Source organism: Meriones unguiculatus, chromosome 19, assembly GCF_030254825.1.
Source record: "Meriones unguiculatus strain TT.TT164.6M chromosome 19, Bangor_MerUng_6.1, whole genome shotgun sequence".
NCBI lineage: Eukaryota > Metazoa > Chordata > Mammalia > Rodentia > Muridae > Meriones > Meriones unguiculatus.
Window position 1 is genome coordinate 49,441,278 of NC_083366.1, and position 71,844 is coordinate 49,513,121.

The 71,844-nt window shown below is 42.2% G+C and overlaps 2 protein-coding genes across 5 annotated transcripts; both read left to right on the plus strand.

Annotated features, from left to right (window-relative positions):
- The first annotated feature begins 17,099 nt into the window (after positions 1–17,099).
- LOC110561381 (serpin B6-like) lies at positions 17,100–38,379 on the plus strand. Of its 4 annotated transcripts, none has more exons than XM_060372488.1 (8): positions 17,100–17,338; positions 18,244–18,317; positions 24,063–24,237; positions 27,628–27,780; positions 29,173–29,290; positions 31,882–32,024; positions 36,270–36,425; positions 36,722–38,379. In XM_060372488.1, exons 3-8 carry the CDS (start codon positions 24,073–24,075, stop codon positions 37,118–37,120), a joined length of 1,134 nt encoding a protein of 377 aa, XP_060228471.1. In that variant the 5' UTR covers positions 17,100–17,338; positions 18,244–18,317; positions 24,063–24,072; the 3' UTR covers positions 37,121–38,379. The 4 variants fall into 4 exon arrangements, with proteins under 4 accessions (XP_060228471.1, XP_060228469.1, XP_060228470.1 ...); XM_060372486.1 differs by having other exon boundaries at positions 17,100–17,279; XM_060372487.1 differs by lacking the exon at positions 18,244–18,317 and having other exon boundaries at positions 17,100–17,279.
- Positions 38,380–56,132: 17,753 nt separating this feature from the next.
- On the plus strand, positions 56,133–64,626 carry LOC110561384 (serpin B9-like). Its single transcript, XM_021657775.2, has 6 exons — positions 56,133–56,277; positions 56,998–57,135; positions 57,591–57,708; positions 59,312–59,454; positions 61,929–62,084; positions 63,522–64,626. The coding sequence occupies exons 1-6, from the start codon at positions 56,161–56,163 to the stop codon at positions 63,918–63,920; spliced, it is 1,071 nt and encodes a 356-aa protein (XP_021513450.1). The 5' UTR covers positions 56,133–56,160; the 3' UTR covers positions 63,921–64,626.
- The last annotated feature ends 7,218 nt before the right edge of the window (positions 64,627–71,844 follow it).

Sequence of the window (71,844 nt, forward strand, 5' to 3'; positions counted from 1 at the left end):
GTTTAGGAAGGTGGTAAGACATGCCTTGTACTGTAAGTAGGACTTCTTGTAAGATTCCTAGGGAGCTGCAGGTTTTCATCTGGAAAAGAAGAACAACCATGCACACTTAGGCTGTGAGCATGATTGCTGTTTTACCATTCTTCTTTGAAATATCTCTGCATGGAATGAGTATTGTGTGCATGTCACCAACCTTCACAGAAAGGGTTAACTGGGCTGGCAAGAGCGTTAATCAGATTCAGGGGGGAAGGGCTTCTTTCCTTTTTTGAATCTCTTTAACCTTCTTGGTCTTTCTTTGCCATCTCAAGACAGCATTTGTAAGTCATTTGTTTCTTTGCCTGACTAAGAATATTAATAATAATTTTATCTATAATATGTTTTCATTCAGTTGGTCAGCCTTAAATTGTTTCTATCAGTTTTACTATGAACATTTATGTATAAATTTATGTATAAACATATTTGGTCTTGGGATTACCTTGAGGATAGCCCGAGGAATTTCTGGGCCATGTGACAAGTCTACATTTAATACTTTGAAAAACTACCTAATGAATTTGAAGGCTTCTGTGCAAACACATGTCTTCACCAGCAAGGTGTGAGTTTCAGTTTCTCCCTATGTGTGGTTCCTCTCTTATTATTTTAACCAATGGTTTTGAGGTTGGTACTTCTTCCCTGATTAGTAATATGACTAGTCATTCATAAACTCATGTGTTCACAGGCCATTTATAGATCTTTCCACAAAAAATGCCTACGCAAAGTCCCTTTCTATTTTCATTTGGAGGTTATCATCGTTATCATTATCACCATCATCATCTTCATCTTCATCATCATCATCACCATTATTTTGCTATTGAATTTCATGACACCAAATTTTTAACTTTGTGTTTGTTCCATTTAACTTCTTCATCACTATGATAAAATTCTAAATCCTTCCAAGATTGAAGATTCTTACAGCCTCTACATATGCCAGGTGATGCCGCCATCTCTGTGAGACATGATTAATGGAAAGCTCCTCCCAGCCATAGTCACAGCCTGGCCTGCGTTTCCTAAATACCTGTGTGGCTTCTGTTAAGAAAACTTCTTTTCATACCTTCATAGCTCTCACTTAAGCTCCTTTAATCAAACTTAATCAACAGAGACTTGACTAATTCACATTGGACTCTTTCTCAGGATTTACTGGATCCAAAGACTGAAGATGCTCTTTCACTTTGGAGACGAAGTTTTTAAATTCTGTTCCAAAAGTGGCATGTCCTAACTTCGTTATCTTTTTCTTCTCATAAGTAGGAGGCTGGAGCCTGAGAATTTGCTTTCCCCAGCCTGCTTGTAGGTCTCTGTCCCTACTTTCCTGTGGTTTGTGTCCTGGACTGTCTGTGCCTGTGCCTTCCTGTGCCTAGGTGCACAGACTGTGTGTGTCATCCTGTGCCTAGGTACCTGCTGGAGGCTGCCTACCTTATGGCTTTCACCCACAGTAAATACATACTTCTTATTTGTAGTTCCTCGCAATATTTCAACCACCTAGACTCCTCTTACCCTGATCCTGTCCTAGAATCGGAATGTGGACCTCACAGTGGCAGGAAGCTGGCTCAGGCTGGGAAACGCCCCACCTTTGGTGGCTGAAAAGAGATTTCCTGAAGTAAATGTTACGTGAGAAACAACACAGAGGAGTAATAATCGCCAAGTGAGGACTGAACTGTAAAGACTTTGTTTAACAGGTTACAAACTGTAAATCCCAAATAAGATACTTTCAATATAGTGAATAAACAAGTTAGTCAAAGCTTGGTGCTGTAGTATACACATAATAAAAAAACCAACAGAGTCAAGTATATCTCTGTAAGTTCAAAACCAGCCTGGTCTACAGATCAAATTCCAGACAGCCTTGACCACAAAATGAGATTACCACAAACAAACAAAAGAATCACTATCCTATCAATCAACATTTAAGGTCAGAGGCTGTGTTCTGGCAATCCTCACAAGGCAGCCTGGGCCAGCTCTCCTTCAAAAGCAAATTTAAGAAGCCGGTTTATAGTGAAAGAAGACAAAGGAGGGTCATTCAATGTGGTCACATGGGGGAGAAGGAATAAACTATCCAGTGACCACCCAAGTCCACCAGTGGGATTCCTACACGAGACTAAGCTAAGCAGATCTGAGTTAGACAGAGCTAAGCAGCCAAGGTGTGGTCCTGCCGATCACTGTCCCATCCTTGTCTGACTCCACTCTGTCCTACCATCTGGTCAGAGAAGTTAGAAATCTCTTTCTAGGAGACAGTTTTCCTCTGAAAGTCTTTGGGATTTTTTGCTTCCACCAGCATGATGTTTCTGGGTAAGTGAAAATTCATTGGGAGATGATGTTTAAACAGTTGTTAGCCAGTGTGAAATGCAAATTTCTCTTCATGCCTTAGCAACACCTTCTTGTTGTTGCTTTGAGACAGAGTATCATCATGAAGGCTAATTTGGCCTCAAATTTATGATCCCCTGCTTCAGCTTCCAAAGGTTCTACCATGGCCAGAGATCAAAGTTTCTGAGCTATCTCACTGGTCCCCTACATTTTTATCCTATGAGTATTTTAAAATATTTGTAAAAAAGGTACTCTTTTTTTTTTTTAAATCTTAGAACATGATTTTTTTCTATATATTTTAAATAATTGAGAACATAAAGGATTATTATTGTAACTGCTATGGAGATCTCCTAAACTATACATAAAGAGGAAGAGAGCTTTCAACATTTCCAAACCACTTAAGGGACCAAGGTACTCAAATTGTCATGCAGTCTTAGGGAAGAACAGTCAGTATATGACTGAGGATGGAGCTTAGAGAAAGCATCATAGAATTGGAGTCTATAGAGAGCTTTTGCTTTTCTTTCCCTCACATACTTCACAGCACGCAGCTGTATGTGGACATACAAAATAAGAAAAGCATCGACAGACAGAAAAGCATCCCATTCCCAGTTACTAGTACACATTTCCCTAAAAAGACTGGGGCTAAAGAGAAAATAAACTCACAGCCATTTCCAGTGTTAAGGCAGCCCACTGCTTTGTTCAAAATAACCAGAAAACTGAAAACTGTAAGTTCAAGATGAAGAACATTGATTAATGAAAGTAAGCACTATTGGGAACTTTTAAAGTTTAATTTTATCTATTACTTTTAAACTGTATGAGCCTTCCCAAAGGAACATATTTCAATTCAGAGAAAACAGCTGCTCCACAACAAGCCAGGAGACCTAGAGAGACCACTTTAGTTGTCCTAGGGCCACCCTGAGAGCAGAGTCCAGACACTCTGCTCCACCTGTGAGCAGCATTCTAGGATGCTCCCAAGGTTGCACACAAATGTACGCACAACCAGGATGTACAGATGAGGCCAGAGCCCTTCAAGGGTGCTGTAAATGTTCTTAGCCTCAGACTTTGGTCATTTGAGCCTCTATTATGATCCAAGGGTCTAATGTTTGGTATAGCTATAAAAAAACAACAACAACACAAAACACACAGTAAATACACTCATTAGACTGTTTGAACTGCTACAAGTTGATTATACAAGGCTGAAATGGAAACCAGGAAATAAGAGCAGAATGTCCATGAATGGTTTCACCTTTTGATGGAGAAAAGAGCCCTCCTGCTGGTTTTCTCAGAAGTTAGTTTCCAAGTGGAGGAAAGGTGATCTCACCAAACCGTATCCTGCTGTCCTACCTCTGGGTATTCTGTCCATCTCCATAACTCAACATTCCTGGGCTTCCTCACAGCCTTTGAAAAGCATCTCTACATTATCCTGGGGACAAGCAGAGGTCCCAGCCTACACTCCAGAAAAGCTGGCTTTGGCTTCCTCAGAAGCACCGCATTCAACATCCAAGGAGAATCTCCAGGCTGGGGGCACTGTTGAGTTGGTAGACCACTAACCCAGCCTGAGCAGAGTCTCCTCAGAACTTTCTAAGCTCTACGTGGTACAGGCCTACCATCCTAGCACTCGGGGGAGAGGCAGGGGGACCAGGATTTTAAGATCAACCACAGCTGCTTTTCTCCTCAAGTTTGAACCTAGAAAGGGATCTTTATTATTATTATTATTATTATTATTATTATTATTATTATTATTATTATTTTCTAAATTTGCCAGAGTCTGCACTTCTTATATGCAGGTGGATTTTACTCCCCCCTTACTCATTGAGGCATCCATGCATCTAAAGCGTGAATTCTGGTCCAAGACAGTCTGTCGATGCTTTTCTTATTTTGCAAACTTTCATTTTCTCTTCTCTTTTCATTGGCACCAGAGTAAAAGAGGTAGAAAATACATGATACAGAGATGTTTAAAAGTTTATTCTGTTCCACTTTAGGGTATATATAGATATGTGTGTATACACACATACACAAACATGTACTGTGTTTGTTTTGAAACAACATTTCACTGTTAGCCCTGGTTAGCTTGGAATTTACTTTGTAGACCAGACTGGCCCTGACCTCACAGAGATAAGCCTGCTTCTGCCTCCTGCATACCGGGATCAAAAACCTGGGCCACCAAATCAAGGGTCTAATTGTATAATTTTTGTACGACCAGCTGGTCAAATTCATATCGTGTGTCACTGTAAGCCAGAGAAAACAGCTTGAGAACGGAAAGAGAAAGGTCAGGGCTCAGAACTGTGACTGCTACAAATGGAAATAAAACATCAGGAATCTTTTGATCAGGAGGGGAGGGAAGGTCACACAGCTGAGGGATTCAGAACAGGGACTGTCTCCGGGATCCCTGCCTATCCTCCTGAACCTTGCTGCCTGTCTGCCTGAGATGGGTCCTCTGAGACCCTTCACTCACTCTGTTTAGGCATAAGGAAGAAAGAACTAATAGAAGGGGCTTTCTTCTCTCTCTCTCTCTCTCTCTCTCTCTCTCTCTCTCTCTCTCCCTCCCTCCCTCCCTCCCTCCCTCCCTCCCTCCCTGCCTCCCTCCTCCTTCTTGGGTCTGTATGTTAGCACCAGCAATACAGAGCTGTCTTCTCTCTGAAATTCTGTCCCATGACCATGAGGAAGGAAGCACACGCACAAATAGGAGCAAGTTTTCCTTCAACCAAGTGCCCTGGGCACTCCCACATCATCCATTAACTTAGAGAACATACCACAAGCTTGTCCACAGGCATAGCTCCTGGGAACATTGCACCAGGGTGACACAATTCTGGCCAAGGCTGGGCATGCATACGAGGGTGGAATCTGGTGTGCCATTTAGAAACCAGAGTCTGTGACATCTATCTACCATGGAATGGGGAGATTTGGAACAAGGTACAGATTTAAGGTTGGTCCCTGGTGCAGCATTTAGGCTGATGCCATCCTGTGCTTTTTAGCCTCCTGTTGTGAAGGTCTGCCTGACTTCTCTCTCACCTGCACACAACCTCCTGCCCATCAGCTCTACTGGCCTCTCTTGTCTCTTACACCCACCACAAAAATGATACACAAGAGACACAAACCCCATTAAGAGAATATGGATAAGATTATTTATCATTGCATTCAAAATCTTCCTCCACTGTATTATTCTTAGGATGTTACAGTATCTATGAAAATATTTCCCTCTCTGGCTGATTTTCAAGGCTCTTTCCAGAGAGTAAACAAACTGAGCTCAAAGAGAAAAAAAAAATTTTTTTTCTGAGATTTCCCAGTATTGTGCAGAGGAGCAGGAATCCGGGCTGACAGAAACTTGAAGTGTTTCTTCCAACAATCCTAACTTGAAGAGCAGAACAGTGAAGCCATGTTTCTGGCCTCAGGGTCAAGCAAGCACATAAAGCAGTTGTAGTGACAGAACCGCTCAGGCCTCACCCAGCCATGCTTCCTGTGAAACCCCAAGGTCACTAAAACCGCAGCTTCTCAGCAACACTCTTCTCTGTGTCCTTGTCATTATGTTTCTGGATTCCTCTGTATATTCAGTAAAGGACCGTGGCTTTGTAAGGGCTTTTAAAGCTGTGAAAAAACACCATAAAAAAAAAAAAAAAAAACTTGTGTGAGGGAAAAGGGTTTACTCCAGCTTATGACTCTCAAGTCACATTCTTTCATGGAGAGAACTTGGGGCAGGAACTCAAGGAAGGAACTTGGAGCTGAAGCAGAAGCCATGGAGGGGTGCTGCTCACTGCATTGCTCCCCGTGGCTAAACTGGTCTGTCCAAAGTATGGGTGCATAAGTCACAGCGAACGGATATGTTAGGATCAAAAAGAAAGGCTAAGAAGCAAAGAAAACAACAACGTAGGAGAAAATGATAATTGAACACAAGCAACAGCAGCGATGATTCAGGTAATGATTAGATACAAGAGACTTGCAACCAGCCGGCCCACCAGAACTGTACTGGAGAGGCCAGATTGCTGACTCTCTGCTGGGGAGACAGTGACTTGAAGAGAGAAGCGGGCTTGGGTACAGATGATGGAGAGACACAAGCTGATAGAGGGAGAATGAGAGAGGGAGGAAAGGAAAGGGAGAAAGACAGAGAGATGGAAATGGAGAGGAAGAGGGAGAGAGAGAGAGAGAGAGGAGAAAGAAGCCATAATAAACTCAAAACCATAATGCAAAAGTATAACTAGGTATTACTTAAGGCAGAATAGATACCTCATGTCACACTCTTCTGCAATCTCCTTTTCCCCACTGACAATAAAGAACATTACTTGGATAAACCAAGCTCCCTCTGTTAAAGGCTTAGTACCCACTACTTCCTGCAGCCACTTTTTCATCTTCTGGCTTCCAGGAACTAAGCGTTCCCTGCACCACACCTTTCCTGCCCTGACATGTAATGCTGTCACAGGCTCAGAAGCAATAGTGACCCCTGGAGTGAAAAGTCCAAAATCAGGCCAGATAAATATGATCACTTTATATGTCAACTGACTGGAGTGGTTTGTTGCAGGAATGGAGAGCTGACCCACACTCTCAAGTTAAGGGAAAAGCCTGCTTCAGATTCTATAGGTAGCAACTTTTTCATAAAGTCAGGATCAGAAAGTTTGGTTCAGTCTACATTCACAGACATGATGTAAAACCTCTACCACTTTTTAGTTCTTCCTGCCTGGTGTAGCTATTATTATTATTATTATTGAGGAAAAAACTAAATAAAACCTGTATGTTCACACATTCTCACTGACTTAACTTAAAAGTCATTCAATTCGGAGGTCACAAAGCTGGGCAAAACCTACTGCTCTCCCAAATGCTTTTCTGTAGAGAAAACTTCAGCCATGCAGGTTTCAGGGACTGGTCTCCTGTTTTGTTGTAAACACTGGCTCTTCCTTGCTCGTTCGGATATCTAATGGGTGACTGGACTGGGATGCAAAGGCGTAGCCCTCACATTGTGTCTGAAACCTTTGCTGCGTTAACCTTTGAGTTAGACTTCTGCTCAGCTCTGCGCGTACAAGTGTTCATCATCCTAGGAATGTTTTTTCTTTTTTCCCTTAAAACTGTGAAACAAGGTTAAAGACTTAGACTTGCTTCATCATTCTCTCTCTCTCCCACTCTAAGGCTCTTGATAACAATCAGCTGTCTCACAGAAAATGGACTGAGCAAGGGTTCCCAGAAGGTCTCTCATATTCCCAGAAAAAGCACAATTGTTCCTCCCGTTTCTCACGTGACTTCTTCCCTTCCTGATCTTTCAAATTTTTTTTATAATTTTTAAAATTTATTTATTCACTTTACATCTTAATCTTAGCTTCCTCCCTCCTTCCCTCCCAGCCTTTCCCCTTCTTTCCTTCATCAACCCTCTACCTACCCTCCCCTGCCCCTCAGTAAAGGGTAACTGACCCCAATCCCACCTCAGGACACCCAGTCAGGACTGTGCACTTCCTCTTTCACGGTGTCCTGGCAAGGCAGCCCCACCAGTGGGAAGTTAATGAAAAGCATGCAACAGAGACCATGCCCAAGATAGCCCCCATCCCTTTTCTAGGAACCCACATGGAGGCTAAGCTGCCCATTGGGTGCATACGTGTTGAGGGCCTAGGTCTAGTCCATACATGGTCCTGTTTGGTGCTTCAGTTTCTGGAAGCCTCTCTGGACTCAGGTTAATTGAGACTGTTGGTATTCTGGTGGAGCTCCTATCCCCTCCAGGTCTTTCTATCCTTCCCTGGACTCTTCTATAAGGCTCCCTACACTCTGCCCATTGTTTGGCTGTGAGTCTCAGTTTCTGTTTTGATCAGTTGTTGGACGGAGCCTCTCAGAGGACAGCTATGCTAAATTCCCCTCATGTGTTTCTTTCTGGGTCTGGGTTACCTCACTCAGGATGATCTTTTCTAGTTCCATCCATGCAAACTTCATGATTTCCTTATTTTAATAGCTGAGGAGTATTCCATTGTGTATATGTACCACCGTTTTTTGTTTTTTGTTTTTTTTTTAAATTTATTCTTTGGTTGAGAGACTCTGGGTTGTTTCCATTTTCTGGCTATTACAAATAAGGCTGCTATGAACATAGTTGAGCAAATGTCCTTGTTGTATGGTGGAGCATCTTTTCGATATATGCCCAGAGCAAGGGTTATTATTATTATTTTTTAATTCCTTCATTAAGTTGTAGGTACTTCCAGTGTTTCTATGTTTTGGACATTAATGAGTAATGCTGCCATGAATACTGTACACCTTTCTTGGTGTGGATATTTTCAGCTCTCTTTAATACATATCTAAAATGGAACTGTTGGGGTCTTAGTTGGTTATTATTGCTGTGATGAAACATCACATCCAAAGCAACTTGGAAAAGAAAGGGTTTACTCAACTTCCGCATTACAGTTTATCATCAAGGGAATTGAGGATAGGAACTCAAACAGGGCAGGAACCTGGAGGAAGAGTTAATGCAGAGGCCACAGAGAGATGCTACTTACTGGCTTTCTCTCTATGGCTTGTTCACCCTGCTTTCTTTCCCTTACAACCAGCCCAGGAATGGCACCATCAACAGTGAGCTCTCACCCACCCCTGCCATCAATCACTAATTTAGAAAATGCCTTACAGTTCCATCTTACAGAAACACTTTCTCAATTGAGGTTCTCTTCTTTAAGATAACTCTAGCTTGTGTCAAGTTGACATAAAACCAGCCACCACTGCTGGGCACCAAGGCAACTCCATGTTTTATGTACTAAAGACCTCTTAGATCTGTTCCTAAGGCCAATGTGCCACTTCACATTCTCACAGTGACACCCTTTCTAATGCATATTATTATTTGTCTTCCCCTACTCCCCACCACATTTTTTTTTTTAATTAGCACACGATGTATTCAATGGTATCATAGTGTATACAACGCATTAGGCAGCATTAAGTTTTGTTCAGCAAAGTATGGGTTAGTAGATTCACCTCTGCCCTATCTCCCCCATTTCTCTGACTCCTTGCTCCTTGCAACCTCCCTCCAATGTCCTTCATGTTTTCACATTATAAATGTCCTTGAGGTCCTACCTCCTCAGCACCTCTTTTTATTTGCCTCTTTATCTCTTTTCTGTTTCGTTTTTACTTTTGTTTTGCTTTTGTATTTTTTTTTTTAATTTACTCACCTTTCCACCCATTTACACACACATGGACATTTTCATTTGAAGCTAGGGTCAACCTATGAGAAGGAATATAGTTTTGTTTTTCTGAGACTGCATCACTTTGCTTAATACATTACTTTTGAGATCTGTCCATTTTTGGCAATATTAATTTGTCTTTATGACAGAATAAACTTCTATTGTGTGGCACACATATCATATTTGAGTGAGAATGGTCCCTTTTGCTCTAATGTTTGAGTGCTTGGTCCCCATCAATAGAACTCTTAGGGAAGGATCAGAAGGGGTGGCTTGTGGGAGCAGGTATAGCCTTGTTGGTAGAGTATATCACTTGGGTTGGGCTTTTGATTAAAAAAAAAACAAAAACAACAACAACAACAACAACAAAAAACATGCTAGGCCCAGTCACTCTCTCTTCCTGCCTGCTGTTTATGGATCAGGTATGTACTCTCAGCTACTTCTCCAGTGCCATGCCAGCCTGCCTCCTGCCATGCTTCACACCCTGATGACCACGGACTTACCCTCTGAATCTGTAAGCAAGCCCTCAATTTAACATTCGTTTTTTTTCTATAAGTTATCTTTGTCTTGGTTCTCCTCACAGCAATGGGACTGTAATTAAGACAGATGTTGGTACCAGGGACTAGGGTATTTCTGTAAAAGGACTGGCCATACTGTTTGTTAAAGAAATATGGAAGTCTCTGGGACTTTAGACTAAAAAAAAGCAGTAGAATGCTTTAAGTGAGGTTTAATGGGTCATCTAGTAGGAATATAGAATATAGAAGACAGTGGTGCTGAGAGCAATTTGGACTATGGAGGTTAGCTCAAGAGGTTTCAGAGGGAATTGAGATTAAAAAGTGGCCTGGAGACCATTCTTGTGATCTTTTGGGGGATGGGGGGTAGGAGAGGAGATGCTTTTTCCCTTGTCCTAAGCATCTGCCAGATGCTAAATCGAAGAGTTTCATGTTAATGTTGTTGGCAGAGGAGATTTCAAGACAGCCTAGTGTTGATTGTGTCACATGGTTATTAGTGATCACTCTTATGCAGATCTCCAATGAAAAGGAACAGCAAGACAATGAGAAATATAAAATATACAGATTGCAGAGAAAGAGAGAACCAGAAGATTGCATGTTGAATCCCAGTCTTGTGTTCCCATAGATGCAAAGTTTAGCTAAAGGCCTGGTTCAAAATGGAGAAAAGGAAATGGTGCCTTCTGGGTATGACCCTACCCAGCTAAGCTTCCAACTTGTGAAAAGGAATTAAAGGAAAGCAGCAAAGAATACTATGAGTGATGGAACATGAAAATATAATAGAAGGGTGTGGGGCTGGGGAATGGTAGGTTCTAGTCCCATCAGGCAGCAGAACTTGGTGGATTTGACCACTTGGTTCTGATTTTAAGGATCCTGTAGTGAAATGATTGTGGAATCTTCCCTCTGGGCTTCTAGTGAAGCCACTGAGGGAAATATATTGCAGTCGGCAAAGCGGGAAGGGCTGGGCCAGCTAATAAACTCACATGGAGTTGCAGAATTGTAGTATGCCCCACTGGGTTTTAATATTGCTTTGGTCCATTACTTCCTCACTATTCTCCTTTTATGTGGTGGTTTGAATGAGAATCATCCCCCCCCCCAGACCAAGACACCATATTTCATTATCTATTCATCTATTGATGGCCATTGATACAGATCCCATTTCCTTGCTATTGGAAATAGAGCATTAGCCTTTTAACATCTTACAGTATTGCACAATTGGTGTATGTCCCTCTTGGTTCCATTTTTGCTTTGGTCCAATATTTCCTCACTATGCTCCCTTTCCTCCCTTTTGGAATGGTAATTTATAATCTGTGCCATTATATGTGGGAAGTTGTGATTTGCTATTTGTTTTACTTTTACAAGGGATTATAGTTAACAAATTGTCATGAGTCTCAGAAGAGACCTGGGCTTTAGACTTTGAAACAGTGTTGATACTGTGAAAGACTTTGGAAATTTTTGAAGTTGGACCGAGTGCATTTTGCATTATGTTATGGCCATAAACCCATGGGTGCCAAGGAGTGCAATGAGGTGGTTTGAATGAGAATGGATGCCGTAAGCTCATATATTTCAATGCTTGGTTCCCAGTTAGCAGAACTGTTTGGGAAGGATTAGGAGTTGTGGCATTGTTGGTGTAAGTGTGGGTTTGTTGGAGGTGCTATGTCATTGGATATGGGCTTTGAGGTTTCAAAAACACATGCCAGCCTCCCCCACCCCCTAACCCCACTGTGTCTCTGCCTGCAACTTGTGAATTAGATATGAGCTCTCAGCTTCCTCTCCAGCACCATACCTGCCTGCCTGCCTGCTGCCATGCTTCTTGCCATGATGATCATAGTTTAGTCCTCTAAAACCACAATGAATCCCCCAATTAAATGTTTCTTTCGTTTGTTTGTTTTTTTGTTTTTTGTATTAGTTGCATTGGTCATGGTGTCTCCTTACAGCAATAGAACAGTAATTAAAGTACCATATTTCCATTATTTATTCATCTGTTGATGGTTATCAAGCCTGATCCCATTTTCTTCCCATTTGCAATAGAACATCAGGGAAACATAGATGAAAACTACTTGAGGGTAGCCCCTCACCCACTCAGAATGGAGATCTTAGGGAAATCTAACAACAGGGACTGGAGAGACGGGTTAAGAACATTTACTGCTCTTGCACAGGGCCCAGGTTTACATCCCCGCACCCACATGGCAGCGCACATCACCTCTAACCATATTGCAGGCAATTCAATGCCTTCTTTTGACCACTATGGGCTCAAGCGTGCATGTGGCATACATATTTACACTTAAGTATATGCATATGCACATAAAATTAAACAAATTAATTTAAAAAAATCTAATAACAAATGCCGGCAAAGACATGAAGAAAGAAGAACCTTCCCTCACTGCCGATGGGAGTGCAAACTAGAAGAGCTGTTATGAAAATCAGTTTAGAGGTTTATAAAAAAATTAAAAATAGAACTACTTACCATATGACCTAGCAATACATCCCTTGGCAAATAGCTGTTGGAGATATTAAGGAAAATAAAAATATATTTCTCTCTCTCTCTGTCTTTCTGTCTCTCTGTCCCCGATCTCTCTCTCCCTCTCCCCCCCCTCACACACACACACACACACTTGCTCAAAAATATGTAAGCCACTCAGAAATATATGCTCCAAACTAATGTCTTGTTGTATACCTGTAATCCCAGGACTCTGGAAGCAGAGAGATACAGTAGAATTTTATGGCTAACCTGGAGAACACAATGAATTCTGTCTTAAAAAATTGAAGGCTGGGATGCACCTCTGTGGTAGAGTGCTTTCCTAGCACTATGTGTGAGCTCCAGAGCCACAAATATATAGGAAGCTGTTTTATATTAAATATTATTTATTTTCCTAATTATATAAATGTAAATTATGAGTATATAATTTCCCCAATTAGAATATGTATGTATATAAATACACACACATATATTCTAACTGGAGAAATTAAAAAATAAGAACTGATTTCCCAGCATGCATTTTTTTTCCTTTTATAAGTAGATAAATCATTGTCTGGTTGTTTATCTTCCAGATTGATTACCAGTGAACCACAAAGTTCCCTGCTATGTTCCTTTGAAGCTGACCTCCATGATATCCTGCCAGGCATTTCAGATCCCACAGGGGCACAGTGTGAGGGAGATCTCACAAGTGTGCTGTGAGTATAAGGGGCTTACTGTTAGTGGCCAGAGAAGGCTGGCACAGTCAGGAGCAAAGTCCTGCATGGTTGTACCCTCAAAGTATCCTTCCCTTCCTCTTCAGATAAAACTTTGTGACATAAACTGAATATGTTCAGGGGCACCTCCATCTGCCATTTTAAGCTTTCAATCATGTGTTCTATCACCTTAAACACAGACTGCCTCTTGTTGGGTCTGTCATCACTCCCCTTTACATTATGACATTTAACTGAACATGTTTGGGAATGTTACTCTTTAACTGAGCATGTGTCCAGACAGTAAGTGTTATCCCACACAAATACGCATAGGCTCGATGAAGAACAGTGCCATGGCCACTGCTTTGGGTGTATCTCCTGTGCTGTCCTTGCCTGCAATGTGGGTTTCTCTGACTTCCGTGTCTTGACTTTGTTTCATTGGATTTACACTCACCAAGATAGCAATCTATTGCTTTCAGTCACATTGTTCTAAATACAGCATGTCCAAAGTGCCTTTTTAAATAACTCCTCCTAAAATAGTTTTTTTTTTAAGGGAGTGCCTCACATTTTATAGAACATTAAATTCTAAAAGACACAGCAACTTTCTGGGTGTAGTACAATAGCCCAACAAAGGAAAATTCTTTTAAGTTTTCCACAATGGGTGAAAACATACACCAAATATATATATATTTGGTGTATAATTATAGTGCTAATATATTATATTATATAATTATATATATTATATATATATATTATATAATTATAGTGCTAATATATATATATAATATAATATATTAGCACTATAATTTCACAACTCTTTCCTACACACTGTGGTGACTTAGGAACCTCCAGTGTACCTGGCAGTCTCTTAGTAGCCATGGACCTTTAACCTAGCCTCCTGAAAGATGGGCTCCCCAGAATGATGTACCCGATGTGAGATGATTTTGGTTATTATGAGCCTGCTTGTAGCAGGAGTGAGACAGCTCCTTTACCACTGTGTGTAGGGGAGGGAGGCAGCTCCTTAATAGCAGAGGGGAGTGAAGCTGTTTGTCATGCAGCTGCCCTTTCTGGGCAACACACTTCTAATTTGTCTTTAAGGCTGCTCTAATTAATCTAATTACAATTTGGATTATTTCTGTCTTAGTTACAGTTTTATTGCTGTGAAGAGACACCATGACCACATCAAATCCTATAAAAACAAACAAACAAAATCCCCAAAAGACATTTAACTGGGTCAGGCTTACAGTTTCAGAGTTTTGGTCTGTTATGTCATGATAATGGAAACATGGTGGCAAACAGATTACGATACTAGAGAAGGAGCTGAGAGTTCTACATCTTGGACCCACAGGAAGCTGAGGGAGGCTGTATTCTACCTCATGTGTAGCTTGAGCATACATGAGACCTCAAAGCTTGCTTTCACTGTGATGGACTTCCTCAACGAGGTCACACCTCCTAGTAGTTCCATTCCCTATGGGCCAACCTTTCAAACATATGAGTCTGTGGGGACCATACCTATTCAAACCACCACAGAGCCTGTGTTTGTTTCTTTTTTTTTTCTGGTGGTGTTTATTTCAATAACCCAAAATGAACAGTTCATTCTAGAATGAAACTGTTTAAAAAGTATCAGCTATCACTCAGTAACTCCTGGAAGTCAGGTCTATCTGCCCTTGCTCAGTGTCCAGTCTCACCTTATACTTGAGAAAGGTAAGGAAATAAAAAGCCAGGATCAAGCAAGATCATGTAAGCAGCAAGCACTGGACCCAACAGAAAATGGTGGAAATAAAAGAGACTCCAATAAAAGAGAAATAAGTAAAATTGGGATCACAATCACACCAATAAAATTTAAATTTGCTGTCTCTCAGAGTGAGGGCTTTGCCAGTCAGGTCAGTCAGGCTTAAATCTGGGCTGGTGTGTATGTGAGAGAGAATGTTTGTATAGACATGTATGTGTGTGTGTTATATGTGAATATGTACATGTGTATGAATGTGTGTGCATGTGTAAAGGCACATCATCCACAGTCTGTTGATTATAATGCCCTTGAAATTCTTCAGACACTTTCCTCCCTCTTACCTTTCACCATGCGTTCCATGACAGAAATTCTTGCAGACAGATGGCCTGCACTTGTCCCTCAGATGGCTAGATAGTCGTAGGTTTGGAGAAAGTTGGAGTCGATTCCTCCCTGAGATTAGTGCGTGCGCACACACACACACACACACACACACACACACACACTGTGCCTTTTGAGTCCCAGCTCACATTGATAGATGGGGCTGACAGTGATAATGTTATTGTAGTGTTAGTACAAACTGACCAGGTTTGGGAGTCATCATAAGTGAATTAAGGGGGAAGCCATTATGGGGAAAAGCAGGGAAATGGAGATTTAATCCGTGCAGTCACACTGGAAGAGGAACAGAAAAGGGCTCCAGTGACCTCAAGTTCCTCTACAGGGCACAGACATGAACACTGTCTACATGTGAGGAACGGGGACAGAGAATAAGAGGTCCACATAGTTTATAAGGTCTGGTGTGGGTGCTTCCGGTTGATCTTCATCTGCATTCTGCTTCTGAGAGTGGCCTCAAGGAGGTCCATGCTGCTCTAGGCAAGCAGCAACTGTCCTGCTTCAGGTGCAACCTCACAGTCATAAACAACCGAGTGTTCTGTCTTCCGAGGCTCAAGATTGGTTGGGGTGGTTTTAGTCCCTTGTCATAAAAATATTGAGCTATCCTGTTTCTGGACTATGGGTAACAGCAGGTTTGAGACAATGACTAAAGGCCTTCAGTGGCCTTTTGGAGTTCTAGAGCAGGATGCTCTAAAAGCTGACAGTAAGTCCATGCAGATGACATAGGTGGAGCTATGACATAGACAGTGTCCCTATGTCACTACCGTCAAGTGCTCTTTTTATTCTGTGTCATTGACTCTCTACTGTATGAGTACAGTGTTCTAACTGATTGTGCCACTTGACCTCCCTGACTGTACAGTAGAAATCGAGGACATGATTGGTCCATGGTATGGTTAAGGGGAAGATTTTTGTTTGTTTCTTTGTTTTTTAGATATGAGAAAGAGAACTCCCCCCAGAGGCATCTAGAAGAACCCAGAGAGAGAAATAAAATAGTGTACTGAACATGGACAGCAAACTGGACCTAGCCATGAGAGACATAGGAGCAGAGTAGAGAGAGAGAGAGGAAGAGTATGGGAGAGCAGAGAAAAGGGGGAGGAGAGAGAAAGAGGAAGTCAAAGAGTGTGTCCAAAAAAGAAAGCATAGCTGGAAAACCAGGGTTTTAAGGAGAATAAGTAGCTTGGGGGTGAAAGAAGCTCCTGATCTGGAGGAGTTTAGAATAAGGGAGGAGGGGAGAAGAGCTGAGAAGAGCTAGGATGCCAGCATGGACTCTGAATTGTGTAATAGGCACTTGTGATACTGAGGGAACCTGGAGCCCAGCACGTACTTTGGTATGCTAATAGGTACCACAGATAGACATTTGTTCCTTCTGCCTTTTGGAATTTGGAAAAAAATGGAGTTTCCTTTGGACCTGACATTGGCAGTATCTTTTTTGGTTCAGCTAGAGTGACTGCTACTTCCTGATGATTTTTATTTCTTATTTTTGGGGTGTCTCTTGATCAATCTCTCCCACAGATAACTCCGTGCTCATCATAAATATGGCCAGAGACCATCACTGTCTGTCCTCACAGGAAGAGCAGAAGAATCAGTCTAGAAAGTGAGCCTCTACTTTGAAGAAAAAGGCTCTTCATTCTCTTAGGGAATGGGGAGGCCTTTCGAGCCAGACTCTAGCCCTCTTCCCATGCACACCCCTGATAACTATTCAAAGGGTGCTTATGTTAGGTAAAGTTAGCTGCCCTGAGATCAACTGTGGCGCTCCCAGTGAGGAGTACCACACTTATCAATGTTTGCTTGGAACTCAGCTATGCACTCACTGTGAACAGCAAAAGCCAGCTGTTACTGAGTTGGGGAAGGAGCTTGTCTGGCTTCCTGTGGATATGGCTATGGTGGTGAGGCCAGAAGGGAGGCGTCAGAGGACTCAGCCTCTCAGACAGGAAGAAAGAAGCTCATCCAGTCCATCCACAGATCATTGCCTAGACCACAGTCACGGAGCAGCCACTGCCGGAGCACAGAGGAAACAACGTAGGAGAGGTAGTCAATGGGGTTGTGTGTCACTGCACCCTACTCTGTATGCGGAACACTGACTTTAGGTGGGTCTTGCATTTTAGAAAGCAGCAGTTGAATCCACTTTAGGTGCAACTACTGAGGCAGAATGCGTCTCTTTTACCTTGTGCACATAGAGAGCACATTGTTAACTGATCTCACTCTGGCCATCCATAGCTCTGTGTCCTATCATGTTGCAAGCCTGTAATTCCTGCACTTTGGAAGTAGAGGCAGGTAGATAAGAGGTTCAAGGTCAGCTACAAAGCACATTTAAGTTCATCTAGACTACTTGAGACCAGCCTGGGCCATGTGGGTCCCTGTCTCAACACACACAAAAAGTCAGACAGAGACAGAGAAAACTGAAAGAGACAGAGAAAACAGAGAGAGAGTTAGAGAGAGATCTGAAAACCAAAAGAAAAAGCAAGCAAGCAAACAACCAAAAAAATTCTGGTAAATTATTAAACAAGAAAAGGTATTCTGTTCTTAATTATTCTGAGAAATTGTAAATGAAAACTATTACTAACAACCATCAGGATGAGCAACAGGGTATGTGTTGGGGCACAGAGATTGAGACTCAGTTCTTGGTACAGCATGTACAGCATTTAATCAGCAAAGAACGGGCAGGTGATAGTAGGTAAACAATACTAGGAGCAAACACCAGAGGTTTTGGCTCCTGCTGAAGACAGGCCAAGATGACCAGATGTTGTCTGAGGCGACATGATTGCTGATCAGATATCAAGACTGATTAGATATTGGAGAGGGACATTTTTGATTAGCTGACAGAGGAATTCTTAAAAGCTAGATTTTGCAGGTGAGCATGATGCTTTATGACCAAAGTACCAACAGTGGGGAGGCAGAGGCAGGAGGTCAGAGTTTGAGGCCAATCTAGGGTATATAATGAGACCTTATTTCAAAACAAGACAACAAACATATGGATTTTATTTTTAACCAGGAAGTACATAGATAGGCTTGGCAAAAGATCCAGAAGACTGACAGGAATTGGATCCAGCACAGAATCTTTATCAGGTATTGTCCCTATAAAGGGAGGTTCCCACAACTAACCAAAAGTTCTGCGTATTTATAATTTTATGGCAACTGCCCTTTTAGGAATCTGGATTCATTTGAGGATAGCTTTTCATCTCAGGACCCATTTAACTGGAATGCTCATATTGACTCCCCGCACACACATGGCTCTGTGTGGATTGACACTGATAGGTGTTAAGACACTTGAAATGGTCTAAAATCAAAGCATCAATCAAATTACACACAAAGGAATGCGGGGAAGCCAGGAAAGGAAATAGGAAAGAGTTCTGTGCAATATTTTAGAGTGATCATCCAAACATTTTTTTTTTTTAATCGCAGCTTGTAGATCTGTGGTAGAGGACAGAGAGAATACTATCTGTTGATAGCTAAGAGAGTCTGAGGTTTCCAGAACTGACCAGTCTTTTAAGCCTGGCCACCGTGTTCCCCACCAGGTCGTCTTGCTGGCTGGGAGAGTTTTGAGATGTCAGAGTAGTGGAGATTTGGACACAGCAATGGCAGAGGAGGCTTCTGTTGTTTTTCCGTGCCTCCTAGGTAGGTGCTTGACCTCTAGCCATACTCCTAAAAGGCCCCTCCCCACAATCAAAATTCCTGTTTAGTACTGTCTCATTTATTCCCATTCAAACCCTCATGCAGGTGTGGAGACACACACACACACACACACACACACACACACACACACACACACGGAGTCAGCCCCTTAGTGGACACTCTCCTAACAGCGATGCCCTGGTTCTGTTAAATCCTTTGCCATGAATGAGGACCAAAAGGACCCCTGGTCAAATTACACCGGTCTGAGGCTAGCTGGACCCGACTACAAAAAACCTGGTCAAAGCGCAGAGTCCCTTCTCCTCCACCCTCCGTCTTTTCCTTCCCACCGGGACAGCTCACCGCCACCTCTGCCGCCTCCCTTGGGATTTCCTGACTCTGAGACATCACCTACATCACCGCCTTGAGGGTATTTGAGGCCAGAGCTCCGGCTCTTCCTCAGCTGGGTTCTGCTCGCTGCTAGCCTGAACCTGTGGTCCTGAGGTAAGCTCTGCTGCTGGCCTGCTGTCGGGCGGACAGAGCGCTGGGGACAGATGTGGATAGGAGGAGCGGGCGTGGCGCGTCCTGATGTCCCTGTACCTGCTCCCTTAGCTGCTCCTGCTGCTCGGTGGCTGCAGCCTCTTTGTGACAGACGTCAGAACCCCGGAAGGATGGGGACCAAGAGGGTCCCAGTGATCTGCCCAGGGCAGCAGGCTCTGCTACACCTGTGGCTCCTTACTGGCTGGCTGTGCCTGTGTCTTAGAGACGGGGCTAGGTTGTTGTCAGGCAGTTGCCTAGACACTCAGGACTTTTAGCTCAATTGCCTGTGAGAATTGATACCCTGAGAACTATTCCAGATTTTGTGTTTGTTTTTTTGTTTTTTGTCGTTGTTCTTTATTCAACTCACGGTTGGAAGAACTGTTGCAGGATTCAAAGTCTGCGAGACTAGTAGGACACAGAGTTTTGACGAGGTTTCTGTGCCCGATGAAATTGGAATGTGGGTTCTTGTCTTCCTCCCTTCCTCTTTGTTTTGTTGATGGACCCTGAGCCTTGTTCTGCTGAACATTTGCTCGGCCCCTAAGCCACAGGCTTGCTGTTCCTCCTTTCTGCCTTGAATCTGCTTTGAGAATCAGAAGTATGGAAAACGAGCATTCACGTGGAGTCAGGAAGCTAGGTGACCCTTGTTTCTTCTGCACTGTTTTTAGAGTGCATGGGAAACGGTAGCTTGTGATAGCCGTGTACCCAAGGCTGCCCACTTCCTCAGCAGTTTTAAGCCTGCCATGTGGGGTCTGACTACAGATAACGTTTGAATTAAGGTCCTGTTAGCAGTGCTGGGGCTCAGTCATATGCTACAGGAATGGCCACTGTTAGTGTTTGTGGACTACCCTCAAGCTGCATCCACTATGGCCTCCGTCGCCACACAGAGAAGCTGCGTCTGGTTCATGCTTGGCTCCTTAAAGCAAGTTCACTTGGTTCCCTGTTTCTGTTTCCATGGATTTCCCATGTAGTCAACCAGATTCAGCAGACAGAAATCAGTAGCAGATAGAAACGACTGGGAGAGAAGCCAGATCTCTGGCTGGTAGTCCCAGCATTCAGGACACTGGGGTAGGAAGATAAGAGTTGGAGGTCAGTCTGGGTGATGGTAGGGTAAGATCTCAATTCAAACATGGGCAGGCTGTTTTTTCCTTTTCTTCTTTAAACAGTATGGGACACAGGCACTATATATTTGGCATTTGCATTGTATTAGAAGGTAATGTAAGTTATCAGCAGACTATTTAAAGAATACAGGAAAATGTAGATTGGTTATATCAAATATTATTTTATTTTTAATTTAAATGTTTTCCCATATCATATGTGCTTGCTTGAGTGGGTACACGTATATAGGTAGGTTCATATATGTACACACATGTGTGTGAGGTTGATGTCTGCCATCTTTTTTTATTATGCTTTCTTCACCTTATGTTTCCAGGCAGGGTCTCTCAGTGAACCTGCAGCTGGCTATTTTGGCCACTCTGGCTTGCTAGTTTTCTTAGGAGATTTACCATTTCCTCCCCTTTCCGGACCGGGATTACAGATGACTGCTGTAACCATCTGGTTTTTAGGGTGGTTCTCAGTCCTGCTTGTGAGGCAAGAAGTTCACCTTCTTGACCCCGTGCCCAGCCTACTACTTGAACACCTGAGGATTTTGATATCTTCAGATTCCAACTAATTAGTCTTCAGAAACCTGGAAATGACTATTTAAATTTAGACCAGGACAAATCCAATCCAGAGCGCCTTATTACAGTACAGTGAACCACAGCTCACCCAGCGCAGAAACAGTAGATGGAATTGGAACAGAGTCAAGTTTCCCCCACATCCTAAACTAGGGTATTGTGTAGGGAAGTTGCATAATCTCATTAAAAACCATACACCCCTGTTTCCAAGCTTGCTAGACCTGGGCCAAAAAAGACATCAGAACAAGACAATAGTGTATACCTCCTGAGATTATTCATCCACCTTCTTCCCCTTGCCCAGGAAAAGAAAGGTTGGGCCCAAACAAGGGCCCAAGCACCCATTAAACCAGCATTTAAATGGTCACAGTTTGTGGGGAAATGAAGGCATCCTTAAGGAGATCAGGAAGCACAATAGGAGTGCTGCTTACTAGCTTACTTACTAGCTGACTTACTAGCTTACAAAGCCTTATCTGTTGAATGCAATCAGTGACCAAAGATGTTAATGAAGCTGCAAGGGAAAATGATCCCAAAATAGACTCATGAGGCTGCTTGTAAAAGTACAGAAAACTGTGCAGTGCTAACATGTTAATAATGTGCCGTGTGTCCTTGATTAAAACTGTTTTCACTTTCAAAAGCGATGTGATTTTTACTGTGCAGTCTCAGAGCCCAGAGCATTGCAGCAAGTGTTCATCCCCCGATCTGTACTGCCAGCTCCTGGAATGGCACTTGTACAGCAGTGAACATTTTCATATTACATGATGATTTGTGCATGTTGCAGTAAACACGAGATATTTTTAGTCTCTGAGTAATTGGTTGTTAAAGATTTATATATTGCAAACTGAAAGTGAAATTGTTTTATTGTTATGTAATAGGTTATTTTCAAATTCATGTCTCTGGACAATCAAGGATTTTACTCAAGGTTTTGACCTAATTCACCAAAAAGGGGAGGGGAGTAGTGAATTGTAGACATTCAAGGATTTAGTTCTTTTCACCACAGAAATAATTTGCTTTATTTATTCTCATCTCCTGGTTTTCATAGAGCAATGCTAAACTAAGAGTCAAGGAGCCTTTGAAGCCGTCATAGCTGATAGGATTGTGCAAAAGAGTTACACAGCGGGTTCACAAATCACGCCATGTGACTGGTTCCACGTGGGAAGTTTATTAGGGGAAGGGGGAGGGGTCACAGAGACCGTCTCTGGACAGGGCAGGAGAGAAAGAGAAAGAGGAGGAGCTTCGAGTTCTCTTATAAGGTGACCCAGAGCATACACAGGTAGTTTCAGGTGGTCCGCAGGTGGTCTGGTGATCTGCAGGTGGCCTCACAGATGCCGGATAACCAGCTCATCGGGTCTCTTGGGGCTGGCCATAGAGATGCCTGCTTACTGATCCCAACAATACCAAGGCCAGGATGAGAGAGAGATGGACAGGATGTGAGAGAGATGGACAGGATGTGGACAGGACATGCCTGCAGACATTTGGAGTGACAAGGTTGCCGGAAGAAGTTTATTAGTGTTGGTATGGGGAAGAGGAACTCAGAAGGGGCAGGTGCAGTATTGTAAGAACAAGCCCCACAGAGTCAGGGTGAGTTGAGGAAAGGGAAGGAGAGAAGGTAATCTGGGGTCAAATGTCATCAGACTTCTCAGTGGCAAAGCTGATGGCTGAAAGCAGTTAAGCAATGGCTCAGAGATTCAGATGCTAAAAACCACGCCCAGCCTATGATAGACCCTGGTAAGCTTTCAGTGGAATGGATAGAAAAACATTTTCATGTCAGAAAAACAATAAACATTTAATTGGACAGTGTGTGCAATCAGAGTAAGGGAGCGAAGCAGGAAGCTTTTTGTGTCCAGAACAGATGATACTGGCAAAGGGATATGAGATGTTCAGAACTTAGAGAACAAGCATCCAAAATGGAGTCCTGTGGATAATGTGGTCCATGTTGTATAAACCAGGTTGTATCCTTGAACACAATTGCACAATGAAACAGAGGACCAGTGAACTGAGTCTAGGTGTTTCAGGAAAATCAGGTACATGGGAACTTTCACGGTGGCTCTGGTCACTTGTGCAGTGAAGGGAAGTGTGTCTCCCAGCTTGCTGCTGGTGTGCCCAATAGCAGCGGCTGGGTTTTCAGTCCCAACACTCAGCTGTACTCACAACCCTTCCATTAACAGAAACCAGGAGATAAGCACTATTACGTCCTTGGACTAGATATTTTTAACACAGCGTGGGAGGCCCTTTTGTTACCACAAAGGCAGGATGTTTGAGAGCAGCAGCTCAGAGCAAAGTAACCAGCTGAAGGAGATTCTTACTAGCAAATAAGAACAGTTCTGAGCATCAAGAGAAACAAAAAGCAAATGCCAGTTGACTGAAATACTCTGTAAATGGACATAAGTGTATATGCTCAAGGATTTGGGGCTGGATCTCCATCTTTAGTACCCGTATCAGCCTGACCACAGCTAACAGCCAGGTTGCACCCTGTGTCTGTTCACATGCCAGAGAGCTGGGCTCCCTTCCCTTGCTGTAAACACATCCTTTCCCCTTTTGTGGTTCTGCCTGTTCTCACACACTACTCGGGGGAGTAATTGGGAGCTTGTCAGAATGCTACAGCTGTTAGGCTGGGGAAACAGGACTTTGTTACCTGTTTGTGGGTGATATCAGAGCAGACATGCCCTGCTACTACAGTTTCATGCTTCCAGCCTCCTCTCCTGCATTCGTATGTTTCTAGGCTGTGAGTCTAGTCCTGCCTCGTGTCCTCTCACCTGACTCCTTGTGGCTTTTTGTATAATCAATGATTTCTTGCACATTAGAAATGCATGGCACTAACCCTGACTTAGTCTATCTGTTCTCAGCATGGCTGTGTGATTTAATGAGTGTGACCTTTACCTTCTGGGCTGTGTGGGTCACGTTTTCCGCATCACAGTGTGAGTGAGAGTGAAGATGCAGCTTACACATCAACCTGTGTTTATGTGATGTTGATTTTAATCCCTCATCCCAGGCTCACCATCATGGATTCTCTGCTGGAAGCAAATGGAACCTTTGCCTTAAACCTTTTGAAAATACTGGGTGAAGACAGCTCCAAAAATGTACTTTTCTCACCCTTGAGCATCTCCTCAGCCCTGGTCATGGTCCTCTTGGGGGCAAAGGGAACCACTGCAAGCCAGATGCTTCAGGTAACCAGCATCATTTCACAGCAGCTAAATATCATTGATGGTCATTTGATCTGGTTTAAATCTCAAAGTGAGTGCTCTTGTTGAATAACTCCTAGAGACATAGAGGTGTGGTTATATATGATGGGACCCTAGCATGAGCACCTTGGCCAGTTGAATGGTTTGCCATTCAGTCTCACTTTTCCCATGATTCAAAATAGGCCAGTAAATGGTGGATCCTGAGAGAGGGAGCAGGGCTGGGAACAGTGAAGGGTGAAAGAGACATCAGGTGGCTGTGTGAGTGCAAATGGGCTCTCACAGGTTTCCGTGAGATAGGCTTTGAATGGGACAGGTCCTTTAATAGTGAGAAGAAAGGCTACTTAAACCTTTGGCAGTTGGGTAGGGGTTTTTGGTGTGAATGTACACATTGGCTGGGCCAGGTGCTGGGGATGCCTCATTTGCATAAGGGAGAATTTCAGGTGCTGTGGGGCACATGACCTTATAAAGGGAGAGGAAATTTAACCTGGCTACCTTCCTGTGGGGGATGTGATTATTGCAATGGTATTATTTAACCCACTATCACAAATAATAAGACATAGACACCTGTTAGATTTTATAATTGCCTATTTACGTTGGGCTGAGCAGATATTTCTACCTACACTATCTCAATAACCTCCTCATCCTCCTCCCAGCCCCCATCCAATGCCATCATCCTTAATCATCCTCATCTGGTCTACCTTCCATCCATAATCCCAAGATAGTTGCTTATATTTTTCATCTTGGTGTTTTTCTCCATTCACACCATTCTTGGATTCCTTCCTCCTGGCTCACGTGGTTCCTTCTCCATGCTAACCCTTGTGTCCTTCTGCCTCCTCTCTGCCTATCCCATTCTGCCCTGCCCAGGTATAGGCGTTTTATCAACCAGTCAGGCATAATGTCTTAGGCAGGTTTATACAACAAGGATAGGTTTATCCAGGCAGTAACCAGATCTTGAGATCCAGTACTTAGCATCAAAAATACCAGCATCAGACCAACCCTCAACACAGGCTGATTTCCAAATATGGCCACAAATATGTATATAGATACCAAAGGTCACAGAAGGAATGTTTCACATTTCTTTTCACCACAAACAACTACTTCTGTAAATATTTGCCACACTACAGGCCCTGTTCTCCAGAGCTCAGATGTCATTCCTTCATTCTCCTGTCCTTGCCAGCTATTAAGTTGAAAGCCAACAATTCAGTATCTGGATTACTGCATGTCTCATTTATTTATTTAGAAATAGCCATTCTGATATTCAGTGGGCAGGAGCAATGATGGTATTGTTTCTCAGGATCTGAGGTCTGATGGGGAGTTCCTCTGCTTGAAGTGAAACCAGATCATCAGGTGCTGTCAATTGCTGGGCTTTTTTTTAATTTAATTTTTTATTTATTACAATTTATTTGTATCCCAGCTGTAGTCCCCTCCCTTCTCCCCTCCCAATCCCTTCCTCCATCCTCTTCTCCTCCCATGCCCCTTCCCTAATGCACTGTTAGGGGAGGTCCTCCTCCCCTTCCACCTGACCCTAGCCTATCAGGTCTCATCAAAACTGTGTGCATTGTCTTCCTCTGTGGTCTGGTAAGGCTCCCCCCCCCCCCCCCGCCAGGAGGAAATGATCAAAGAGTCAGCCACTGAGTTCATGTCAGAAACAGCCTCTGTTCCCCTTACTAGGGAATCTACTTGGACACTGAGCTGCCATGGGCTACGTCTGTGCAGGGGTTCTAGGTTATTTCCATGAATGTCCTTGGTTGGAGTATCAGTCTCAGAAAAGATCCCTGTGTCCAGATTTTTTGGTTCTGTTGCTCTCTTTGTGGAGCTCCTGTTCCCCCCAGGTCTTTCTCTCTTGCCCTTATTTCATAATATTCCCTGCACTCAGGATCCAGCTATACCACTCCTAGGCATATATCCAAAAGTGGCTCAAGTATACAACAAGGACATTTGCTCAACCATGTTTGTAGCAGCTTTGTTTGTAATCGCCAGAAGTTGGAAACAACCCACATGTCCCTCAACTGAAGAATGGATACAGAAATTGTGGTACATTTACACAATGGAATGCTACTCAGCAATTAAAAACAAGGAAATCATGAAATTTGCAGGCAAATCGTGGGAACTAGAAAAGATCATCCTGAGTGAGGTATCCCAGAAGCAGAAAGACACACGTGGTATATACTCATTTATAAGTGGATATTAAACATATAATATAGGATAAACATTCTAAAATCTGTACACCTAAAGAAGCTAATCAAGAAGGAGGACCCTGGGTAAGATGCTCAATCCTCATTCAGAAAGGCAAATGGGATAGACATCGGAAGAGTGAGAAAACAGGAATAGGACAGAAGCCTACCACAGAGGGCGTCTGAAAGACTCTACCCAGCAGGGTATTAAAGAAGAATTTCTGGGCTCTTTTAGGAACATTGGGAGGTTCAGAGAGGCTGATTTCAGGTGCCAGCTACTGGCTAGGGCTATGGTTCTTTTCCAAGCCATTTTGTGTGATGGTGCTGAGTCCAGATATTTCCATCTGGCCTGCAGCAGAATAGTTTGGATTTCCTTCCATGAGGGTGGCTGGACACAAACATGAGACTGAGTATTTGAAGGCCCAGGCCTGGAGCAGTATTTTGAATACTGTTTGTCAGTGTCTTAGTTACTATAGCTGCTGTTATGAAACATCATAACCAAAGCAACCTGGGGAGGAAAGGGTTTATTTTGCATTCAGTGCAGTGAGAGCAAGAACTCACACAGGGAAGGAGCCTGGGGGTAGGAGCTGAAGCAAATGTCATGGAGGGTGCCTCTTACTGGCTTGCTCCTCATGGCTTGCTCAGCCTGCTTCCTTATAGAACCCAGAACCCAGGACTACCAGCCCTGGTTTATCACTACCCACAATGGGCTGGGCCCTCTCAGGCTAAGAAAATTCCCTACAGCTTGCCTACAGCCCAATATTCTGGAGACATTTACTTAACTGAGGTTCCATCTTTTCAGAGGTCTTTATCTTGTGTCAAGCTGACATAAAACTGTCTAGCATAGTCAGAGGGTGGGAGGGCCAGCCTAGCTCAAGGGGCATAGGAGAGACCGCTGGAGTCTCAGGCCAGCTGCTGCCTGCTTTAAGCCAGTGGAGGTTTGCTTGGCAGCCGTGGTTTTAGTCAGAGAAGAGGTAGTAAGCATGAAGCGTTGAGGTTTTTGGAGGTCCATTTCTGCTCGTTCCATAGCTTACAGGGTCCTATAGACGATGCTAGAGAAGGAGCTCTCAAAACAACGTCTTTAATTAGGTAATTGTTTGAGGGGCACCAGGGATCTGTAAGATTCTGAGGATGAGTTAGTGTTGACTCATTTCCTATAGCTGGACCTACTGGAGCTGTCCTCTATCTGTTTTGCTTTCAGGCTCTTTCTTTGGATAAATGCAGTTGCGATGGAGGTGGAGATGTCCACCAGGGCTTCCGGGCACTCCTCGCTGAAGTGAACAAGACTGGCACGCGGTACTTGCTCAGAACAGCCAACAGGCTCTATGGGGAAAAGACTCTTGATACCCGAGCTGTAAGTCTTCCCAGTTTTCATAGAGCAAAGTGAGAGAGGAAGCATGTGATACACCAGAAAGTGTATGAGTGATCTGGCAGTTCCCACAGCTATCTGGGCACCACTGTGATTCTCGTATATGTCCATGTGCATTTGTGTTGTGTGGAAATGCATAGGCTGAGCCTCCTCAAACTGTTTCACAATCTCCATGTCAGCCAAGATAAGAGGGTTTATAGAGTTGATGTGTGTCTTCCTGCATATACCGAAATTTATTTGTGAGTATTTTCCCTGCATAGGGACATCAGAGCACACATGCTGTTCCATAATTTGTTTCTTTCATTTTTTTTTGCATTTATGCCATATTATAGTTTATTATGTCATTCTTTGTTATTACCTCACTATTAGTTTATTGTTGTTATTGATGTCAGGGTTGGAACCATGACGTCACAGATGCTAAGTGCACGCTCAACCACCGAGCCATAGTCCCAGGCCTACCCTTTGTGACTGGCCATCACCTGATAGTCCTTAGTATAGATGCTTTCATGGCATGGGAAGCCATTTGTCCATGAATGGATTTAAACATGTACCCTCTCCGGGCCATTCCTAGCTATGTTATTGAATGTGATTTTGCACATTGTTTCCCCCCCCCAGATGTATTTGCACAAAGAAGAAAGTACTGTAATATGTAGTGCTAATTTCTCCCCAAATTGGACTTACCGTGACTCCTTGAGGCACAGGATGGCTGTCTCCTTCTTATAAGAGAATTGTGAAATTATATTGTAAAACTAGTACCCTGAAAATGACTGCAATATGTAGCCACGAGCTGTTTGAAAGAAAGACTAGGAAATCATTCCTTATATGCAGTCAACATAGTATATATTTCATTCTCTTTGTGCTGTGTCATTTTTCTGTTCTAACATGGCAGATTGTAGGCAATTGTTAACACCAATGCCACTTCATAGCATGTAACAGCAATATAGTTTGGACATCTGCTTGAATCGTGTCCATTTGTGCTTCTGTCCTTACTGGAAGCTGTGAGGATAGATAGTGCAGAGTGACCTCCCATGCCCTGTGTTCCCCACAGCACAGTGCAACACTGTTGTAGCTCTTGTGGGGTCACGCCTCACACTGCACACACTTAGGGTTACCGCACCAGAGGTAGTTCCCAAGGACCTCAGTCAGCCACAGCAACTCAGCGAGGATCTGCTGTCTGTGGCATTTGAAGACTCTCCTCTTACCTCACTCAATAACCAAAATTCAAAAGAGTTGAGCACAGAGAGGCTTATTATGTATTTCCCCTCCTTTTTGATAGTAAGTACATTTATACATCATTCAGTTCTTGCTTTTGTGCACAAGGAAGGAGGAGGCTGCGTAATCACTTCGTGGCTGTGTAACCATGCTGCTCTGTGTCAGTCCTTTAAAGATTCCTGCCGCAAGTTCTACGGAGCAGAGTTGGAAGAGCTGGACTTTAAGAGCGACACAGAGCAGTCCCGACAACACATCAACACCTGGGTAGCCACAAAGACCGAAGGTGAATGCAGTCGTTCTGTTTGTCTGATTGGATGGTTTGGCCTCTGGGAATTGAACCCGAGGTCTTGAACATGCTCAGAGGCTCTCAATTACTGAGTTACCTCCTCGTCACTGTCAGCCAGTTAATCTGCTTCTGCAAGTTAATCCTCTCCTTCAGCAGGACATCAAGTGTAAAGGGGAATATCTCTTTGCTTTCTCAGGTGATGCTTCCCTTTTAATTGTATGGTTTTGCCATGCTAGAAATCAATTCCAGGGCTTCGTTCATGCCAGACAAACATCATACCGCTGAGCTATAGCCCCCATCCCTAAATCAAAGCCTCTTAAACTTTTCCCATCCATGACCCCTTTTTCACTTAAGATATTTTTATGTGACTAATCAGCCCATATCAAATAAATTAAACATTTAGTCTCAGAACAATTGTTTGGTATGATATGTTATAATTTATTAAGATTAAGGCACATTTGCATAGTAATGAGATTGTAGTGCTTGCCCAACCCAACAGGATCCAAACATATATAATTATTTATACTTACTCATTAACAAATTATGATAGAAGAATAGTAAAAGTCTCCGTCTTTTGTGATTAAACCTTTCTGTTTGGAGAAGAGCAGAATGTGTGTGGGAAAACATTGCAGTTCCCAACTTACGAGAGTCTTGAGTCTGAGCCACAGTGTTTCAGACAGCGTGAATTAGCATTATGGGAATGGCAGCCTGTATAGTGCAAAGTGCATATGTGTTGAAAACCATGGCTGCAGAGAGTTCAGGTGATCTGTCACTGAAACACCTCAGACTGATTACATGTTTGATTTCAAACTAGTTTTTGGCTCTTGTGAAATCAAATCCTTTTTACTGTTGCGAAATTTTCCCTACTACCTTGTTCAGTTACATGATGGGATCAGGACCCTCATTTTAAGAAGCTCTCTTCTATGGTCAGGTATAGTGGTTCAGGCTTTTATTCTCGGTATTTGGGAGGCAGAGACTGAGGGATCTTTGTGCGTTGGAGGTCAACTTGGTCTATAAATTTGGTCTAAATACAGTGAATTCAAGGCTAACCAGGGCAACATAGTTAGAACATATCTCAAAAGGGGAGGGGAATGTAGGAATGTAGCTTTGCTCTAAATTAATACAACCTTTCTAATTCTGCCTTTGCTAAATAGTGTCTGACATATTCCCTAGCTTTATCCTGTTCTAAACAGTGTTATCTGTGATGTCTCTTAATATCTTAGCCTTTCCAGAGCCTTTTTTTATTCCCTACCTATCTAACTATCTACCTGCCTGCCTGCCTGCCCGCCTGCCCGCCTGCCTTCTTTTGTCCTTCTTTCCTTTCTTTTAGTCTCTTTTCACGAATAGGATGAAGAACAGTTGGCACCTTGAGTTGGGAGCTCCCTGCTCTGGTGTGGCTCATATTCTACTGTTCTAGTGAATTCCTGCAGGTGAGTCGACCCTGCCCTCCTTCCTCTGTGGTTATAATCTGTGCCTACAGCTGCTCATCTATTTTTAAATCTAATTTTTAAAACCTGAGACAGCAAATTATACATATGTGTGGGGCTCCATGTTATTTTCAATACCTATAATGTTCCTCAGATAGGGGCTAATGCATTTATTGATCCAAATATTGTCCTGTGTATGTGGGTGCGTGTGCAGGTCCACCTGTGTGTACATGTGTGGGTGCATGTACGTATGTGCTTCTGTGTGTGTGGAGGCCAGAGGACATTGTCTGTTGTTTCTCAGGTACTGTCCATCTCATTGTCTTTTTTATTTTTTTTTAAGACAAGGTCTCTCACTGGACTAGAACTCACCCAAGTAGGCTATGCTGGATGTTCAATAGGTTTTACAGATCCAGCTGAGTCCACCTCCAAAGTGGTGAGATTACAAACATGCATGATCCCATCTAGTTGGTTTTGATTTGCTTGTATATGTGGGTTCTGGGAAATGAACTCAGGTCTTCTTGCTAACAAAGCATACACTTTAATGATTGGGCTATCACCTTAGCCCTATTTTTTTTTTAAATTTGACATTATATCCAAACATTTTAAATTTATTTTTAAATTATATATATGAGTGTGTGTCTGTATGTCCACCCATGTGGAACAGAGTTGGGCATCAGATGCCCTGGAAGTGGAGTCAAAAGGTATTTGAGAAACATGGGAATAGGGTCCTTTGCTAGAGCATAAACACTTAAACTTAACCCTAAGCCACCTCTCCATCACCCACTCCATCCTTAAAAAGTACTTTAAATTCCTTCTTTAAGACACCAGCTGACACTTTCTAGCTCATGTGTTAAGGAATCACACTGAATATGCTAGCACTCAGTCATACACTTTATATATTTATTGGCACAAGGATTTTTTTTCCTGAATATTTTTTTTTAAATTTTTTTCTTCTTCTCAGAATTTTTGAAAAAGTGCCTCTTTTCTTTTTGGTAATGGTTGTGTTGCCTTAAGGACAAATACCTGACTGATATTTGAGGAACAGTGAAATACCTTAAATGTGTACTTGGCCACTCAAAAATGACCCCTCTGCATAGCAGTCCAGCGTGCATCAGCCAGCTCTTTTAGATAACTGTTTTTTTTTTTAATTCTTCCTTTCAGATAAAATTACAAAGTTGCTGTCTCCGGGTACAGTGAATTCAGACACTCTGCTGGTCCTTGTGAATGCCATCTACTTCAAAGGAAACTGGGAGAAGCAGTTCAACAAAGAGGACACCCGGGAAATGCTTTTCAAAGTCACCGACGTGAGTGATGACTGGTTCCCTGTTTACATGGAATTCTGAAACACAACAGAAGGCTGCCTCAGGCAGCCTGTGCTTCATATGGCTTTGGGTAGTTTGGCAAGGACCCCCGGCTAAACTTTAGGGATTTTCTCTTATCCTTTTCATCTTGCATGGTACCATGGGTATCTACTTGCTTCCCTTGCTTTTGTGACCTGTTATTTTCCTGCTGGTGTTTCATACAGGACAAATCTGTGGCACTGCTCTCTGTTACTTTCTCTGGGTCTTATTTCTAACACTGTCCTCCAGGGAGCTCCATCCATGTCTACTCCCATTCTTTTGCTGATCTCCACAAGACAACAGAGCAGTCAACTACTTGTGGAGGGAGACAATTGTCTCATAGTTGCTAGCTTACAATGAATGCTCAGTAAACACTGAATCAGCAGTGAAATTCAGTTTGGGTTTGATGGGACAGGGCCAGATTTTTGCTTACAGACAAGCAGATAAAGGCGTGTGTATCAGGAACTCAAGACATTCTGTAGAAATTGGTTGGAAAGCCCCATTAAATAAAGCAGTCAATCAGAGTTCCCAAGAAAGAAAGCTCCAAATGGAGTGTCTGCTCAGGTAAGGCTCCAAATAAAAGAACGACAAATAGAAAATTAACATCATTAAACTTGGGCCTTGCAAAAACTCAGCAAACCAACTGAGGATGCGCTGTTCTGACAGCCAGCTATGGGGCAGGAGAGATGCCTCAGTGGTTAAGAGCACTGTCAACTCTTCCAAAGGACCCCAGTTCAATTCCTAGCACCCACATCGCTGCTCACAACTGTCTGTAACTCCAGTTACAAGGAATTGGACATCTTTACACTAACGCACATAAAATAAAGTAAATATATTATTTTTTAAAAAGACAGCCAGCTAGAGTTTCCCCATTGAGAGTCCCAGACAGAACAGAATGTGCCCTCTCTGAGGCTTTAAAGTAAAGGCCTAAATAACAACAGATGGAGATAACAGCATCATGTTGGGAGTTACAACATCCAGTAGAAACCTATTGGGAAGTTGAAGCCTTCATGTGGAGCACAGTTGAGCTTCCTCTCCCTGGCTGAGGATCCCAAGGTGGAACTTCCAACTTTTCTTTCCCACCGTAGGTACTCCTTATGTAATAATAATCACTTAGAAGCACCTGTCTGACATGATTTACCTTTAACTGTTCTCAAGGACACAGTGTTTGTCCTCTTGGACTGTCTTGTCTTCCCTGTCACAGATTTGGGGCGAGGGGAAGGAGACATACAGACTTTTATTTAAATCCCATATTACTAAATGGACAGGAATTATAGACACAAATCTTTAAATTATTAAGATTGGGCCTCTTTATGTTACATGATTAGAGGCTTTGAGGACTGGAGATGTTTGGGGAGAAACTGCCCAAAGCAGAGATCAACACATTGTGTGTTCCAACCAAAGCCTGGACCCATTTTCCCAGACAGAGGTTCCTTAGGATATACTCCTGCTTGTTATTTGATAGCTGCTCCAACAGTAGACCGAGTAGTTTTGACAGGAAGTGTGTGGGCCACAGGATCAAGAATCCTTACATGCTGGCCTATTATGTCTGGTGTGTTAGTTGCAGGCCAAGGTTATGATTGAAGCAACATGGTTCAAGGATTGTTCAAGCAGACATGACATGCATGGTAAGGACAGAACACAACAACAGAAATGGCTTTCATTTGATTCAGAATGGTGTGCTGTGCCAGAGACCAGAGGCAGCTAAGAGCCTTTGGCTGTATTTGTCACAAGGTACTCAATAAATCTGTAATCATTTCTAGAATTAAGCCAGAAGAGCTTTAAGAACTGAGAATGGTTGGGTTTGGCTAAGGATGTACTGGCAACGACTTCAGTTCTTTTCCAGGAAGGTGTTCATTTTGCCTGGGCCTCAATATTGCTACTTGTCAAAGGGTGTGGCTTTAGAGCCTGCTGTGCCACTGGTATTAACTGACTGAGTGTACCCATGCACTTGAAATTCTTTTTCCTCAGGCAAGCAGTAAGAGATAAAGATAGATAAGAACACTGTGGTTGGTGGAAGGGCTCCAGAGACATACCAAGGAGCTAGTAGGATGCTGTGCTTGGGCTACCTACTGGCTTGCTCAGCCTGCTTTCTTACAGAACCCAGGACAAAGAACCTAGGGAGAGGCACCACCCACAGTGAGCTTTGCACCCCACCCCGACCCCGACAGATCACTAATTAAGAAATGCCCTGCATCTGGATCTTATAGGGGCATTTTCTCAACTGAGGTTCCCTCCTCCCTGATGAAGCTAGCTTGTGTCAAGTTGACACAAAACCAGCCAGGACAGGGTGTGGTTGTGGATGAAAGATACTGAGGAAGCCTTCACTAGGAAAATGGTGTGTGAGTAGGCACGAGGATACAAGGACCTGAGATTCTGTGTTCTGAGAACCAGTTTTTTTTTTTGGGAAGAAAGGAGGTAAAGTCAGTTTGCCATAAAACCACAAACTGCCCCATGACTGTGGTGGAGCAATGAAGGAAAAGGAATAGTTAGTATAGGTGAGGGGTGGGGGTGAAAGCAGTACAAGCTCTTGTTATGACTCCAGGTTGTTCTAAGGTCATCAACTTTTGCTCCCATAAGAGCAGTGGTTCTCAACTTTTCTAATGTGGCCCTTTAACAGAGTTCCTTATGTTGTGGGGACCCCTAACCACAAAATTATTTGCTGCTACTTTGTAACTGTTATGATTCAGAAAGTAAATATCTGATAAACAAAGAATCTGCTAGGCAATCCTTGGGGGCAGGGGAGGGTGTGTCAAGACCCATAAGTTGAGAACCACTGCATTAGAGCATCGCCATCCTGTGGTGTTGAGGCAGAGTGTGTTCTCTGATTTGCCTTGTGCTGGGACCTGTGGCTGCTGTGCTGAGGTCAGTGAAAAGTAGGTCATAACAGTATCCCAGGGCTGTGCTGATGGCCATGGAGGTTAAAAGTAAAGTCAGATTGTGGTTATATTTCAAAGGGTCAGACAATACAATTTGGTAATGAGGCAGATGCAGGGTGAGGGAAAAGAATGAGTGAAGGACAGGTAATGGTTTTGACAACCAGAGGGAGTATGAGGAACAGTGTGGTTGTTTAAATAAGAATGGCCCCCATAGACTCATAGTTGAATGCTTAGGGAGTGGCATTAGGAGGTGTGGCCTTGTTGGAGAAAGTATGTCACTGGAGTGGGCTTTGGGATTTCAGATGCTCAAGCCAGGCCCAGTGGGACTCTCTCTTCCTGCTGCCTACTGAGCTAAATGTAGAACTCTCAGCTCCTTCTCTAGCATCATGTCTGCCTGTGCACTGCCATGCTTCCCACAATGATGATAATGGACTAAACCTCTGCACCTATAAGAAAGTCCCAATGAAATCTTTTCCTTTATAAGAGTTGCAGTGGTCATGGTGTCTCTTCACAGAAACAGAACACTGGCTAAGCCAGACAATAGTTGAAGATGGATCAAATTTGCAAAAGAAACTACGGAGCTCATGCTTATATCTTAAGTTGGGGCTTTCTTTTTGTTTAAGTGAAAAAGTCAAATGGGAAGTAAAATGTATGTTCAGAGTCCAAGAGGATAAGTCCTGGCTAAAACAGTGAATTTGGAAATTATGTTCAAAGTCATGAGAATGAAATCCCCAATAGAAAAAAAAAGATATATATATATATATATATATATATATATATATATATATATATATAGGCCCATGACATTCCACTTGTTTGAAGACTGGGTCAGTCAGCTTTCTGACAGTGTGTTAACAGATATTGAGATAATCGGTCTAAGAAGAGAAAAGGTTCATTTGACTCACTTTTGGGGATTCCAGTTCCCAATGAGATGAGTCCATGATTTAGACCTGTTATATAAGGGTACTGACCAGTGATGGTGGTATTAGATTGAAGCAAAGTAGACCATCTCAAGATTAGAAAATGAAAGAAAGTAAAAAAAAAAAAAGCAGGCTCCCACAATCCCTTTTAAGGGTATGTCCCAAAGACACAAACACCTCCCACCCTTAAAGATTCCACCTCCTCCCCAAACTTTACTCTGAGGAACAAGCCATGAAAAATTGGCCTTTGAGGCACATGAAAGGTCTAAGTTACTCTAGAGGTTAAGGGACTGATGGAATGTTCTGGAAGTTTAGTCAAAGTGTTCCTAGAGGCAGAGAGTGGCTGCCTCTGTGGCCCAAAGTATTCACTGTGTCTTGTTTCCGCTTAAATGTTTATCCATCCTTTACAGAACGAGGAGAAACCCGTGCAGATGATGTTTAAGAAGTCTACCTTTAAGATGGCTGACATAGAAGAGATATCCACCACTATTCTGATGCTTCCCTATGTCGGCAACGAGTTGAACATGATCATCATGCTTCCAGAGGAACAAGTTGGACTGAGAACAGTAAGGACCCTGAGACCTCGATGAAGCTGTAGAGAGAAAGAGTGGCATTTGGGTTTCTGCTGGGGCAGCTCTCCTAGGCTCTCATAATCATGCATTTATTTTCCTTTCATTTTTGTGGGGCTGGGGCGGAACCCAGGGCCTGGGGCATGCTTGGCAAACACCACTGAACTGCTCCCTAGCCCTCCCAGCTACCATATCACCCCACAGCAAAACTTCTCTGGGCAGTGTAGAGCCTTCCCATTGTTTCAAGTGTCCTGTGTCACAGCACTGTCCTAAAGTCCTGAACTCTCTTCTAGGTGGAAAAGGAAATAACTTATGAGAAACTCAAAGAGTGGACAAGTCTGGACAAGATGGATGATGAAGAGGTGGAGGTTTTCCTCCCTCGGTTTAAACTGGAGGAGAACTATGACATGAAGGATGTCCTGTGCAAGCTGGGAATGACTGATGCCTTTGAGCAGGGCACAGCAGACTTTTCAGGAATAGCCTCTAAAGAAGGCTTGTTTCTGTCTGAGGTCATTCACAAGTCCTTTGTGGAGGTCAATGAGGAGGGCACCGAGGCTGCAGCTGCCACCACGGCCAATATAGGTTTTAGGTCTATGCCCCACTACTTCTGTGCCGACCACCCTTTCCTTTTCTTCATCCAGCACAGCGAGACCAATGGGATTGTGTTCTGTGGCCGGTTCTCCTCCCCTTGAGAAAGGATGCTGGTGTGTGAGCCCACTGGGCCTCCCCCACCCCCATGATTTGTTTGTGGACAATAAATAAATGCTGTGACAAGTTTGTGCTTACACACCCCTGTAAGCCGAGCACTTAGCAGATGAAGGGTGAAAGGATCAGAATTCAAGCGGGGCCAACCTCAGCTATATAGCAAGTTCAAACCAAGCCTTTGCTACCCTAGACCCTTAAAAATCAAAACAGAACTAAAGAAAAATAGCTGCATCTGGGTTCTTTATGAAAATGAAGTATTTAGTTCACAGTCCTGGAAGCCACAGAACATAAGTTGGGGCTTCTTTGCAGCTCAAGCGTGCAAGGGTGTTGAACAAGCATGTGAGGTTCAGATTAGCTATGAACAAGCCATTTCCATAAGAATCACTCCAGCCCCTTGACGTCTACCCTAATCCTTTCCTAGACCATGACCTTCAAGACTAAAGTGATTTTACCGCCACGTGGGAGACTACACCATCATTCTGTAAATCCTCGTGGGATAAACGTCATCCAAGTCAGCACCCTTCATCTTCTGTAGCGCTCCTGGCATTTTAATTTTTTGGTTATGTAGTAGTTTATTTTTACAGTACTGGGGATTTCTCATGACGCTTTACACAGGCTAGACAAGTGCTCTAGTGCTCTACACTGAACAATAGCTACAACCTCCTTTTTAAAAAAATGTTTTGTTTTGTTTTGTTTTTTTCCTTTGAGAGAGGGTCTCACTGAGTTGCGTAGGCTGAACTTAAACTCTTTCTGTAGTTTAAGTACATTTTCAACTTGAGACCTTTTCACCTCAGCTAACTGTGTAGCTAAGATTACAGGTTTTTGCCACCATGTCTAATGTTCCCAGGATTTTGTAAAGCATTTGGGAGAAGGGGATTCTGGGCAGAGCAACTGCTTTGCAAAATGATTCTACTACAGGGAGTGCCTTTGAGATCTACAAGCCTGAGCTCCATTTGCCAAGGGTTTACAATAGTCCCTGGATGTAACTGGTAGAACACTCAGGCCTCCAGAAAAGAGGGCAGCCCCAGACCTCTGCTGCCCAAGCCTGAGGCAGCCTTAAATAGTAACTCTACGATCTGGTGTCATTTTGACTTCTACTACCCAACCCTGCATCTGGAAGACTCCTAGCACTTATACTAATTGTGCTAAGACCTACTTAATAACTACATGTCATAGAACCTTTCTTCCTTGCCCCAATCCTACCATGTACCCAGCTCTAAAAATAAATAAATAAATAAATATCCTATAGCAACATGGGATTTCCTGTGTTCCAGAGGCCTGAAGGCTTTTTCCCTTCAGAACCCACTTCTCTCTCTCTACCTCTCTCTATGTCTCTCTCTCTGCGTATGTGTGTACTTGCGTGTGTGATGTGACTGTGGTGTGGTGCTAGTTACTCCCTTTATATAGCTCTCAAGTAAAGGACTGCATGTTTCGCCACCTTTCATTTGAACCTACAGGGAATTACATAACAGTCCAACTATATTTCATGTGTCTCCTTGGCTCCCAACTCTGAAGGTATTTGCATTTGGGACACAGGGCAAGCCTGGCAGTCAGATGGAAGCCACGTTCTCACATGGATTCTGAATGTGATAGTCAGGCTACAAACCACACAGACTGTGCAGAGACACACCTTAACCCCTTACTACTGTTGTTTTGGACGTGAAATGTTCCTCAAGGGTCCATGTGTTAAAGGCTCAAACAACACCCTTATGGGAGGTATTGAAACGTTTAGGAGGTGGGACCTAAGAGCAAAGTTAGGTATGTGGGGCATGGCTTGAAATGATGCCCTTTTCACTCTGTGCTCTCTCGCTCTCTTTCTCTCTCTCTCTCCTCCCTCCCTCCTTTATCTCTCCCCACCAGCTCCTTGCTATGATCTGAGCTGCTTCCTCTACCTTGTATTCCTGCCATGATTCTGTGCCCCATCACGAGTCGAGAGGAACAAAATGAGCTGATCGTAGACTGATACCTCTAAAGCCATGATCCAGAGTAAACCTTTCCTCTTTATAAGGCGATTGCATTTCATCACAGTGATAGAATGCCGATTAATGCACTTATTCCAGTTAGCCCAGCCTTCAAAATCCAAGGATCACATAAAAAGTATGAGTTTATTCCAGGAATATAAAATTGATGCAACGTGACAAAAATTACTGTCACATTTCTCTTTTACAGAATAAAAGCTCATAGTCATTTGGTCAACTTAATGGATGCCAAAATAGCTCTCTCATCCTAAAGAACCCTGTGGTTGACAGACACAAATAACAGGGGGCACTTATTTTACTTTAATTAATTAAGTAGAAGCTAAGGATTGAAGCCAATGTTCACACATACTAAGAATATGATTTTCCAAGGAGCTACACTCCCAGCTTTGGGCCTATTTTTTTCTGAATATTTTTTAATTTATTTTAATGTATTATAATTTATTCACTTTGTATCCCAGCTGTATCCCCCTCTCTTGTCCCCTCCCAATCCTGCCCTTCCTCCCTCTTCTCCTCCCATGCCCTTCCCTCAGTCCACTGATAAGGAAGGTCCTCTTCTCCTTCCCTCTGACCCTAGCCTATCAGGACAATACCCTGGCTGTATTGTCTTCCTCTGTGGCCTAGTAAGGCTGTTCCCCACTCAGGGGGAGGTGATCAAAGGGCCAGCCACTGAGTTATGTCAGAGATAGTCCCTGTTCCCCTTATTAGGGAACCTACTTGGAGAGTAAGCTGAGTAGGCCTCTTTTTGATAGTTTTTATGTTTTTTATCATCCAGGCAAAATAAAGTTCTTTACATATGAAATTTCATCTGCAACTCTTTTTCTCCCTCGCTCCCTCTCTTTCCTCTCCTTCCCTTCCTTCCTCCCTGCTTCTGTCCTCTCTCTTTCCCTTGGATACAGTTTAGCTAGTTTAAATTCTACATTCTCTTGCTTCAGGCTTCTAAATACTGAGATTACAAGCATTTGCTATCATACTCAGTTTAAAGCCACTGTTTAATATTTTAAATCGTTATAATTATATCACTGTTTTTAAATCTGTAGACAAGTTTGATACATTTTTCTCATTTAAAACATCCTTTCATCTTATAATCACTTGGAGATATTTTTAAAGATTTACTTTCATTTGTGTGTGTGTGTGTGTGTGTGTGTGTGTGTGTGTGTGTGTTCCTGCAGAGACCAGAAAGTGCATCAGATCCCATGCAGCTGGAGACACAGGCCATCATAAGTCCCCAGTGTGAGTACTGAAAACCAAACTGTGGTCTTCTGCAAAAACAGCATGTGCTTTCAACCACAGAGCCATGTCTTCAGCCCCTCACTTAAGGTGCTTTTTTGGAGTGCAAGGTTGACTGCATAATTCTCTTCAAATTTACAGCCATGAAATTACACACACAACCGTACTTCTAAGGAAAACACAATGAGTACAAATATCCTTCAAAACCTGACTGAAAAAGCTCAAGGCTAACAACAATGACAAAAAATTACTATCTGTTCCCCCAAATATCTGAACATAAGCCCTGACCTCCCTTTTTGAAAACATTTACTAAAATTGAATTAGAATTCTGACTCATTTCTTATTTCTTCATTCATGTAAGTGTGATCCCTTATTACACAACCATGCCTTTCTCAAAGACGAAAAACTTCCACAGACCTGTATCCCAGTCTCTGTAGAAAGATTGAGTTTAGACTTGATTATTTCACAGATGGCCTAATTATACTTTCAAATTCTTGTTTTCTATTTCTCCAACTTTTCTATCCCCTTTCTTCCCTCTCCTGTTAAAGCACTGAATCATCTGTACACAAAGTTGTGATTGCCTCATTCCAGATCCTCTTACTTATGACAGTTAGGAAAGTGTCTTCTTACAATTTTAATTGCTATCTAGCTTTGCCTTCAACACAGACACTGGAGAGCACCAATTGCAGAGCTATGAACAGTGGAGGGGAACCTGGGACTGGTTTCTAAGCCTCTGATTCATAACTGAACCTTAGTAACTGTGTGAAGACTGTGGTGTGTGCCTGGGGCCTGTGTGTCCTGCCTGTCATGGTCCCATCACACCTTTCCTCTGTGAGAAGGAACCAAAGTGAAGCCATTTTGAATAAAACTTCCATTTTTAATGGGGTGTCAAAAAAGTTTTAAATCCCAACACCTGCCTGGGTAACTGACATCCTGGCTGGCAAGTTGAGATACATGAATGCTGAACAAGTTGTCTCACCACAGATGAATAAGCCAACTTACCCTGCTCCAGAGCAGGATACATGTACCACAAAGAAATGTTTCTAGGAAATTCCCCTCTCCCTGAATTCTGATTGGTGGGGAAATGTAAATGTAACTTGGCATAAGGGATTGTGGCTTTTGTGATTTTTTTGGTACTTAGCTCTGTAACATTTGGACTGGCAACCGCAGTTCAGTTCTGTTCCGCCTCCCTGATCTATCGGTAGCAGCTGGATCACAATAAACTTTTTTTTTATGCGCTAACTTGGTGTTTGAGTTGTGCTGGTTCCAAGTGGACCCCGCAACACCTCTTTTCCACCATTGCCCATAACAGCAGGCTCCCGTAACGTACACGTCATGATGTAGCCAGTGATCTTTGTGAAACAAAGGTGTGGTTGCATTTGTCCTCACTTAAATAACCTATAGGGGGTTCCCCCTAGACTAAAAAAGGAAAAGAAATCCCAGTGAGAGAATTAATTTTATGAGTCAGTTTTGGGTAGTTTCAGCAGAGCACAGAAGGCTTTAGCGTAATGAATCTTGTTCTGTACGATGCCACAGTGTTGGACATGCATTGCCATACACTTGTTCAAACCCATAGGCGATCAGGAACATCAATGATAACAAATCATATTAGCCGTTTTGCATTCCCCTTTTGATTCATTTGGGACCCCAGCCCATGGAATGTTGCTGCCCACTGTGGCTGTGTTTGGTCATGCCAATTAACCCAATAAGGGTGTGACTCATGTCCTTGGTGATTTTAGAACCCACCAAGTTGAAAATATGAATCATCACACATGCGCCATGCTGTCGCAGTTGCTCTTAGGCTCCGCCTTCTCACTTGTGGTTTGGAGTCGCTCTTTGGGCTAAGAGAAGTTCAAGCTTGATGTACACCATGAGATTTGGAATTGCTCCATGGGCTTCAGTGTGGAAAGTAGATCAGCATGGTCCTGTGAAAGGGAGAAAGGCAGAGTCTCCTTGAAGGAATGCAGGTGAGATCAAGGCACACAGGATAATGAGGTGACACAGATTTGGATATCTTAGCTTTAGAATTAGAGAAGGGGCCCACAGTGGCTTCAAGACTGAAAATATCTATAGCTCACGGGACAAGTTGGAAATTCAATCAGGAGCAAAGGCTGGGATTGAGTCTGTGACTATGACTGAGTTTATTCAAGAAATAACAGAGTACAGCCTGGAAGTGGAGTGTTCTAGGAATGCAGAGTAGGATAAAGGAAGAGTATGGAAGGAAAGAAAGAGTGGAAAGGTCTCCCGTAAACACAGGAAGTGCCAAACTGAAGGACTAAATGTCATCACTGCTGAAAATAGAATGGGCCCGGGGCATATGTTTGAATGTGGCAAGGACTCTAATATACTAATATACTAATACTAACTGGGGACAGTTTTGGACTGGAACTCAAACTCCATGAAATAAAGAAAGAACCAGAAGGGAAATAAAGTCATGTTTTCAAGAAGCAACTGGAATAAAAGGATAAAATAAGATGGTCCCCCAGGAATCAGCAATGAAGGAAAATATCATAAGAATGGTCTCCAGGGCACTTGTTAATCTTAATCCCCTCTGAACTCTCTTGAGCTGAGCCTACATAGTCCAAATTGCTCTCAGCACCACTGTCTTTCATGGTCCTGCTAGGGTGACCTATTAAACCCCATTTACAGCATCTTACTGCTTTTTTAGTCTAAAGTCCACAAATCTTCCATATTTCTCTAAGGAACAGTGTGGCCAGTCTTATCACAGCAATACCCCAGTCTATGATAACAACATCTGTCTTAATTACAGTCCTATCGCTGTGAGGAGAACCAAGACAAAGATAACATATAGACAAAAAAATAAAAAAAAAAAAAAGATTTTAAGTTGGAAGCTTGCTTTCGTCCATGGTCATCAAAGTAAGAAGCCATGGCAGGAGGCAGGCTGGCATGGCGCTGGAGAAGTAGCTGAGAGTACATACCTGATCCATAAGCAGCAGGCAGGAAGAGAGAGTGACTGGGCCCAGCATGGATTTTTAAAATCTCAAAGCCCAACCTAAGTGGTACACCTCTTCCAACAATGCTATACCTACTCCAACAAACCACACCTCCTAATCCTTCACTAAGTATTCTATTGATTGAAATCTAAGCTTTCAAACATGTGAGAATACGAGGTCATTCCCATTCAGACCACCACTTATGGAAACATGCCCAAAAGAAGTTCATTCTGTTATAAAGACAAAAGAAAATACCAAAAAAAAAAGAAAAAAAGGACTGATCTCAACATCATTATATTAAGCAAGATGATCCAGTCTCAGAAAAACAAAAATATATTCTTTCTCATATGTTGATACTTACTTGAAATGTAAAGTGGTATGCATATAAATGGGTATAAATATAGGTAAAAACCTAAGGGGGGGACCAGAAAGGAGATAAAGAGGGGGATAAAAAGAGGTGCTGAGGAAGAGGGACCTCAAGAACATATGTAATGTGGAAGCATAAGAGAGAGTGGGAGACCATTGCAAGAAGAAGTCAGAGAAGTAGTGGGGATAGAGAAGAGCTGAATGTACTCAGACACATTTTCTTTGAAAACAGCATAATGCTAACCCCTGCATTGTATACACATGGTGCCGTCCAATACATCATTTGCTAATTCAAAAGTAAAATGGCAGGGGCGGGGGAGCCAAACAATATGTATTAGAAAAGCTGTCTGCATGAGAATGTAAAACAATACATGAGCTTTGGAAACAGACCTAAGAGGTCCTCAGAGTGTTAAACATGGAGCTGCCGTGGAGACCAACAATCACATTTTAGATCTGTATTCAAGAGTATTGAAGGTATTTATCCACACCAAAAGAGGCACACAAAGTTTGGAGCAGCATTATTCATTAATAAACAAGACAGGAACATTGTAGATACTCACAACCTGGTTAATGAATTAAAACTCAGGCTTTTAAAAAAAATCAGGAAGGAAAGAAGGCAGGTCAAAAAAGGAGAGAAAAAAATATATAATAGGAGAGACCTCCCCAGAACCTTCCCACAGTCCATTCATGGCCAGTCATTTCCTGTCAGATGGCTGATTGTTATCATTAACCTTGAAGGGGGAAAGAGCTATGAGGCAAGGCTAGGTCTTTGACCTTGATACATAGTTTTTTCTTTCTTTCTAAAACTATGTATCAAGGTCAAAGACCTAGCCTTGTACGTGCAGAGCTGAGCAGAAGTCTGTAACTCAAAAGTTAAGGCAGCAAAGGTTTCAGACACAATGTAAGGACAGTGTCTTTGCCTCCCATTCCAGTCACCCATTAGATACCTGAATGGGCAAGAGAGAGCCAGTGTTTGCAACAAAACAGGAGACCAGTCCCTGAAACCTGCATGGCTGAAAAAAGAAAAGCTATTGGGAGAACAGTAACATTTGTCCAGCTTTGTGACCTCCAAACTGAGTGAGTTTTAAGTCAGTTAGGATGTGTGAAGATACAGGTTTTACTTACTTTTTAATACTATTAATAATAATGCTGATAATTATAATAATAATAATGAAAGAGTTATACTAGGCAGAAAGAACTAGAAAGCATTAGTGCTTCAAGGTCATGTATGTGAATGTAGTCTCTGAACTAGACATGGGCTCTAACCCTGATTTTATCAAAAGGTTCCTACTTGTAGAATCTGAAGCAGGTTTTCTCAACTTGAGAGTGTGAGTCACCTCTCCATTCCTGCAACAAAACACTCCAGTCAGTTGACGTATAAAGTCATTTATGAGTCTGATTTTGGAGGTTTCACACTAAGGGTCCCCGGTCCCGTTGCTTCTGAGCCTGTGACAGAATGACATATCAGGGCAGGAAAGGTGTGGTACAGGAAACGCTTAGTTCCTGGAAGCCAGAAGATGACTAAGAGGAAGATCATGTGGCTGCAGGAAATAGTGGGTACTAAGCCTTTAATAGAGGGAGCTTGGTTTATCTAAGTAATGTTCTTTATTGTCAATGAGGAAAAGGAGATTGCAGAAGAGTGTGACATGAGGTATCTATTCTGCCTTAAGTAATACCTAGTTATACTTTTGCATTGTAAATTTGAGTTCATTACAGCTTCTTCCTTCTCTCTCTACACCTCCTCCCTTCTCTCAGTCAATCAATCAATCAATCAATCAATCAATCTCCCTACATCAGTTTCAGTTTGTGAATCTTCTTCCCCCAGTGGTGCTTCTGGCCTTGATTCATTGTCTCCCTGTTGGGGTCTCAGCAGTGTGGCTCTGCTGGCTGAGTTACTTGCATGCCTGTGGTACATTTTCCAAGTTAGTGATTGATGTGGGAGTACCCAGGCTATTTGCTCCTGTTTGTGCTTGTGCTTCCTTCCTCATGGCCATGGGACAAAATTTCAGAGAGAAGACAGCTCTGTATTACTGGTGCTAACATACAGACCCGAGAGGGAGGAGGGAGGGAGAGAGAGAGAGAGAGAGAGAGAGAGAGAGAGAGAGAGAGAGAGAGAGAGAGGAAAGCCCCTTCTGTTCGTTCTTTCTCCCTTATGGCTAAACAGAGTGAGTGATGGGTCTCAGAGGACCCATCTCAGGCAGGCAGGCAACAAGGTTCAGGAGGATAGGCAGGGATCCCAGAGACAGTCCTGTTCTGAATCCCTCAGCTGTGTGACCTTCCCTCCCTTCCTGATCAAAAAATTCCTGATGCTTTATTTCCATTTGTAGCGGTCACAGTTCTGAGCCCTGACCTTTCTCTTTCCGTTCTCAAGCTGTTTCTCTGGCTTACAGTGACACGCAGTGCACAAATATAAATTTGATCAGTTGGACATACAAAAATTTACAAGTAGACAGCCTATTTGGTGACCCAAGCCTTTGACTGCAGTACTCAGGAGGCAGAAGCAGGCATATCTCTGTGAGTTCAAGGCCAGTCTGGTCTACAAAATGAATTATAGGCTACTCATGGCTACACAGCAAAAAACTGTTTAACACAAACAAACTATCTCATACATATGTGTGTGTGTTTATATATGTATACACACACACACACACACATATATATATATGCATTCTTTAGTGTGGCAGATAATAGTTTCTAAACATCTGTATGTCAGGTATTTTCCACCTCTTCTACTGTGGTGCCAATAAAACAGAAGAGAAAATGAAAGTTGAGGTGTGTTTATAAGGAAATAAAGTCAACAGTCTGTCTTGGACCAGAATTCACCCTTTACTTGCATGGGTGCCTTAATGATTAAGGAAAGGGGGGGGGTTGTGGACACAGGATGTCATCTGGATTTTAAAATTAGACTCTACTTTTTCATGTGGAAAGTCCATTTACATAATGAGAAGTTCAGGCTCTGGCAAATTTAGGAACCGTTAAAAAAGTTAATAATAAAGTCCTCTTTCCAGGTTCAGACTTGAGGAGAAAAGTAGCTGTGGGTGGTTTTTAAATCCTAGTCCCCTTGCCTCTCTCTCCCAAGTGCTAGGACAGCAGTCCTGTACCATATAGAGCTTAGTAAATTCTGAAGAGATTCTGCAAGTGCTGGGCTAGTATTCTGCCAACTCAAGGGCACCCCCAGCCTGGAGATTCTCCATGGATGTTGAATGCCCGGTGCTTCTGAGGAAGCCAAAGCCAGCTTTTCTGGAATTTAGGCTGGGACCTCTGCTTGTCCCCAAGATAATGCAAAGGTGCTTTTCAAAGGCTGTGAGGAAGCTCAGGAATGTTGAGTTATGGAGATGGACAGAATACCCAGAGGCTGAACAACAGAGTCAGGTTTGGTGAGATCACCTTTCCTCCACTTGGGAACTAACTTCTGAGAAAACTAGCAGCATCTTGCACTGCGATGGACTCTCTTCTCCATCCAAAGGCGATGCCATTCATGGACATTCTGCTTTCTCACTTCCTTGCCTTTGTTTCAACCTGATAAAATTGACTTGCATCAGTTTGAATGGTCTGATGAGTGTGTACACTATGTGACCACCTCCTAGGATGGTGATAAAAGAAAACAGTAGTTTTCTCTATACACATGTTTGAAAGTACTTGAAGGTTAAAAATGAAAGAAAAGGGCCAGGGAGAGAGCTCACCAAGTTTGAGATCTGACCATATATAACCTGCCTATACCCCAGCTCTTAGGAAGTTGGGAGGAAGAGCATAAGCTCGAGGCCAGCCTAGGCTTCAAGGTTACACCCTGTCTCAAACAGACAAGAAGGTGCCGCTCGGGCCAGCTTCAATTCAAAGCGACCAAAGCTAAAAGATTATAGACAGATAGTTCTGATGCCGGTCTCCTGACACAAACTGGATGTGTCAGTCCCCTGGATCTTTCAGTCTCCCGCCCATGGCTCTACTTCCTGAGGAAGCTTGCAGGGACCTCAGGGACACACAGTTTCAGCTTCCAGCCCAAGGCTCTATCTAGCTTCCTGAGGAGTCCTGCAGGCACCAGAAGCACCCAGCTACCACCACAGACAACCAGAGAGCTAAAGGCCAGGTTAAGAATACAACAAACAAGAGCCAGTGCAATAGGGCACCACCAGAACGGAGCTATCCTCCTACAACAGCCCTGAATATTCTAAAACAGTTGGAACACAAGCAAATGACCTTAAATCTATTCTTATGAAGATCATAGAGGCCTTTAAAGAGAAAATGAATAAATCCCTTAAAGCAATACGATATAGGAAAATATAATCAAACACATGAGAGAGTTCAATATAGTACTTGAAGTCTTAGCTAGAGTAATAAGACAACTAAAGGAGATCAAGGGACTATAAATAAGAAAGAAAGAAGTCAAAGTATCACTATTCTCAGTAGATATGATAGTATAGATCCCTCAAATTCTACTAGAGAGCTCCTACAGCTGATTAACACCTTCAGCAAAGTGGCTGGATACAAATTAACTAAAAAAAAGTCAGTAGCCTTTCTGTATATAAACAATAAACAAGCTGAGAAAGAAATTAGGAAAACAACACCCTTCACAATAGCCACAAATGATACAAAATATCTTCGTGTAACTCTAACCAAGGAAGTGAAGATCTGTATGATAAGAACTTTAAATCACTAAAGAAAGAAATTGAAGAACATAGCAGAAGACAGAAAGATCTCCCATGCTCATGTATAGTAGGATTAACATACTATGTTAAAAAAAAATGGCCATCTTACTTAGGACAATCTACTTTCTCAATGCAATTCCCATCAAAATTCCAGACCTTGAAAAACTTCTCAACTTCATTTGGAAAAACAAAACAAAACACACAAACAAACAAACAGAATAGCTAAAACAATTTTGTACAATAAAAAAATCCTAGAGTAATCATCATCCCTGATTTCAAGCTGTACTCCAGGGAAGTAGTAAAAACTGCATGGTATTGGCATAGTAGCAGACAAGTTGATCAATGAAATTATGTTGAAGACCCAGAAATAAACTCACCCACCTATGGACACTTGTTTTTTTGACAAAGAAGCCAAAAATCATACAACGGAAAAAAGAAAACATCTTCAACAAACAGTGCTGGTCTAACTGGATGTTTACATGTAGAAGAATGAAAACAGATCCATATTTACCACTTTGCACAAAACTCAAGTCCAAGGGCATCAAATACTTCAATATAACACCAGACACACTAAATCTAATATAAAAGAAATTGAAGAATAGCCTTGAGCTCATTCACACAAGAGGCAACTTCCTGAACAGAACACTAACAGCTCAGGCACCAAGATCAACAGTTAATAAATGCGATCTCATGAAACTGAAAAACTTCTGTAAGGCAAAGGACACTGTCAGTAAGACAAATGGCAGCCAACAGAATGGGAAAAGATCTTCACCAACAGAGGGCTAATATCCAAAATATATAAAGAACTCAAGAAATTAGAGACCCCAAATCAAATAACCCAATTAAAAAATGGTGTACGAGCTGAGCAGAGAATTCTCAACAGGGGAATCTTGAATAGCCAAGAAACACTTAAATATTTAATGTCCTTAGCCATCAGGGAAATGCAAAGCAAAACGGCTCTGAGATTTAATTTTACACTCCAGATGGTTGGGTCAGAATGTCTATGATCAAAAATTAAAGCAACAGCACATGCTGGCAAGTATGTGGAGAAAGGGAATACTCCTCCATTGCTTGTGGAAGTGCAAAATTGTCCAACTATTGTGGAAATCAATCTGGCAGTTTCTCATAAAATTGCGAATAGTCCTACCTCAAGACTTAGCTATACCACTCCTAGGCATATACCCAAAAGATACTTCACCTTACCACAAGGACAGTTGCTCATCTATGTTTATAGCAGCTTTATTTGCAGCAGCCAGAAACAGGAAAAAACCTAGATCTCCCTCCATTGAAGACTGGATAAAGAAAATGTCATACATTTACACAATGGAATGCTACTCATCTATTAAAAACAAGGACATCTTGAAATTTGCAGGAAAATGGATGGAATTAGAAAATATTATCCTGAGTGAAGTAACCTAGACCCAAAAATATAAACATGGTATGTACTCACTTATAATTGGATATTAGTCATAAAGTAACAGATAACCATGTTACAATCCACAGACTCAAGGAGGACAAAGGGAGGATGCTTGAATCTCACTCAGAAGGAGAAATAAAATAGGTATTGTAGGTGGATAGAGAGGAAACTGGGTAGCAGAAAGGATGAGGAGGAGAAGAGGGATTAGGGAGTTGGAAGAGCAGAGGAGAGAGGGCCTGGTGAGAGAATGGAAATTGGAGTTGGAGGGCATCTCTGGGATTTGCCAGAAACCTAGGATAGGGGAAGCTCCAGGAAGTCTATGAGGGTCACCCTAGCTGTGATTCCTAGCAGCAGGGTTTATAAAGTCTGAAGTGGCCACCTCATGTAGCCAAGCAGGGCGTCCAATGGAGGGATTAAGACACCAACCCACCCCCAAAACCTCTGACCCAAAATTTGTCCTGCTTACATGATGTGCAGGTACAAAGATGGAGCAGAGCTTGAGGGAATGGCCAACCAAAGACTGGCCCTACCTGAGACCCATCCCATGGGAGAGAACCATTTCCTGACACTATTAATGTTACTCTGCTATGCTTATAGACAGGAACCTAGCATAATTCCTCTAAGAGGCCTCATCCAGCAACTGATGGAAACACATCCAGAGACCCATAGCCAAACGTTAGACATTGCTCGTGGGATCCTTTGGAAGAGGTAGGGGAATAATTGAAAGAGCCAGAGGGGTCAAGGACTGAACAAGAAGGCCTACAGTATCAAATAGCCTGGGTCCAAGGGGGCTCGCAGAGACTGAACTACCACCCAAAGAACATGCATACAATAGTCCTTGGGCCCCTGCACATATGTAGCAGATACACAGCTTGATCGTCATGTGAACCCCCCAACAACTGGAGCAGATGTCCTCTCTGACTCTGATGCCTCCCTTTGGATCCTGTTCCCCTAACTGGGATGCCTTGTCTGGCCTCAGCATGTGAAGAGCCACCTAGCTTTGCAGTGACTTACTGTGCCAGGGTGGGATTGTACCCACGGGGGACATTCCCCTTCTCTAAGGAAGAGAGGAGAGGATCGAGGTAGAGGCTTATGAGGGGAGGACTGGAAGGAGAGGAGGAGGGCTGCAATCAGGACTTAAAGTGAATAGATAAGTGAATTTAAAAGTAAAACAATGTGATGTCTTGCCATTCAATGGCAATATGTTGACGATGATGATGATGATGAAGATGATGATGATGATGCCCCAAATAAAATAGAACATACGTGTATCTATAAAGTTACACATGAGTATTCATAGTAAAATTAATAGTAGATTAAAACAAACAGACCAACTGAATAAAAACTACCTATAGACAATGTTATTATTAATATTTCCAGCCAGGCAAAGAAACAAATGTCTGACAATGCCTATCTTGAGACAGCAAAGGAAGATAGGGAAATTTGAGAAAGGTATAAAGCCCTTCACCCCTGAGTCTGATTAACGCTCTTGCCAGCCTAGTTAACCCTTTCTGTGAAGGTTGGTGACATGCACACTATACTCATTCCATGCAGAGATATTTCAAAGAAGAATGGTAAAACAGCAATCATGCTCACAGCCTAAGCGTGCATGGTTGTTCTCCTTTTCCAGATGAAAACCTGCAGCTTCCTAAGAGTCTTACAAGAAACCCTGTTTGCAGTACAAGACATGTCTTAACAACCTTGTAACCCACGATGTTTACTTACCAGATTACAGTTCCTTTGGAAGGCACCCCTAAAGTCACATTTATTTATGAAAAGCAAGAAAGTGAGCTTAGTCCTGTGGGTTACAATCCCCAGGCAAAAACAAAACAGTAGATTTTTTTTACTCTAAAAGATTCTCTAGGTGAGAGAAGAGTGAGGACTATGAACCATCAATTCGAAGTACAGTGAGGATGATGATGACAATGACATGCTTAAGGAAGATGAAGTAGATGGAAAAGAGTATTTCTCTGGGATCTTCTCCCTGAAGAGTGAGCACTGTTTTCAGAGAGCAGACTGTGTTCTAACAGACTACAGAGAGAAAACCAAAGGCGTCGGGGGCGGGGGAGATAGAGCATTACAGCCAAGAAGAGAAAAAGACGTGGCCTCTTCTAAAAAGAGGAGGATGGTAGGGAAGACGCTGGAGGGAGCAGGAGTGAGGAATAAGGAGAAGCAGAGCAGAAAGGGAACGCTGTGTCAGAGGAAAAAAGAAGAAACAAAGAAGAAAACTGTGGGCCAGCTGCTTCAGTGATGTGAGACCAAATGAAAAGTGGCCCCAAGACCACAGGTTAGGGTAGGAAATGGTCAAAGCAGAGGAAATAGAGAAGCCTAAAGACACAGGAGTTTGAAATCCCCTTCTGCTGGTGGAAAACGGAGGGTGACTGAGGAAGCAGATACTGTACGTAAGCAAGCCAAACCTTTCCTCAAGCAAGGTGACCAAAAGCCACAAGCTAAAGGTTCTTCAGTTGTGTCACTTCCTGTCAGGTCAGGGGTTAGAAGACAAGTGGTGTGAGCAGCCCCTTGTGGGAATGTGGAGCCAAGCAGCAGAAGAGGAGCACCCTGGAGATGCCAAGGAGCACCACAGCAGAGCATCAGGGAGGAGGAGATTGGTGGCAAGCTGTCCATCCATAAGCCACAACAGAGAGCATGTGGGGTGGAAAGCTTTCCTAGACTGGGTTTGCCACAGATAATTGGAAATTGAGTGAGCTCCCAGGTTCAGGAAAAATGGAACCTTTACATTCTCAAGAACCAAGTGAGTGATCCTGTAGACAGTGTGAGTTTTTCCTGTGTCTATGACGTCTTTGTAATATTCCTATTTCCCAGCAATGCATCTTTCTGTGTCAGAGTTCTGCTTATGTGTCTTGGTCTCATAGAGCTTCATTCATTGTAGTTTTAAATGCTTGTCCTTAAATAACTACACAAAAATTGGGCCTGTATTAATTATAGAGGGGAGGCAGGGTTTCTCAGAAACTTTGTAAGATGTAAGTTTTGAGAGCCAAGAAAGCCACATGTGCAGCCACTGGTAAGACACTGAAGCCATGCTCTCCCTTGAGACCTCTGCATGCTTAGGTGTGGCTCATCCTCTCTTCCCCTACTTGGCCTCCCTTTGTATACTAATGTTTTTAAATGTATATGTGTTTGCTTCTTAGTAAATCCAACTCTGGTTCACACTGGCTTGTTCTGAAACTCCTTTCTGTGTCAAAGTCAAGAAGCGTGGCTTCACCTGTGTTAAGTCTCTGAAAAGAAGTCAACCCGCTGCAGTAGCAAAGTGTAGCATGTCTACGGCTGCACCCACGTCACTGACACCTTGAACCAGTAAATATGATTTTTAGAAAACATCAGATTAGCAGAGGAGAGCACACACAGGACTACATGTTTAATTTTCAAAAAAATTCTCATGACTGAGAAAGCCAGGCAGAAAATGGATTTGTGGTTGCCAGGAAAAGAGTGTGGGTGTGAGGAATGGGCATTGATAATCAACAGTCTGTTCTTTTTTTCAGTAGTCGTAGGAATATAATGGTAATGGGTGTCATAAAGGTTTGTTTATATACACAAAGCCACTAACTGTATGCTTTAAAGGACAAATCAGTAGGATGAGACCAAGGGTTTCTGATATAAATACATCTGTCCTGGGACATAGTTTCTAAGCTGTCATCAACAGGACCAGGCCCCAATATCTATGAATGACTCCATTCCAATGAATGTCACGCTGTCTTCTGTCTTCAGCATGCATGTGGTACACAGACATACATGCAGGTAAAAACAATCAAAAACTAATTACATTATTTTACTTTAAAACAATTAAAGAAGGTGAAATTTAAGATGCAAAATTTACAAAAGAAAAAAAATCTCTTTTGGGGGGCACGCAAATGCAGCACACCACGTCCAGGAATTCTGGGTACAGTGTGCTGTGCTAGTTTGTTTCAGTGTCTGTTTATGACATTTTGCAAGGAAGAGTCCTCCGGTGGAGCAGTCTACATCCCAGCCGCTGGAAAAGCCTCTTCTGGAAGTCAGTGCCAGGATTCTGCATGTGGGTCTGGGCTAGTGCAGACCAGAAGGGACACCTGGAGCAAACACCTTCCCAGCTGAATCCCTCACATGGACAGAGGCTTAGGGTCAGTGACAGCCACCAGGGCCTCTTGACATCCTGCCAACCTTCTCCCTTGGTTCCCTGTCAGCAAGAGACCCAAGGATCCTACCAATTTTGCTTTTACCAGGGCCCAACTATTCCCCAAGCCCCACCCATCCTCCCTTCACTGTGGCCAGAGATGGTTGAGGCCAGGCCAGTCCACTCCGCCCCCGGCCTGGGGAATTGAGCATGAAGTCCCCGCCCTGCGGTGAATAAAGGGCCTGTCTGGAGAGGATTGGCAGTTCACACCACTCCAGGGGCATCAAGCCTTGAACACCACAATGAGAGGTCAAAAGAGTAGGAGGTACGTACGCCTTGTTCAGCCCAGGGTGATGGGTCCCCTTAAGGCCAACTTTAGAAGATCTAGGCTGAGTCCAGGAGATGAAACCCCAGGTCCTGAGAGTTAGGAAAAGAGACGGAGAGGAGGTGGTGTCAGAGGTGACTTCTCTGGAAACCTCAGAGAGCCACCAGCAGTGAGGGTGGTCTTAGGGCAGGGGTCCTAGGGCTGTATTGACCCACCTGAGTCAGGCAGAGCTGCTGCAGGGTCACAGCACTCTTTTCCACTGTCCTCTATCCTCCTTCCTCTCAGGTCCTACTAACTAATCCATTTGACACTTCACCCAACCTCTCCTCTAAGATCTGCAAAAAAAAAAAAAAAAAAAAAAAAAAAAAAAAAAATGCCTTTTACTTCTGTGTTCTGTAAAGAGCAGCAGACTCTGGTCCAACCTGAGCTCTACTCCAAATCTTCATTCCCATTTTAAAAACAAGTCACCCCATGTTGACTGAATCCCCAGCCCCTACTTCTATCCTGTTCATGCTTCCGGGTGATTGGAATTAGAGACATCTCCCTTGCCTTCATAGAGTGCCTACTAGGTAGAGACAGCAATCTGTAAGAGATAGGATTACTCTTAGGAGTGATAAGCAGACTGGGGTGGGATAGATGCAGAGACCCTGAGGTTGTCCTGTCCCAGTGAAGGTGGGAAGGGTGAGTAGTTTGAATTCAATGACAGGGATGGGATAGGTGAACCTTTAGGTGGAATAAAGAGCACTTCAAGGACTCAGATGGAACTTTAAAGTGACATAGAGATGAACAGAATGTAGAGGTGGTAAGCTGGCTCAGATGAGAGGACCAACCAGAGGGGAGTCATTGAAATGAAGCAGCCCCAACATTCTGTCAGAGCCTGGGAGACTGAAGGGGAGGAGGCATGGGTCTAGGTACTCTCTCAGGATGCTATGTCCCTCTGTCTGGGGAGTGGGCAGATGTATGGGATGGAGTGTTCTGAGGCTCCCTCGGTTGTCTGCTCTGCATTTTAGCACAGAAGGAAACACTCTGGAACACACGTGGTGAAGTGGTGAAGGTCATAAGGCTGTGAGAGCACGGCCACGGGATGCACAGTGACTCAATACTGGGTTAAAGTTCAGCAGTCACTTACTCAGGGCCGAGCTGTCCATTCACCTGGGAGGTGAGGCATGCTCAAGGGAAAAGCAGCCTGGGTGCCTGCAGCTGATGCAAGTCCTGAGCAGCCACTGCAGGGGAATGCTCCCTGCTGCACAGCACAGGAGACAGCACCAGCCTGTAGATGGGTCTCATCCAGCATCTCAGTGTGTTTCCTGCAGCAACTGGCAAATGTGGAGTGCACTGTCTAATGCCTCATGGATAACTCAGGAGGATTCTTCTCAGGCAGAATCCAGAATATAGAGTTGGTGAAGCCAGACTAGAGGACCTTGAGATCATGGCTGTTTTCTTGTTTGCTTTCTTTTCTCTTCCTCCTTCTCTTTATCCTTGACTCAACCTTCTTCAGAAGAGCGGAGCTCATCTCTTCTGAAGGAGACTAGAGCTCACCTCTCAGCTGTGTCCTGTCTATTATATTCCTGGTGATCTTTCCTTCTACCTGTGCAGATGAGACAAGTGCTAGTTTGAGCTGCTATCAAGACCACACTTAGCTAATCACCTTAAAATAAGAAGTACCTTGACAGAGAATGAAGTTTGGTTTTGGGATTCTCTTATAGACTTTGATGTCCTGGACCAGGGTGTCCTCAGACTCACAGAGATCTACCTGCCTCTGCCTTCCTGAGTGCTGGTATTACAGGTGTACACCACAGTGTCCAGTTGAGAATGAAGTTTTAAAATCCAAATTAGAGTACTTAAGAGGTTTTGAAATGACAACCAGGAGTAGAGTCCCCGATTTCCCTGTGTCAGATCAATGAACTTTCAGTGTTGTACTGAGTCCCTTTTCTCCTTTGCCTCCAGGCTCTCCTTCACGAATTCTCTCACTGATAAAAATGGCACCCTTGCCATCCGTCTTTTAAAGATGCTATGTGAAAAAAACCCTTCGAAAAATGTATGTTATTCTCCCATGAACATCTCCTCTACTTTAGCTATGCTCCTCTTGGGGGCGAAGGGAAACACTGAGATCCAGATATTGCAGGTAAGTTGCCTGTCACCCGCACATCTGTCTCACTTGTCTAAGAGCTGATAAGAAGGGGCAGTAGGAGTATGTACACCCTGTTTCAGGGAACAGGGGCTAAAGAGGAAGGAAGACAGGATCTCCTCCAGTGACACTTCCTTAAGGACAACAAATTTTCCTGAGTAATAATTTGGAGGGGACACTCAAAATTTCATCCATACTTCTCTTAGAAAATAATGCATAAATAATTTCATGACAGGCCTAGTGGCACAGTCCTTTAATTCCAGCTACTAAGGAGACCGAGATAGAAGGATCCCAAGTTCAAGGCAAAACTGGGCAAGTTAGTTTCAAATGAAATGGTTTTGTTGTTGTTGTTTTATTTTTATATATATTTTTAAAGATGGAGGAAGTGTGTTGTGATTATAACTCAGTGACAGAGCTCATGCCTAGCATCTTTGAGGCCCTAGGGTGAGTCCCAAGTATTATAGTGGGAAAAAGAGATGTTGAAATTATTTGACAGATGGGATGCTAAGATCTACCTCATTTTCAGAGCAACAGACTTTGTAATTATCCATTGGCAAGGAAGGTTAAATCCTTCTTTTCATTGCTGCAATACCAACCTCTGTTGCATCACAGCTTCATGTATTCCACTGCCAGAGGCATCTCTTCAGCTTGCAAATTCCATTTGCAACCAAATGCTTCATTATTGAGCTCATAATGTTTCATCGTTTTCCTTCACAGGTGATTGATGTATGTGCAGAGTCAGGAGTTCATCGAAAACTCCAGTGGCTTCTCAGTATCCTGAACAAGCCCACCAGAAAATACTCCCTTAGAGTGGCCAGCAGGCTCTTTGCAGAGAACACTTGTGAATTCCTCCCAGTAAGTTGCATCAGTAGAATGAAAACACTGGTACCCACATAAACTGTTGCTATGGATCCCAGCAGAAGGACACTAGAGAAGTTGAGAAAAGTTAGGATCAGGTTCTAGCCAGTGTGCGGGTACATATCTACAATACCTGAATTTAGAAAGGTGAGACTGCAGGGTCACATCTGCTAGGCCAGCCTGGGCTACATAGTGAGACTCAACACCCTAACCTTCTAGAAAGACAGTTCTATAATTATTCCTTGAAATATTTCAAATCTGACTACCTATAACACTTATGTATTCACATCTGTTTTTCCCACTTGGAAAGGCCTGGTACACGAAGGTGTTGAACATGATAGCTATACTCGTTTTAGATTTGTTTCTTAATATCATATTAATTAGAAGGTTGAAAATCTTGCTGCAATCTTATTTTGCAATGTTATCTCATGTGACATTTTTTTTCTCCTAAGACCTTTAAGGAGTCCTGTCTTCAATTCTATAAATCGGAGTTGGAGCAGCTCTCCTTTGCCAAAGATGCAGAGGAATCCAGGAAACACATAAACACGTGGGTCTCCAAGCAGACTAAAGGTCAGAATCTTAAGTTATTTCACACCCCACATTCTTGTCCTTCCCATTCACCCCTCTCTCCTTCCTAACCTCTTTCTGTTAATTTCCACTTCTCCCCACCACAGAATAACCTCACAATTATTTCAGAGAGTCAAAGTGATGCAGACTGGCTGGGCCACGTGGTATAATTTCGAGCTCAGTGAAGTCATGGAGGTTCTACTCAGACACTTAGATTTTAAAAACAGGCAGTTTATTTCTCTAGGACAGAGGGGCTGATGCAAATGTCATGAGGACTCAGTGGGCCTGATCACTATTCTAACAGTTTATATTAGAAGACACAGGTGGCCTGCAGGGTTCACAGGTCATGTGACTCCACCATCTCTGAGATGGAGATCCATGGGCAGACCTTCCCCACAGTTCTGCCTGGGGCTGCTTCTTCCTACCGTCTGTGTTGCTTCAGCCCTCATCACTTATGGCTCCTAAGAGGACTCCTGTTTCTGTTGCTATGCTTCCTGCTTCAGATCGGTTACTGACAGTTGATGAAACTAGAGTTTTTTCCCTCTGGAGACACTCTGTCAGGGCTGCTCAGTTGCACTGACCTAAAAGAACCTCCCATTTGGGGTTGAACCGTATTTGTTTTTATGTCACAGATGACAGGTTCCAGCATCGGTCTTAGAGATCACTGAGGTCATTGTCTGATATTTGAACCATTCAGATGCCTCTGTATCACTAGGTGCATTCCTATTTCTGCTAGCAGACAGACAGTAAAGAATGAGACCCTTTGTTTCAAGGCTCAGCAAATATTTGCTGATTTCTTGGTGGCATCTTTACCTCTTGTGCACACTTGCTATTGTAAGTTAGCAAGGATTGCCTTGATCAGTGGAAGGATACCCCTTAACAGAGAAGAAGGGTATCTGTCCTCTTACCTGGATTATCTCTTCCAGGGATGGGCAGCACTTCAAGGTGTAGAAAAGTAATACCTCCACAACCGCTTTCTGCCTTTGCGTCTGACACAGAACTGGGGGTGACCATGGAGTGCTAGATGAGATGCTGTATTTAACATTAGTATATTAGTTGCCGTCCTCTAGAGGAGCAGAATGAGTACACATTGTAGAGGGAATTTAATGAATTGGCAGACACAGGGCAGGGTTAGCACTCAGCCATTAACCTTTTACGGGTGGAGATGCTGAGAATCTCCAGCAGCTGTGTGGTAGCCGCTCAGCCTCTGAGGCTGGAGACCTCAGCAGTCTCGCTCCGCCGTAAAAAGCCTAAGACGTTCTACAGAGCTACCGCTCTTCGTGCTTAGGATGCCAGCCCACCCCTGCCCACACTCCTTGCTTGTTTTGCTCTCCATCCTGGAGTCTCCTTTTCTGCGTTTCCCAAACCTGCTTTCCTCGAGGGCCTTACGAGTCTCTCGCCATCTTCACTTGGTGATGCTCCGTCCTGCGTGCATGACCTCGAGGCAGACGTGGGTGTTGGTGTGTTGTTCTGATTCATTTTTTATTATGTTTATCCAAGTTCAGCAAGTTTGAAAACACCATGCTTGGATCTGCCCAGATATCACATGAGCTTGTGTCTCACAGTGTATAAACCAACCTGAGTGAAGTCTCTGCTTTCTCAAAAGGCAAAATTCCGGAGCTGTTGTCAGAGGACTCAGTTGATTCACAGACCCGGCTGGTTCTTGTCAACGCCACATATTTCAAAGGAAGGTGGCATCGCCAGTTTGACATAAAATCCACCAGGGAAATGCTCTTTAAAATAAATGAGGTAAGGAATAGCATTTAAAAATTCAAAGGAAATTTCTCTTATAATTCAAAGGAAAGTGGCATCAACAATTTCACAAAGAATGCACAATGGAAATGCCCTTGAAAACAAACAAGGTAAGGAACAGCAGCTAAGCATGCATGTCAGTGTGATGAAGAAATTGCATGGGTTTCCTTCGTCGTGAATGTGCAGCTCAGTGGTAGAGATGGTATATGCTGTGTGGGTGGCTGGCCTTGACCCTCAGCCCAGAAAGAAAGAAATCAGGAAAGCTCAGAAAACCATTTGAGACTTATGTTTAAGAATGAAAGATTAAACTTCTTAGAAAAATAAAAGAAATAAGAACGAGGAGTACTTGCTGATTGTGTTATTTTGTAGTCTGTTGGTGGCTTTTACAGCTTCTGATCATTTTTTCATAAAACTATTGTTTCTACCTCATTCTAAAACTTTAAGTTCAAGAATGACAAACCGGGCTGGAAAGATGCCTCAGCCATTAAAGGCTAGGCTCACAACCAAAAATATAAGAATGACAGACCTTCGCTGCTAAGGTAATGTAATATATGTATGGGTCATGATGCAGTGTAGAAAGTAATGTATAAACGTTTAGTTAAAAAGTAATTTTTATTTAAACAAGCATTTTATGTTATTAGTCAATTTATCATATTAGGCAGTATTCATACCTTTCTAATATTGAAAATGAGTGGCTAAGATCTCAGTCTTAATTGGAGTATAATTTGAATCAAAGTAGATATTACAATAGTTTGCCCAATCTTTCTACAAATATAATTTAATGCAATTTGGAGTATTATGGGTGTTAATCTCAACATTTGCTTTTTCTTAGCAGTATTTCAAACTTTGTGGAAAAAAAAGATCTCTTATTGGGAAATTTAAGGTTCATTATGGATAGCCTGTAGCAAATTTTTATGTTTAATGTACCACTGTAATTAATTAAAGTCTTCCCAGGTGTCCCAGTTCTGTATTTAAAATATACCATTAAACTGAAACAACTGGATCAAATCATAAGAAGATGCACAAAGTTCTGTTAAGACAGCCCCAGCTTGTAATGGGTTGACAAGCATTTTCTGCTTTGTGATGGCTTATCAGACTGTAATTTCACCAACAGGCTTACATGGATATCTGTCCATATGGTCCCCATCTGGTAGTAATTTGACCTGTGGTTTCCCTTCCCTTTGATAGGCTGTCAGGATGTAGCTCTACCCTATGTCTGTGACTGTATGTGCTTCTAAGTTTTCTGCTTTGTGATGGGTTAGAAGACTGTGACCCATTGTGAACCTTTGAGCATGTATGCTCCTGTGGCCAGGCTGTTTTCTGAGAGGATGTTTCTGTCTGTCACAACACTATGAAAATATTCTGGCCTACTTTATGAAAACGTTTTCTGCAATTTGTAATTGATTATGCTGTTTCCTCAGATGTAATTGTTGATCATCTTAAATGGTGAAATTCCTACATGTGGTGTGTTAGTGTAACAAACTACCTGAGATAGTCAACTCAAAAGAAGGAAATGCCTATTTTGGCTGATGGTTCCAGACGTTTCATTCTGGGTCAGTTGTTCCAATCACGGCAGGTTGTGGTGACGCAGTAGAGCATGGTGAAAATGCATGGTGCAGGCTTGTTACCTCACAGAAGTCAGGAAGCAAAGGAGAGAAACAGGAAGGGGCTGCTACAGTACCAATATCCCCTTCAGGGTTTATCCCTTCCCCAATACTTAGTTTTCCCCCATTAGGCCCTAGGGTAAAGTTTTGGCCAGCTCTCAGTACTGCCACCATGTGGACAGAGGCTTTGGAACATGGGCCTTTGTGGAATATTAGGACCCAATTAGGACCTAAATACTTATATTTTAATGGCACATTTCTTTTGCTGGATAACATTATCTTTCCCTAGTTAATCCCTGGCCTGGTTGTTTTGTCAACTTGACACAACCTACAGCCATTTAAGAAGAAAGACTCTACATTGATAAATGGCCTCAATAAGACCAGCCTGGAGGCAAGTCTGTTGGGATTTTTCTTGATTAATGATTGGTGTGTTCCAGCCAATTGTGGGTGGGACCAACCGTGGGCAGATGGTCATGATCTGAATAAGAAAGCAAGCTGAGAAAACCAAGGGGGACCTGTCAAAAAGTAGCATTTCTGCATGGCTTCTTGACTTCCTCCTCTGACTTCACTCAGTGACCTGAAAATTGTAAGATAAAATAAAGTTTTTTTTTCACCCCAAGTTGCTTTTGATCATGGTGCTTTAATACAGTAGTAGAAACCCTAAGTACAAGAGTCATATCTATATCTGCTTGCAGGCAATAATTTTTACGAAAGCAGGAAGAGGCAGACAGACATTGTCTGTTTATTGGACTGTGAATATTCTTTTTATTGTGAGTGCTGAAAACAATCCTGGAACTAACTGCAGTTTATCCAGCAACTTTGAACTCTCTCCATAATATCCTTTATGTTTTTGGTTTGTCTGTTTAGAAGGAGAAGAGGCCTGTGCAGATGATGTGTCAGGAGCACACGTTTAAGCTTGCCTATGTGAGTGAGGTGCAGGCACAGGTGCTGCTGTTACCCTATAAGGGCAAAGACCTGAACATGTTGGTCCTGCTCCCGGATGACGGCGTGGACCTCAGCCAGGTGAGGCAGGAGAGACTGTTGCTTTTGCCACTCCTGATGTCTTAGAGCAGAATCCATTATTCCCAGTGTCTTTTCTTATTAGACCAGAACTCAATGTTTTCACCTTTGTAACTGCCAGTTAATGGGATGGGACTTATAGACCCAGCTTTGTGTTGTGTACAGGAACTGGGTTTTGGGATCAAAGCTGTGTCCAAGTCTCCCACTATAGGCTCTGTGGCCTTGACATATGACATAAATTCATCACTAGAATGGGAGATGGATACCTGATAGAATAAAGTGAGGGTAACCCAGGCAACAAACTTAGCGCTGTGCTTGGAACAGAGCCCTCCCCCTCCATAAATATAACCCATGACACGATCTTTGTCAGGATTTTATTTAACATGTGAGATAATAAAACAGACAGAAAAATTGCCGCACTTTGACCTAACCAAAAGGAAAGAGGAGGTGTGCAGCTGGGGAGGGCAGAGTCAGGCAGTTCGTTGTGGCACATCTTAGTCTTCCTTGCAACTGGACTCCCCACAGTGTGTCAGCCATCTTCGGCATGGTGGGCAGCGGAGCGTGCGTGACCTCAGGTGTCTTTGTCAGCAGAGCAACTCACCTGGCTCTCACCATCCGGCTCCCTAACTGCGCCATTGCTTGTCTCGGGTGTTAGCTAGCTTTTCATCACTGACCAAATGTCTGACATGAATAGTCTAGAGGGAGGATGTATGGTGCCTCGCTGTTACAGTGGATTAATTTCAAGTTACCTGGCACCATTATTTGGGTCCATGGTGGCAGGGACTTCAGATCTATTGGTAAACAGGAAGCAGAGACCTGTTTACCAAGGACCAATGGTGACCGTGAGAGGTACACTTAAGGGTACACTTAAGGTCCAATAACTACTTTTTTTTTTTTCATTCATCTAGACCTACCTTGTGCCTAAAATTTTTAGCTGCCTCCCAAACAAAAATTCAGCTTATTAAACTTTTGCTGTAATTTCATTTTCAAGGCACAAAAGCTCACGAAACACAAAGAATCCAACCCTGGATAAACTCTTTTCTGACGTGGCTCACATCAATTCCTTTCTTTTCCAAAATTTAGTTTTTAGTTTTACAGTAATTATTTTACTATCTTCAAAACTAGGTCTAGGTCAAGAAAACAGAAGCAAACAGGCCCCAAACCTTAATCACTTGAATATGGACATCCATCAGCATAAAAGATGTCTCAGATGTAATTGAGGATAATTAATTACATGCCCTGGGCTGTTTGGCGTCTGTGCCCATTAGGGAAACCACATAAAAGCTAGCAGCACATTGGGAGCTGCACACTGCTGGTCATTTGAATAGGCAGTGTCCCATGTATGATGATGGAGTGTACTGTGAGCGGGAAGTGTCTCCCCCCCCCCCCCCGATAAGACTGCAACTGTGAGTCTGAAAGTCTCTAATTCTGCTTTGTCAGGTGGAAAACAATCTCACTTTTATGAAGTTAAAGGCCTGGACCAGACCAGACTTTATGAAGAACACTAAAGTTTCGGTTTTCCTTCCAAAATTTAAACTGCAAGAGGATTATGACATGGAGTCCGTGTTTCAGCATTTGGGAATAATGAATGTTTTCCAAGAGGGCAAGGTTGACCTATCAGGAATGTCTCCAGTGAAAGACCTGTGTGTGTCCAAGATTGTTCACCAGAGTGTGGTGGAGGTCAATGAAGAAGGCACAGAGGCTGCAGCAACCTTGAACGCAGTAAATGAAAAATTGTGCAACACGGCTGTTTTCTGCGCTGACCGCCCCTTCCTTTTCTTTATCAGGCACAACAAAACCAACACCATCCTCTTCTGTGGCAGGTTCTCATCTCCATAAAGGCACATTTACTATGTGTGTGGGGTGAGGACAGTTCTCCCTTCCGCATCTTTTTAACTCCTACAGCTCTGTGAGGATGGGCAAACAGGGCGAAGCCATGTTCCTCCCTTCAGCCCGATCTTATGATGCCCGCATTCAGCTCTCCCTATCCCGACCTTCATCTGTGTCCTTTGTCAGGTCACAGGACCACAGAGTGGTATGGTTTCCTGTTGCGTTTAGGAGGGAAACAAATCCCACAAGACAGCCTACAATATACTGTAAGGTAACCCTATATAAACCCCTCCCTCGCTGCACAGAAAAGCCATGGGAGCTATATACACTGTGCTTTCCTGGCAGCTCAGCTCTTGCCATCACTTGCCTTAACCTGATAGCATCATAGTAAATGCCTCTGTGGATGATGACCACTACTGCACTTCTCCTGGGGACTGGTCCTTCATGCTCATTTTAAATTTATTTTCTTTGCTGTCCACTACTCACCAGGTCTGTGCCCAACACTGTGTTAGGCTTGGGGACAAGCACAGATGTGTGCTCCTCTAAAGCTGGTCTTTACTATCTGTTTTTACACTTATCTAGTTGTCATGACAACTAGCTTGGACTACCACATGTTCCTGTGCATAAGTCATCCTTCTGAGGACTGCTGTGTATCCACCTCTAACTGTAATAGTTAAATTCTATGAAGTCCTTAAAAGCCATTTCAAAATAAATTTTGTTTTCTCACCAACCATGTGCATAGTTTGAACTTCAATTGGACCACTGAGCGCAGCTGCTTTATCTATTAACCTTCTGATCTTAGATATGCCTCTAATTAGACACTATGGAGAAGAAGTGGGAGGTTGAACCACAAGGAGAGGTCTGGGAGCATCAAGAGAAAAGATTTGTGTTGATGATAGGTTGTATCTCCTGGTGAGAAAAAAAAACCTAACCCCCAGGGCAGTCTTCAAACCATAAAAATAAATATTCCAAGACCTTTTAAATTTTCAAAACTTAGGCTTTAGCTGGGCAGATAGTAGCCTGAGTTAACCCTTCCATCTTCCAAACCCATGGCCAGCTATCTTCTCAGCATCCACAAATATGTCTGTCTTCCTCCAGTGTGTCGAGGTTCAAAGCTTTTCTCTTCCCTTCCCAGAGTTCCTTTCTCTCTACCAGGAAGTCCTGCCTTCCACTTCCTCTCCTTCTGCCCAGCTAATTGGCCAATCAGCTCTTTTTTGACAGCTGCTATAGCCACACAAGACATTCCACTACAATTTCCTCTTTTGTTCTACTAAAAGGTCCCTTTTACATATATGTCTATATTATTATACATATATACAATAAACTATGTACAGAAGAGCCATGAAACAATTGGGAAAACCATATCTAAAAACTACGTTCATAATGTTTTGTTTATTTGTATTTGGCAGCCTTAAAGAAAACATTTATCTGCCTTCTTGGTGAGTCTAAATACCTGAATGCAAATCAATCTCTATCATATCTCACATCCATCAACCTAAAAACATTTATCTAGATCTAAGAACATATTCTTAGCTCCTAAGCAGCTAAGTGTAATTGTAAGACTATAACTCTCAAGTCTTCAACCTTATCAGAGACTTAAGAAGGAATAAATATTACCTAAATATGTGGGAAGTGCAAGCAAGCAGCTTCCAAAACTATAGAAATGACAGAGCTATTTGGCTGTCTGAACAGTCTTCCATAAACTTATTATAACATTGGAGTATAATCTTCAGCCTTCTGGCTCTAAATATTTGGCAGACTTTTCTGTAGGGCAGGAATTATGAAGGATTTGCCCATCTTGTCCTTGCAAAGCTTGGCAACCAACTCTCCTACATTCAATTTGTCCAGTTTGGACAGTATTTTGTCTGTAATTGACCTAAGGGCATTTTTCTAACCTGGTGGCTAACTTATCACATATGAAGCCCTTGATGCTCTTTGCAGTAGAAAAGAAGGACTTTCAGGAGCAGGCCTGTCTCATTGTCAAAAAGCCTTAAGTTAAAAAAAAAAAAAATCTTTCCATGCCATGCTTTGTAGATCTCTGCTGTGTTTGAAACCACCTATCTATCTTATCTGAATAGTTTGTTTCTAGCTATTTTTTTCTTCCAATCTAGGAAACATATTTTTTATACTTAACTAAACTAGTATCTAATATGACTGCTAATATACATTTCTTAATAATCCTAAACAGTTGGCAATATCAGTTTTCAAAAAGACTTGAATTTAACATTACAATTTTAAGAATTACATAGGTACAATACCTTACATGTTTTAATAAAATAGTATGTTAAATATGTATTAATATACAAAGATCTATACCAATGTAATATTTTTGGCTTATTAATGTTTTTTGGTCTAAAAGAAAATTTGATAATTTACCCTTTTACTTATCATTTCTATAACCAACCCCTTCAGTACAATAACAAACAACTATCAGTCATAAAATGACTAAAAATCATCCAACCCCCCCCCCATGGTAATGGGACACAGTTTTCTCAAATTAATTCCTGATTTGGAAGTAGTTTATCTTTTGGGGGGAGGGTCAAGAAAATTGAGATATTATCTTAGTAAAGTCTTAGTAAAGTTAGCTATAACTTTCTGTCTAGTCCCTGAATGCTGAGAAAGTTCAGATCTTAACTGAAGTCCTGACTAAAGCAGCCTGTGATGCTGGACAATCTAGCTAACCATTTTGAAATTGTCCCAGTGCAGATTTTTAAGGAAGCAGTTATTGAGACCATCTCTGAGGTAGGATCACCTGGACTATTTGTCTTGTCATTTTTGGAGGATGATACTCTTTCTCTGCAAAATCTATAAACTTTCAAGGGCATTAGACATTTTTGTAATACTAAATACTATATATATATATATGGGTTGTGCAATGAGCACAGTTCATTTAAAGATGACTCTCTTTAAAACAAATTTTAATCTATGCCAGTTAAAAGAATGGCATGATAAGTCCCAAGGAATTTGAAAACAATTATTTATTGGCCATGCATAGATGAAGTCTTGGCTGGAGACATTTTCGTATCTCAGAGTTATTCCCATATGGAGGGATTAATAATTAATGTTATCCATCCTATTTGGCATTCTTGATTTCTGTCCTTCTGTTTGCAGCCAAGATCTTTAGGAGGTTTCCCCTTATTAAATCTGATTTTTATAAATTTGGATAGAATCCACAGGTTTTTTTTTCTCGTGTAGAAACAAATGCATAACCCCTTTCCCAGAGTAACACATTTCCTGCCTTCATTCTGAGATTAAGACATCTTTAATATAAACAGGCTGATTTAGTTCAGCAGTTTTGTTTTTTTTTTTTCATAATCCAATTCTCTCAGCTGCTGCTGTTTTTTGTTCATCAGCATTCAAAAAACTTAAAGTCAATAAAACATTATCTAATCTAGCTCTGGAGGTCTTTGATATTCCTTTTTGTTAGGCACCCCTTTTAAAGTATGCTTGGACCTTTCAACAAATGCTTGTCCTGTAGGATTGTGTAGTATACCTGCAATATTTTTATTATAATATAAAAATTGTTTCATTTTATTAGAGACATATGCTGGAACACTGCCAGTCTTAATGTGTATAGGTATGTCCATAATTGCCATAACTTCTAGTAAATGCATAATAACAGAATTAACCTTTTAAAGCAGTTGCCAATTGAAATCCTAAATATGAGTCTATAACACAGTGAGGATATTTCAGTTTACCACACTCTGCAAAATGAAATGTATCCATATGCCAACTTTCTTTTTTTTTTTTTTTTTTGGCTACCCTTAGGGTTACTTTCTTTGGGTGATAGAGTTTGGTTATACAAGAAACAAGTAGGACATGGCCTTAATTTCCTTGGCTTGTTGCCAAGTGATAGAATATTCTCTCTTTAAACCTTTCCCCCCCGTTAAAGTGATGTTTTTTTTTATGAAATTCTGAAGCTTCTAATACACTTCATATCAATAGCTGATCAATTTCCTCATTACCTTGTGCCAGAATGCCTAGTAGACCCATATGAAATCCAATATGCTTTATATATAATAGATGATTAGTGATCATTTGTTTTAACTGAATAAATAGTGACATTAAGTCAGAATCATTCCGATTTAGATAAGCAGTTTCTATATGCAAAATAATTCTTTCTTCATATTGAGAGTTAGTTACTATGTAAAGAGATTCTTGAAAATCTGGCAGCACCATCGGAATTGCATATAATTACGATTTTTTAACTGAGTCATAAAAACTCTCAACCACCTTACTTATACTTTCTGACTTACAACCTGCCCTTTTTTGATTTGTTGGCATCAGTGTAAGATGTAAGAGCTCCAGAAATTGGAGTCCTTTTTATTATGCAAGGGAGAATCCCATTAGTTCTTCTTATGAACTGAATTTGTTTGCTTTTGGGGTATTTGTTGTTAATTTCTCTAAAAAACAAACAAAAAAAAACACTACAAGCTCTTTGCCAATGTTCACTGTCTTTCCATAATGTGAGTCTCATCATTAGTGAGAGGTACCACAATCTCAGCTGGATCTAGTCCAGCAAACTGGCAAATCCTCATTTTTTAACTTTAGAATCGATTCAGAAACCTTTTCTATGCAGTTTTTTTTTTTTTTTAATTTTTACTTTGTGGGCTAAAAATAGCCATTCTAAGATATAATCCTCCTCTGCTTAAGAATTCCTGTGGGAGAATGAGTAGAAGGCAAGATAACCAAATACAGGCCATCTTTGGCTCCAGGTGGGTTACATATGCATCTTGAAGTTTCTTTTCTACCAGAGCCAATTCCTTTTAAGCTCTAGCTGATAACTTTCTTGGACTATTTAAGTCCTTATCATCTTGTAAGTTTTTAAATAAATTACTTAGCTCTTGAGTAGCTAAACCATTTATACGTCATATCCGGTTAATATCACCCAGAAAAGTTTTGAAAATCATTAAGTATCCTTAATTGGTTTTTCCTGATTTGTACCTTTGTGGTCTAATTTTCTGTAGACTTATTTTGTATGCTAGATAATTAATAGAATCTCCTCTTTATATTTCTTCAGGAGCAATCTGCAATCCCCAACAAGGCAAAGTTCTATTTATTTTATCAAACATTTTCTCTAAAGTATTTGTATCTGAGTCAGCCAATAAGATATTATCCATGTAATGGTAAATTATGGATTGAGGAAGTGGCTTCTGAATTATCGCCAATGGCTGTTACACAAAATATTGGCACAAAATAGGACTGTTTAACATTCCTTGTGATAAAACATTCCAATGATACCTTTTTATTGGACAACTTTTATTAAAGTTGAGAAAGCAAATCTTTCCCCATCACGTTCATGTAAAAAAGTTGTGAAAAAGCAATCCTTTAAATCAATCACTATCATAGGACATTCCTTAGGTAACAGGAAGGTAATGGCATTCCACACTGTAAAGATCCTATTGGCTGAATAATTTTATTAATTTCTGTAAAATCTGTTAACATCCTCCATTTGTTAACAGATTTCTTATCGATGACAAATACAGAATTCCAAGGGCTGGTGGACTCCTTTATATGTTTAACCTCCAACTGTTTTTGTACTAACTCTTCTAGTGCCTGTAATTTTTCTTTAGTCACAGGCCACTGTTCAATCCAAATAGGCTGATCAGTCAGCTACCTTAGTAGTAAGGCTGTAGGTGTTTTGTGAGCACTGGCTCCCTGTTCGTATATTTTTCTTGTGGAATGTATGCAATTTGTCCTTGTTCATTCAAATACTGATTTCTCTACCCCACTATATGGTTTCAATCTGGACATTGCATCATGATGCTCATTCTAAGCATCACCTGTCTCGATTGTGTAAACATGCCACCATTTGTTCTCTGTATTGCCAATAAAACAAACAACCAATGCCGAGCAATGGAGAGAATAGGGTGGGACATCCTGGTCCTGAGGGGAGGAGAGAGAAGCAAGTGGGAGGAGGGTTCTGGGAGAGAGATCTGAGAGGAAAGGATCTGGGAACACCAGGGGAGATGAACCATACCTAAGATATGACTAAAAGATATGGAAGATCTGAGTAGGAGGAAGCTATGAGGGCTTGGAGTTTTAGGATGGAGTAATTAGTACCCAGCATTATGCTCTAGGTTAATTAAGTACATCTTAATCTCTTTGTGATGATTTGGGTATACAGCTGGCTTAGGAATAACCACTGTTTAACTAAAAGCTAAATATTAAATATTAATCATCAACAGCTCCCCAACATGAAGCTGTCGTATCTTATTTATGGACAGCCTGGATACTCTGTAACTGTCCTTGATAACATTTTTAATTGATTTAAAATTCATATCAGTAGTGTCACCTGTTTTCTGGCTTGTCTCTGAAATTGGAGGGATGTTGATTTACATTTTGCATTGTTGTAACACATCTCTTCCCCATAAGCTTATGGTTATATCAGCCACGTATGGCCTTGATTTTCCTATGTGACCTCCTAGCCCTATACATTTATACCATCTGATACTTTGTTTTATCCAATCTAAAGTTCCAACTCCTTGAAACTGGATATTTACCCTTTGAAGTGGCCAATCTGGTGGCCAGGATTTAGGAGAGAAAATTGTGACATCACAATAAAGGTGTTTACCATGCCTTCAATTTCAAAACTCTTTGTAATTACCTTTAATTTTGGCCTTTGATCATCTATAAAAATTTGACAAATATATGGGTTTTGGCCTCTTCTGAGTTTTTTGATTTATCTATAGAGCTTGTTCTGACTTTAATATCTGGTTTTTTAATACTTGTTTTCAGAATGGTCGTGTTTAGTTGTCTTGTGGAAGAGTTTCCCTGTTTTGTATTGTGTCCTTCAAGAGGGCTCCCCTGGGACTTTTTTTTATAAGGAATTGCCCCACTTATCTGTTATTGATCTACATTCACTGGTCCAATGTCAACCCTTGCCGCATCTTCTACATATTCTAGGATGGACAGGCCCTTTATGGGAATTAGTTTGGTTTTCCTTGTAATTCCCTTTGCAGTAACCACAATTAATACATTTCTCAAGGTTTTTAGTGGTAGTTTCTCCTATTAAGGTCATAATAAGCAAGTGAGATCTGATGTCAATCATATTTCTAATCCACTCATCTATTGATGCTGATCTTTCTCTTACTGGCCTCATTACCTCTTTGCATTCCGTGTTAACATTTTTAAACACTAAGATTATATTAGTGCCCTTAAAGCTAGTGGGTCTGATATACACAGCTATTCATAGCTGAGGTCAATCTTTGCAAAAAAGTCAGTGAATGGTTTTGTTGCTGTTATTGTTTTGGTTTTGGGTTTTTTGTTTTTGTTTTTGTTTTTTGTTGTTTTGTTTTGTTTTCTTTTCTTTTCATGATCTGAGAGAATGGCTCAAGTTTCCTTGTTTGTTTGTTTGTTTGTTTTTTCCTGTTTTCTCAACCTTGTCCTGGGCATTTAGGGCTGCTATGTGACATAATGCTGAGAGAGACAGACAGACAGAGAGACAGACAGACAGAAACTGGACCTGCAATGGGTTTTGAAACCTCAAAGCACAAACTGCAATGAAACACCTCTTCTATCAAGGACACGCCTCCTAATTCTTCCCGAACAGTTCCTCTGACCAGGGACCAAGCATTCAACATAGGAGCCTATGGATGCCATTCTCATTCAGACCACCACATGTGAAAACATGCACAATAGACAAATGAAAAAGTCAAGAGATGGCAGAGCCTCATTAACATTGCATTACGCAGGTGATGTATCTCAGAAAAACAAAAGCCACATACTCCATCTCATGTGTTGATCCTAGCATGAAATTAAATATGAGGGGAATGTACTAAAACATACTTTGTTTGAAAATGAAGTAATGCTACCTACTGCATTGCATGTACCTTGATACTATCTATTACACTGTATGCTAACTCAAAAAGCAAAACAGGGGATGGGAGAAGACAAATAATAGTGTGTTAGAAATGATGTCTCCATGGAAACG

Excerpts from the sequence above, each read along its gene's own strand:
- LOC110561381 (XM_060372488.1), top strand. The coding sequence starts at position 24,073 with ATGGATTCTCTGCTGGAAGCAAATGGAACCTTTGCCTTAAACCTTTTG. Across the intron at positions 32,025-36,269 it reads TGCTTTTCAAAGTCACCGAC|AACGAGGAGAAACCCGTGCA; the intron begins GTGAGTGATGAC and ends CATCCTTTACAG. Across the intron at positions 36,426-36,721 it reads AACAAGTTGGACTGAGAACA|GTGGAAAAGGAAATAACTTA; the intron begins GTAAGGACCCTG and ends ACTCTCTTCTAG.
- LOC110561384 (XM_021657775.2), top strand. The coding sequence starts at position 56,161 with ATGCTATGTGAAAAAAACCCTTCGAAAAATGTATGTTATTCTCCCATG. Across the intron at positions 57,136-57,590 it reads ACACTTGTGAATTCCTCCCA|ACCTTTAAGGAGTCCTGTCT; the intron begins GTAAGTTGCATC and ends TTTTCTCCTAAG. Across the intron at positions 59,455-61,928 it reads TGCTCTTTAAAATAAATGAG|AAGGAGAAGAGGCCTGTGCA; the intron begins GTAAGGAATAGC and ends TTGTCTGTTTAG.